The sequence below is a fragment of the Gossypium hirsutum genome, chromosome A04 (genome assembly GCF_007990345.1).
Source record: "Gossypium hirsutum isolate 1008001.06 chromosome A04, Gossypium_hirsutum_v2.1, whole genome shotgun sequence".
Lineage (NCBI taxonomy): Eukaryota > Viridiplantae > Streptophyta > Magnoliopsida > Malvales > Malvaceae > Gossypium > Gossypium hirsutum.
In genome coordinates this window covers 9,850,064-9,922,152 of record NC_053427.1, presented here as the reverse complement: position 1 = coordinate 9,922,152, position 72,089 = coordinate 9,850,064, and the positions used below count along the sequence as shown (strand labels likewise).

The 72,089-nt window shown below is 34.2% G+C and overlaps 4 protein-coding genes and 1 long non-coding RNA gene across 5 annotated transcripts; 4 read left to right on the top strand and 1 right to left on the bottom strand.

Moving 5' to 3' along the window:
- Positions 1–25,451: 25,451 nt before the first annotated feature.
- LOC107950886 (uncharacterized) lies at positions 25,452–26,318 on the bottom strand. Its single transcript, XR_001698252.2, has 2 exons — positions 26,191–26,318; positions 25,452–25,830 (listed from the first exon to the last, which is right to left on the bottom strand). It is a non-coding gene; the product is annotated as an uncharacterized lncRNA (long non-coding RNA).
- Positions 26,319–29,291: 2,973 nt separating this feature from the next.
- On the top strand, positions 29,292–33,125 carry LOC107950368 (receptor-like protein 9DC3). The gene is made up of 3 exons (XM_016885208.2): positions 29,292–29,601; positions 29,878–30,498; positions 31,738–33,125. The coding sequence occupies exon 3, from the start codon at positions 31,908–31,910 to the stop codon at positions 32,928–32,930; it is 1,023 nt and encodes a 340-aa protein (XP_016740697.1). The 5' UTR covers positions 29,292–29,601; positions 29,878–30,498; positions 31,738–31,907; the 3' UTR covers positions 32,931–33,125.
- LOC107949980 (receptor-like protein 33) lies at positions 29,511–31,737 on the top strand. Its single transcript, XM_016884732.1, has 4 exons — positions 29,511–29,601; positions 29,878–29,945; positions 30,324–30,498; positions 30,779–31,737. Exons 1-4 carry the CDS (start codon positions 29,511–29,513, stop codon positions 31,735–31,737), a joined length of 1,293 nt encoding a protein of 430 aa, XP_016740221.1.
- A 6,304-nt stretch (positions 33,126–39,429) lies between the features above and the next one.
- On the top strand, positions 39,430–41,019 carry LOC121228040 (receptor-like protein Cf-9). The gene has a single exon (XM_041111162.1). It carries the CDS (start codon positions 39,430–39,432, stop codon positions 41,017–41,019), a length of 1,590 nt encoding a protein of 529 aa, XP_040967096.1.
- A 4,914-nt stretch (positions 41,020–45,933) lies between these two features.
- On the top strand, positions 45,934–47,391 carry LOC107898020 (receptor-like protein 9DC3). Its single transcript, XM_016823580.2, has one exon. The coding sequence runs from the start codon at positions 45,934–45,936 to the stop codon at positions 47,389–47,391; it is 1,458 nt and encodes a 485-aa protein (XP_016679069.2).
- Positions 47,392–72,089: the final 24,698 nt, after the last annotated feature.

Sequence of the window (72,089 nt, the reverse complement as noted above, 5' to 3'; positions counted from 1 at the left end):
AACAAAATAATAACATAAGTGACTAAAACGTAACATTTCAAACATAAGTGACTAAAATGTAACATGAGGCAAATAAAAGTGACTATTTTTGTAGTTTACCCTTTAATTATTACAGGAAACGGAAATATTCATTCCAAAGCCATAGCTCTCGATTATAGCACAGGGAGGGGAGAAATTTTTTTTAGTGGCCAAAATAAAATTATAGAATTTAATAGTCTACATCTTTATAATTTTTAAATAATTAAATTCATTTTTTTTAATTTTAAGAGGGTCAAAGTGTAATTTTATCTTTACTAATTTAAATTTTTAAAAATTCCTAAATGACCTAAATAGAAATTTTTCATTTTAGGGGGGCTGAGGCCCCTGCCAGCCCTCTAAATTCACCTCTAGATTATAGTAACGAACAAGTAAAAATAGCGGAATGAGCACACAAATTTAACATGAAAAAACTCCTTCAAAAGGAGTAAAAAATCACGAGCAAAAATAATTTTACTATAATAGAAAAAGAACGAATAATACAAAAAATGGATACAAAAACTAAACCCCGAAACCTGAAAACAAAGAATCCTCGAAACTTAAACGCAAAATTCTCCAAAAGTGTTATAAGTTCTAATCTTTTTAATGGGTGTGTTTTCTAATGTTGAAAAAGAACCTATTTGTAGGCTACATTCGTAGTTGAAATAAATTATGCTAATAAATACTAAATATATTATACTAATAAATACTAAACCTTCTACAAAGAAAATATATTTTGTTTAACTTAACTTGCAAGTAATCTCTTATTTAACAGTAATTTCGGTCACACAACTCTAACAAATTCTTTAACTAGGATTGAATTTCCGATTAATTGGTTAATAAATGAGGTCAGTAACTACAATATCATATATCTCATGATTAAAATAAAAATAAATTTAAACAAAAATCCGACCATAAATTTAGTCAGTATCATATATGTACAAGCCCAATTTGTGGGCCCAAATATAACCAAACTGTAACACCCCAAACCCGGCCCAGACGTTATGACCGGATCCGACATGCCACATCGACGCATTCAAAATATTTTCTATTGTTGATCCAGAAAAACTTACTTAGTGTTTTAAAAGATAATTTCATTATAGGTTAAAGTGAATGGAAGCTGTGCACCAGGTAGGAAACCGGAAAAGAGGTGGTGAGTCCATCGGACTGCTTAAGTACCAAGCTCCCTTCGGATCCAATCCTAGACATGCCTACCGCCATTGCCACACCTTAACGTCATGGATATTTCTAGGAAACCGATTTGATTAAGTCATTTTTAGGAAAAGTGATTAATTTTGGAAAATACTTTCATTGCGAAAGCTTTGCTTGTTGTCGTGTTATTTTGAAATCAATTGTTGTTTTTGAAAACGCGCCCTAAAGCTATCCAATTTCAACAGTTAAAATAAGTAATACCTATCTTAGTAATACATATTAAAACCATCAAAAATAATTAAGCGGCCTTATTACATTTAAAAACCCAAAACTTCAAACGTAAATAAAAGGATGTCCAGTTCACCACAAGAAAATCAAACTTTCAGAACGGGTGGCCACTCCGAATTCCCTCACAGCTCCAAGCCCACTATGGTTGGGGATTTCCTGCGTGGCTGAAAATAAAAGGGGTGAGTTTGGGGAAACTCAGTGTGTAAGGAAAACCCATTCAAAGCCCAAGTCAGCTCAAGCCTATTGGGCCTAAGCCCATTTAGGTAACAGTGGTACTGGACCAGAGCCCTTTTCAGATTACAATAAACTGGGCCTTAGCCCCTTATTCAGATAACAGTATGGCCCATAGGCCCATTTCAAAATACATGCAACATCAATAACATATGCAAGCCCATTTGGAGAGACTACTCAACCCACCAACCACTACACTCCACCCGTACCAGCCATACACTCTATGTGGGGATAGCTCAACCCACCCAGCCCAACACTCCATAGTTGCAGCATTGCTGCTCAGTTAACAGTAAATTGAGGCAAAGCCTCCAGTACGTGGACAAGCCACTTTTAGTACTTCCTCCGTCAATATCTCAATCCCATGCATCAGATAATAACAACATGGCATGCAGTAAATAACAACAGTCAAACATGCATTTAAGTCAATTTAACCCTAGGGGTATTTCGGTAATTTATCTCCTAGGGGTAAAACTGTAAATTTCCCACTTTTAAAGGTATTTCAGTAATTTATCTATTTTAGGGTTTTTCATGCATATTCTTACCTTTCACGTACTACAGAATCACGTACCGAGGGTTCTTACCAAATTGGGCCCGTTGGCCCATCATTCCAATTTTAGCCCATTAAGCCCAAAAATATCGAGGGCACAAAAATCATGCACTTTGTAGTCCAAACATTGCAGCTTACCAAAAACATTAATCGATTTACCTCACGAGCATTCGCACACTCGCAAATCTATAAAATACCAGTTTTCGGCATTTCGGCTTTTCGGCTTTTGCCGATCTAGACTAAGAAAGAGGGTGTTAGTTACACAACTGTTTGCGACGATATGCTGACGAGATCCACACACGAACCGCCTACAATTGGATTACTAACACGTTAATCTAACTATTCAAATACAAACTACGTATTAACCCCTTACAATATTCGGCCAACCACACCTACTGATCATAGTAAGCTTATAAGAAATCAATAAGCAACTCATTAACAAATTTTTGTCAATGTTTACCACATAATCATAATTTCACTGCAAGCTGTCTTCCTGAGCAACAGTCACTAAATTATTTATAACTGGAGATACAAAACTCCAAATCAAGTTCTGTTAATTTTCTCTGAAAATAGACTCATATATCTTCTATCAATAAAATTTTCAGAATTTTTGGTTTAGCCAATCAATACCAGATTTTTCTCAAAGTTTCCCATGTTTCACTATTTGACTAATCTAACCACTCTTCATTACGAATCAAATTTCTCATTGTACAGAATTCAAAATATGTTCTGGTTTATTCCATTTGAAAATAGACTCATTAAGCTTTAATTAAATAATTTATTCAGCTTCTAACTCATCTCCCACAATTTATGGTGATTTTCCAAAGTCACGTTACTGTTGTTGTTCCAAGCAGATTTATTACCAAATCACTCTTTCACACCTAACTTGCATGCTTGTTATTTAAACATGTATATCACCAATCAATCATCACATATCTATGATTTTACTTAAGTATAATCTCCATTTCATCATTTTAAAGCACAAAATGTTAGCTGATTTTTCCCTTTAACATCTAAGGCACATGCATGCTCATTTGTTTGGCTCAACTTCACCTATCTTCCATTTTTCATCAAAAGAACATGAAACAACAACCATTTCCTTCATTTTAATTCATGACTAAATGCTCACAACACAACTAAAAACTAAAATATGCTTCAAGAGTTAAGGTTGAATCAAGAAGAACTCATGAACCTCAAAATAGAAGTAAGGTACCAAGAACTTACCTTCAATTTTCCTCCTCCTAGAGACCGAATACTCAAGAGTTTTCTCATCTCCTTTCTCTTCTCTAACTTTCAGCTATGATGAACAAAGATGGACAAAACTTTGTTCTTTTCACCCCTTTTTCTTTTAATAAAATTTCATATTTCATCCATTTAATTCTTTAATACAAAAGACATGAAATTCCCATCATGGAACATTTACCTAACCCATTATCATGAAACATTTACCTAACCCATTATCATGGAACATTTACCTAACCCATTATCAATTTGTATCAATTTGTATCATAAATTATGGATATCAAGTGCACATTTTGTCTACAACAACATGATGGCTGGCCACTTCATGTAAAATGGGAGGTTTGTCATGCAAATCCTCCTATTTTGCACTCCTATTTATTTGGCCACTTCAATTTAGCCTATAGCATTTTCAAACATTTTCACATAGGTCCTATTTCATAATTTCACTCACAAATGACAAAATCAAAGCATGAAATTTTGCCAACATTCACAGAATTCCCGAAAATTAGGGCGTTACAACTCTACCCTCCTTAAAGAAATTTCGTCCTCGAAATTTACCTGATCCAACTAGTTGAGGGTATTGTTGATGCATAGTCTCTTCTGCTTCCCAAGTAGCTTCTTCCCTTCCATGATTACGCCAAAGTACTTTCACTAACGGGACAGATTTCCTTCTGAGAACCTTAACATCTCAAGCCAATATTTGCACAGGCTCCTCCTCAAAGGTCAAATCAGTCTAAACTTCAATTTCTGCAACTGGCAGGACATGAGCAGGGTCAGCACGATAACGCCTGAACATGGAGACATGAAAAACATCGTGAATCCTGTCTAACTCTAGAGGCAATTCCAACTGATAAGCCACTAGGCCTACTCGCTTCAAAACTCGATAAGGCCCAATGAACCGCGAACTCAACTTGCCCTTCTTACCGAACCTTAATATCTTCTTCCAAGGAGAAACCTTTAAGAAAACCATATCACCTACTAAGTACTCAATCTCCTTACGCTTCAAATCTGCATACGACTTTTGCCTATCAGATGCTTCTTTTAACCGGTCCCTAATTAATCTGACCTTATCCTCAGTATCAGCTACCAACTCTGGTCCAAGAATTTGTCGCTCTCCTAGTTCAGTCCAACAACTAGGTGTACGACACCTTCGTCCATACAGTGCTTCATACGGTGCCATTCGAATACTCGTCTGGTAACTGTTATTGTACACAAATTCTTCCAACGGCAAGTAATCTTCCCAACTACCTCAAAAGTCAATCACGCATCCCCTCAATATGTCCTCTGGAATCTGAATAACCCTCTCTGACTGACCATCAGTTTGGGGATGGAAAGCCGTACTAAAATTCAATCGCGTCCCCAACGCCTCATGCAACCTTTGCCAAAACCGAAATGTAAATCTGGGATCCCGATCAAAAATAATTGAAACTAGGACTCCATGAAGTCGCACAATCTCTGCCACATACAACTTGGCTAACTTTTGAAGTGAAAAGTCAGTATGAACAGGTATGAAATAGGCTGATTTGGTCAACCTATCTACAATCACCCACACCGAGTCTTTCTTTGATGGTGTCAAAGGCAGCCCACTCACAAAGTCCATGGTTACCCTCTCCCACTTCCAAAGTGGTATCTTCACTGACTGTAACAGTCCAGAGGGTAATTGATGCTCAGCTTTCACTTGCTGGCATGTCAGACATTTCCCTACAAACTCCGTTACTTCTCGTTTAAGTCCAGGCCACCAGTACAATTCTCGTAAGTCGTGATACAACTTATTCCCTCTAGGATGCATGGCACAAAGTCCCCCATGAGCTTCCTTCAATATTGACTGTCTCAAGTCAGAGTCCTTCGGAACACAAATTCCTCCTCGGAAGCATAAAACTCCTTCAGTATTCAGTCCAAAATCCTCATTCTCACCCTTCTCAACTTACTGAAATCGAAGAACCAACGAGTTATCCTTCAACTATTTTTCTTTAATCTGTTCAGTCCAAATAGGCCTCACTTGCAATTCTACTAACAGACTTCCCTCATCAAACAGACTCAAACATGCAAACAAGGCTCTCAAATCAGAAACAACCTTTTGACTCAACACATCAGCCGCCACGTTAGCCTTACCTGGGTGGTACTCAATCGAACAGTCGTAATCCTTAAGCAACTCTACCCATCTTCGTTGCCTAAGGTTTAACTCCTTCTGAGTTAACAGATACTTTAGGCTCTTATGGTCCGTGTATATGATACACTTTTCTCCATATAAGTAATGTCTCCAGATTTTCAACGCGAAGATCACTGCTACTAGCTCTAAGTCATGCGTAGGGTAGTTCGCTTCATGAGACTTAAGCTGCCGCGAAGCATAAGCAACCACCTTACCCTCTTGCATCAGTACACATCCTAACCCCACATGTGACGCATCGCTGTACACAGTGAAGCCCTTCCCAGACTCTAGTTGAATAAACACTGGTGCTTCAGTCAATACCTTTTTCAAATGGTCAAAAGCTTTTTGCTGACTCTCAGTCCAGACAAATGCTACCCCTTTTCTTAACAGTTTCGTCAATGGTGCAGCAATCAGAGAAAATCCTTTTACGAACCTTCGGTAATAGCCTGCCAAACCCAGAAAACTCTGAATTTTCGATACTGATTTTGGTGGCTTCCATCCCAGAACTGCCTCAACTTTTCGAGGATCCACTCTAATTCCTTCAGCAGAAACCACATGACCTAGAAAAGCCACTTCTCGCAACCAAAATTCAAACTTACTAAACTTTGCATACAGTTCCTTCTCTCTCAACACTTGCAGCACAATACGTAGATGCTCCTCATGTTTCTCCTCGGTTTCCGAGTATACCAGAATATCATCGATGAAAACAACCACGAATCAGTCCAAGTAAGGTTGGAACACTCGATTCATTAGATCCATGAAAGCGGCAGGTGCGTTCGTCAACCCAAATGGCATAACCAGGAACTTATAATGACCATATCGAGTCCTGAATGCTGTCTTATGAATATCCACTTCCTTTACCCTTAACTGATGGTATCCAGATCGAAGGTCAATCTTGGAAAATACCGAAGCTCCTCTAAGCTGGTCGAACAGATCATCAATCCTTGGCAGTGGATACTTATTCTTAATCGTCAGTTTGTTCAACTGGAGATAATCAATGCACATCTGCATCGTACCATCCTTCTTTTTCACGAATAGCACCGGTGCTCCCCATGGAGACACGCTTGGCCTAATGAAGCCCTTATCCAACAACTCTTGAATTTGTGCCTTTAGCTCCACCAACTCCTTCGGTGCCATTCTATACAGTGCGATAGACACAGGTGCCGTTCCAGGCAATAAGTTGATTCCAAACTCCACTTCTTGGTTCGGAGGCAATCTTGGAAGCTCCTCCGGAAAAACATCTTGGAACTCCTTTACAGTCCTAACCTTATCCACTGTCAGTCCCTCCTCTTCCAACTGACTTACAAATGCCAAATAGGCCTCACAACCTTTCCGAATCCACTTCTCAGCTCTTAATGCCGACACCACATTGGACAAATAATCCCTTCGCTCATCTATCACTATAACCTCCTCATCCTTTATGGTCCTTAACACTATTCGTTTAGCAGCACAATCCAGAGTCGCCTTATGCTTAACAAGCCAATCCATTCCCAGAATGAGGTCAAACTCTCCGAACGGTAACTCTATCAGATCTCCAGGAAAAACCTTGCCTTGAGTTTCTAAGGGTGCATTCCTATACAGTTTGTCTACCCTAATCGAGTGACCCAAGGGACTTAGTACAGATACCCCACTCACAATCTCCTCAGAGCAGTTCAAGTCGTCAATAATTCGTTCTGTGGCCTCTAACCAATATTCTGCCACATTCGGGGCTATACCAGACACGGCCTTAAAGATCTCATTCCGTTAGTCCCGAAGTCATTCAGAAATAGATCCCTGAATTTTGTTGCCCGAACTTGCTCAGGCAACCCTTTCCAGAACACGAAGCATTGCCTGTGACAGGGTATCATCCTCGGCGGCCCGATCATACGGCCCATTCTCATTCGCCGGTGGTGGTCGTGCTACTCCAGTGGGTATGTGTTCAGAAGACGAAGATCCAGCTTGAGTACTACCTCGGCCTCGACCAAGGCCTCTTCCCTGAGTAGCTCTCGTACTCATATCGATTTATCTTGATTACGAATTTTTATGCATCAATTCAATATTCCATTGTTTATTACAGATGTTTTATGAATCAGACAGTAATTCAAAGTTTGTTTTCGCAGAATTGAAGTCTAGCTACAGTTTCAGTCTCTTATCAGATTTTTTTATGGTTTCAGTATCATCCGATCTAGAATATCCTAATAGGGTTTCAGTACAGACAGATAATTCAGGAAAATATTCAAAAAAGTTTAGAGTAATACTTACAGACTTGAGCCGGAGATTCGGAATGCCACCTTCTAAAGATCTAAATTTTGAAAATCGAATTTTTCGCATTCTTTATAAAATTTTCGTTTTCAAAAATCTTTGTTTTTGTAAGCCTATTCCATAGCCGAGTTTTTTGCAACCTAGGCTCTGATACCACTAAATGTAACACCCCAAACCCGTCCCAGACGTTATGACCGTATCCGACATGCCACATCGAAGCGTTCAAGATATTTTCTATTGTTGATCCAGAAAAAACTTACTTAGTGTTTTAAAAGATAATTTCATTATAGGTTAAAGTGAATGGAAGCTGTGCACCAGGTAGGAAATCGGAAAAGAGGTGGTGAGTCCATCGGACTGCTTAAGTACCAAGCTCCCTTCAGATCCAATCCTAGACATGCATACCGCCATTGCCACACCTTAACGTCATGGATATTTCTAGGAAACCGATTAGATTAAGTCATTTTTAAGAAAAGTGATTAATTTTGGAAAATACTTTCATTGCGGAAGCTTTGCTTGTTGTCGTGTTATTTTGAAATCAATTGTTGTTTTTGAAAACGCGCCCTAAAGCTATCCAATTTCAACAGTTAAAATAAGTAATACCTATCTTAGTAATACATATTAAAACCATCAAAAATAATTAAGCGGCCTTATTACATTTAAAAACCCAAAAATTCAAACGTAAATAAAAGGATGTCCAGTTCACCAGAAGAAAATCAAACTTTCAGAACGGGTGGCCACTCCGAATTCCCTCACAGCTCCAAGCCCACTATGGCTGGGGATTTCCTGCGTGGATGAAAATAAAAGGGGTGAGTTTGGGGAAACTCAGTGTGTAAGGAAAACTCATTCAAAGCCCAAGTCAGCTCAAGCCTATTGGGCCTAAGCCCATTCAGGTAACAGTGGTACTGGACCAGAGCCCTTTTCAGATTACAATAAACTGGGCCTTAGCCCCTTATTCAGATAACAGTATGGCCCATAGGCCCATTTCAAAATACATGCAACATCAATAACATATGCAAGCCCATTTGGGGAGACTACTCAACCCACCAACCACTACACTCCACCCGTACCAGCCATACACTCCATGTGGGGATAGCTCAACCCACCCAGCCCAACACTCCATAGTTGCAGCATTGCTGCTCAGTTAACAGTAAATTGAGGCAAAGCCTCCAGTACGTGGACAAGCCACTTTTAGTACTTCCTCCGTCAATATCCCAATCCTATGCATCAGATAATAACAACATGGCATGCAGTAAATAACAACAGTCAAACATGTATTTAAGTCAATTTAACCCTAGAGGTATATCGGTAATTTATCTCCTAGGGGTAAAACTGTAAATTTTCCACTTTTAAAGGTATTTCAGTAATTTATCTATTTTAGGGTTTTTCATGCATATTCCTACCTTTCACGTACTACAGAATCACGTACCGAGGGTTCTTACCGAATTGGGTCCGTTGGCCCATCATTCCAATTTTAGCCCATTAAGCCCAAAAATATCGAGGGCACAAAAATCATGCACTTTGCAGTCCAAACATTGCAGCTTACCAAAAACATTAATCGATTTACCTCACGAGCATTCGCACACTCGCAAATCTACAAAATACCAGTTTTCGGCATTTCGACTTTTCGGCTTTTGCCGATCTAGACTAAGAAAGAGGGTGTTAGTTACACACCTGTTTGCGACGATATGCTGACGAGATCCACACACGAACCGCCTACAATTGGATTACTAACACGTTAATCTAACTATTCAAATACAAACTACGTATTAACCCCTTACAATAATCGGCCAACCACACCTACAGATCATAGTAAGCTTATAAGAAATCAATAAGCAACTCATTAACAAATTTTTGTCAATGTTTACCACATAATCATAATTTCACTGCAAGCTGTCTTCCTGAGCAACAGTCACTAAATTATTTATAACTGGAGATACGAAACTCCAAATCAAGTTCTGTTAATTTTCCCTGAAAATAGACTCATATATCTTCTATCCATAAAATTTTTCAGAATTTTTGGTTTAGCCAATCAATACCAGATTTTTCTCAAAGTTTCCCATGTTTCACTGTTTGAATAATCTGACCACTCTTCATTACGAATCAAATTTCTCATTGTACAGAATTCAAAATATGTTCTGGTTTATTCCATTTGAAACTAGACTCATTAAGCTTTAATTACATAATTTATGCAGCTTCTAACTCATCTCCCACAATTTATGGTGATTTTCCAATGTCACGTTACTGCTGCTGTCCCAAGCAGATTTATTACCAAATCACTCTTTCACACCTAACTTGCATGCTTGTTATTTAAACATGTATATCACCAATCAATCATCACATATCTATGATGTTACTTAAGTATAATCTCCATTTCATCATTTTAAAGCACAAAATGTTAGCTGATTTTTCCCTTTAACATTTAAGGCACATGCATGCTTATTTGTTTGGCTCAACTTCACCTATCTTCCATTTTTCATCAAAAGAACATGAAACAACAACCATTTCCTTCATTTTAATTCATGACTAAATGCTCACAACACAACTAAAAACCAAAATATGCTTCAAGAGTTAAGGTAGAATCAAGAAGAACTCATGAACCTCAAAATAGAAGTAAGGTACCAAGAACTTACCTTCAATTTTCCTCCTCCTAGTGACCGAATACTCAAGAGTTTTCTCCTCTCCTTTCTCTTCTCTAACTTTCAGCTATGATGAATAAAGATGGACAAAACTTTGTTCTTTTCACCCCTTTTTCTTTTAATAAAATTTCATATTTCATCCATTTAATTCTTTAATACAAAAGACATGAAATTCCCATCATGGAACATTTACCTAACCCATTATCATGAAACATTTACCTAACCCATTATCATGGAACATTTACCTAACCCATTATCAATTTGTATCAATTTGTACCATAAATTATGGATATCAAGTGCACATTTTGTCTACAACAACATGATGGCTAGCCACTTCATGTAAAATGGGAGGTTTGTCATGCAAATCCTCCTATTTTGCACTCCTATTTATTTGGCCACTTCAATTTAGCCTATAGCATTTTCAAACATTTTCACATAGGTCCTATTTCATAATTTCACTCACAAATGACAAAATCAAAGCATGAAATTTTGCCAACATTCACAGAATTCCTAAAAATTGGGGCGTTACACAAACCTACCCAAGCCCAATAACCCCAAAACCCAACAGACACCCACTTTCAAACCCACATAGCCCAAACACAAAATCAAAAAAACCCAAATCTATTACAGCCCAAATAGACCCAACTAGTAAATTTAGGGTTTCAAAATCTGAAACCCTAAGTCACCTAACCCCAACCGACGCCTGCAGCACCGCCCTTGTCACATCCACCGCCCATTTTCTTGCAAGAAAGACAGAACAATTTATTAGGAAGCAGTTGTAAGGGAAAATGCCTATAAAAGGCCACCCCCAAAATCATTGTGGAGATTCGGCACTGGTGAGAAATAAAAACGACATTTTGGTTTTAAAATACAAACAAGAAATCAAGTGAGTCAAAGCACAAAACAGCCAATCAAATAGAAAAAACACTAAATCGGAAAACAAATACCAAGAATCAGATACCTAAAGAACTAAGGTGATTATATTACGTACGCTTTTTTGATTTATTTCTTTTTCTTTTCCATTTTTCAAATTTTCTATTTGCATATATATATACCTATATTATAAACATTTAAAATTTCAAAAAAAATAAAAAAGAGGAGTGCTGACCGAGCTTGGACCTACAGAGAAAACAAAAAGCTTAGTTTTTTTTCTTAGAAACAGACAGCAAAATGATTATAAAAGGCTAATTTTTAAATAATATAGATGTTACAAAATGACGCCGTTTTGGTCGGCACCCATCAGCCCTAAAACGACGCCGTTTCGCCCTACCCGACCTGAAACCGACTTGCTCCACAGAAGGGTCCGCGCGTTTTTAGTAATTGGGACAATTGTGTATGTGGTCCTTCCACAATTTTTTCTATTTTAATCAGGTGTTTTCATGTCGTTAAATTCAGCTTTGAAATTTTAATTCTTTTTTAATTTAATCCTCCGACAGTTTGAATGAGGGATATTTGAACGGCGTCGTTTGGAAAGGTTGTACTATTTACTCCTTTAGGCCCTCCTGATTGCTCGTATATTCAAATCAGGCCCCTTCCCCTTTACTTATTTTAAAATTCGCCTCTAAAATTCCATTTTCAAGCCAATTTCGTCCCTTTTTTACTTTTTCCTCTGTACACACTCAATTTTGCCCGGGCCCAATAGATGAATGAGTGGTGACATCTAGGACAGGGGTCATGTTTACAACATTTTGCATCATAACATATTTAATTAGGAACATTCGACTTACTTCGATCATAGCATCCCAATTAGCAAGCATAATCATTCTACAGGTTATCAAAGATGACGCGCCTTAATCCCCTAAGCGGTAGGGTAATAGGCCGCAGCATAGCAGATCTAGCTGAAGTAAGATCCAAGATGGTTTGGCATCCTTGTGCTTACAAGGAGCAAATCAAAGACATAGCTGATTTGGTTTTTGCGTGCTTACGCTGAAGCAAATCTAAGATGATTTGGCATCTTTGTATTGTCAGAGAACAAATCGAATTTTGGCATCTCCATTTCGACGGAGAGCAGATACATAGCAGATCTAACCTTCAGATGTTTATACTGAAGCAGATCCAAGATGGTTTGGCATCCTTGTGCTTACAAGGAACAAATCGAAGACATAGCTGATTTGGCTTTCACGTGTTTACGCTGAAGCAAATCTAAGATGATTTGGCATCTCTGTATTGTCAGAGAACAAATTGAAGTCTGGCATCTCCATTTCGACGGAGAGTAGATACATAGCAGATCTAACCTTTAGATGTTTATACTGAAGCAGATCCAAGATGGTTTGGCATCCTTGTGCTTACAAGGAACAAATCGAAGACATAGCTGATTTGGCTTTCACGTGCTTACGATGAAGCAAATCTAAGATGATTTGGCATCTCTGTATTGTCAGAGAACAAATCGAAGTCTGGCATCTCCATTTCGACGGAGAGCAGATACATAGCAGATCTAAGCTTCAGATAACTGAAGCAGATCCAAGATGGTTTGGCATCCTTGTGCTTACAAGGAACAAATCGAAGACATAGCTGATTTGGTTTTCGCGTGCTTACGCTGAAGCAAATCTAAGATGATTTGGCATCTCTGTATTGCTAGAGAACAAATCGAAGAAACAGATTTGGCGTCTCTGTATTCGGCGGAGAGTAGATCGAAGATATCAACAGGACAGTCATAAGTTTACAAGAAGCAGATTGAAGACATAGCAGATCTGACCTTCAGATGATTTTACTGAAGCAGATCCAAGATGATTTGGCATCCTTGTGTTCACAAGGAGCAAATCAAAGACACAGCAGATTTGGCTTTTACGTGTTTACACTGAAGTAGATCTAAGATGATTTGGCATCCCTGTATTGTCAGAAAACAAATCGAAGAAGCAGATTTGGCGTCTCTGTGTTCGACGGAGAGCAGATCGAAGATATCAACATGACAGTCTTGAGTTTGCAATGAGCAGATTGAGGACCATGATCCGATAAGGCCGGGCAAATTTCGTCTTTCTATGAGTCTTCGCTCGATTCCTGTTACACAGCAATGAGCAAAGAGGGGCAGCTGTAGACACTCAATTTTGCCCGGGCCCAAAAATAAGTCCAAAAACAAAAATATAATAAACCCAAAAAAAAATGAAGTCCAAGTTCAGTCCAGAATTACAAATATAATTTGGCCCGATCAGAATGCCCCATTACTTGAAAAGATTTAAGGTCCATCTACAAGCTTGACTTATATGGAAATATAATCTTCAATGATATGCAATCTTAGATATGATACAATCTTAGATATGATTGCAATCTTAGATATGATATGCAATCTTAGATATGATACAATCTTAGATATGATTGCAATCTTAGATATGATATGCAATCTTAGAAGATATGATTTTGTAATCTTAGAGATTTAATTTGTAGATACCTTTTAATCTTAACCGTTGATGTAATTGATCTGTACCGTTGGATTTAAGGAGGTTCAACTATAAATAGAGGCCTCCCTTCATTGTAAATCACTTGAGTTTTGGGAAGCAATAAGAATTCTTGAGAGCATTCACTCAAATTTCTCTCCCTCTTGCGTTCTTACTCTCTGTGGTTTGTTCTTATTTTATTCTTCGTCTATCTTAGGTTTTCAACCCTTTTTTATTTTAATTTCTTCCTTTTTCAAATATGTATATTTTTTTCATATCTTTTATACATTTGATTATGTATTTTATATATCATAATATTTAACCTTTTTTATATAGTTTATTTTCAAATATATATTTTCTATGCATGTATATATATTATATAATCATTTCATTATAAATATAAATTCTTTTACATATTTGATATTTTATACATTATTATTCTAAACCAATATATTTTATATTTTTTATATAATTATTATTCTTATAAATATATTTTTATTATATATTATATTTTAAATTTATTATTAAATATTACATTTTTTTATTTGCTCATTCTGTTTATCAATTGTTTATAGTATACATATATTTTTAAAACTTATGTTTTTTATTATTATACAATATTTGTTTTTACTTTAGAATTAATGTATTATTGTTATGTTTTGTATTTCATATGTTATGTAATATCTTAGACTTTTATAATTTACTTTCAAATGCATATTTTTATATATGTACATTGATATATTGTATTATATGCATCATTTCATTTATTAATCCATTCATGTGTACATTAAATTATTGGATTGTATATTTTATATTTTATATTTCATGTAGATTCTATTTATCCATTTGCTATGCATGTCATCTATTTTTACTCATACATATTTTACACATTAATATTTACCATGTTTTTTATATTATTTAATGTTTTATTTATGATATATTGTATATAATTAGTGCATTTATTATGCTTTCTTTTGGGTATATTCCTATTTGTTTAGCATGATTATTTTTATTATTCTATTTTACCCTCTATATAGTGATTGCATTTATATAAAGTGTTATAATACTTTGTAATATACGCTATTTGAATATCTATATTTCGTAATATAGAATTGTCACTCTAAAAGGTCATTTAAAACAATATTTAAAAGTTTTATAAAAATAAAAAAGGCAATGCTTAGTATTTGAAAGCTTCGAGAAAAGTAGTGTCCTAACTTATTGAGTTTCAACTTTTCTCGTTGAGTTTGAATAGTCAAGTACCCTTCTAAGTTTTTAAGATTTTCAAAATACGAGCAACTGTCTTGGAATTTCAAAGCGTTGTGTCCTAACTTATTGGATGTGGCGATTTGTCGTTTCGAGATAGGGATTTCCAAAAGGTTAACTTAGTGTCAATGTTTTGATACGAGTGAACCCAAATTTTCAAAATCAAAGTATTTTAAAGAGGATTACATCTTAAAATTTTTTAAATTTCCGACATTAAAGACATTTGATAATCAATTAGGTATCAATTTTTGGGCGTTACGAGGGTGCTAATCCTTCCTCGTACGTAACCGACTCCCGAACCCGTTCTTTTATTTCGTGGACCAAAACTAATGATTTTAAAACAAAATGTTTTAAAGGTGATCCAATCACACCTAAAAAGATTGGTGGCGACTCCCGTTTTCATTTTTTAAAATCGATTCCCATTTTCTAAAACTCGATTTGAAAATGGTTTCGACATCCTCACTATTCTAATTTAATTTTAATACTATTCATAATATTATACTTTATTACTGTTATATTTTTATTGATTAACGTCCCACTTTTATTTAAACTTACATATATATATGTTATAAAGTATTATTAATAGTTTAATATTATTGTTTTTATTAATGTATTTGTATGTTATATGTATTCATTTGCTGTACGTACATTGTACTACGCATATATGTATTAGTATTATTACGTATATTTGTTCTTTTTAAACATTATATATACATGTATATTATGTGTATATTTTGTTTTGTATATTACGTATACATTATATATATACATTCAATATTATCATATATTTAATTTCAATATATATTATGTAATGTTTTTTATTATTATCTCTGTATTGTTACTATTATTATTATTACACCTTTCGTTATCATCACTATTGCATTATTGCTTTCATAACATTTTTTTTATATATATAATTACCTATACGCTATTGCTTTTATACTAACTAATTTAATATATATATACACATTTTTGCGTACTTATTTTGCTTATATATATCATTACTCACATTATTATCGTTTCATCACCTATTTATTTATATCTTTATAAATTCTTTCAAACCTTAAATCATTCATTATTTGTATCATCATCATTATTATTACTAACATATATATATACTATGTAATTTTTATTATATTACGTATACATTTTTATATATATACTATGCATGTGTCCTTTTAATATCGTACTATTATTATTATATATATATTTCTATATTTCTTATTACTTTTATTATTACGTAAGTACTTATATATATATCATTGTTATCATTTTCGTTATCATTGTCATTTTATTTTGTCATTTTTTATTTATTTATCTATTTATTTACTTGCGTATTCGATCATTTCATTCTCCTCATGCGCTTGTTTACTAGCCTTGTATTTATTTCACCTTTCATAATTGCTCGTATTATTATGTTTGACATTGTCACGCTTATTATTGCATATTAGCATCATAATTTGCTTTTATATTTTACTATAAATCGCATCATGCTTTTTTATTCGATACCTTAAAATAATTCTTTCATAAAAGTGATAATCCGTATTTGGTAATTCGAGACGATCGTGCCCTAACTTACTGGGTTTCGATTCTTCTTTTTACCTGAATATCGGAATATTCTTTAAAAAAATCACAATACGAGTTTTGAAAAACACTTATTCTCGGAGAAACGAGGTGTTGTGCCCTAACTTACCGGGTATGATATTTTGTTACCTCGGAATAAGATTTTTGTTAACAAAGGCAATATTCGGCATTTGGAAATCCGAGATATCGTGCCCTAACTTACTGGGTTTCGATTTCTCTCGGTCATACTAAATAGTCGAATACCCTTTTAGAAAAGGGGGTCAAAATACATGAATTTCAAACATAGGCGAGCTCATTCTTAAAGTTCGAAATGTCGTATCCTAACTTACTGGACTTGACGTTTTATTACTTCGAGATGAGGGAGTCCTTAACATCCGTTTTAACTTATTCGATCATTTTTTAGCATTAATTCAAGGAGGGATCGTATTTTAAATTCTTTCAAGTTTTCAAATCTTCGACACTAAGACACTAATTAATCAACTAGGTACCAATTTTGGGCGTATCGAGGGTGCTAATCCTTCCTCGTGCGTAACCGACTCCCGAACATATTTTCTTGATTTGTGTGGACCAAAATCATTTTTTTAAATAAATCAAACCATTTACTAAAAACAACCACTTTTACGAGGTGACCCGATCACACCTCATCAAAAAAGATTGGTGGCGACTCCCGTTTTTTAGTTTTCAAATCCGAGTCGATTCCCGTTTTCCAAAAAAATGGTTACCACAATATAAACCAAAACCTGAATAACCTTGATAAATATAACTTATAATAACAAATTACTAGTTTCAAACAAACCCAATCCATTTTTATATTAATAAAGTAGTGGTTTAATTAATATCTCACAAGGATGGATTATGATTACGACATGGATACCAATTATTGTAGACACAAAATAAAAGTTTGAATCCAATGATGCATTTACATGAAACTTCAACCATAAATTTACTTAGTATCATATAAACCAAACGTTGAAGAACCAAAAACATTATATTATTTGAGCAAAAAAAATACAAGACGAAATAGGACCCAAATCAAACTCCCATCTACTTCTCTTTGTATTATTTCATATTAGTTTTTAATATATTTTATATAAAAATTAATATTTTATTTTTAAATTAGTAAAAACTAAATATATATATAATGATAGGTTTTATTTTTTCTTAAATCCAATCAAATGATGGTTCCAAACAGGTGGAAATTTATTTAAATAATTTTATACCTAGGATGAACTTATAGCTTACGAGCAAAGGATATCACATTTGAACACTAACACTATTTAACACGAAAATCAATTTTAAAACTTTGTTGTAAACATAGTTAGACTCATTTGAAGGTAATTAATTCATTGCTAAGCTTCTTTTAAAGTTTGGTTACATATAGAAATCATTTGGGCTTCATCAAGTCAAGATAGGGTAAACAGGGTCAATGTCGCGACACTAAGAAATGGGTGTCATGACACTGAAAGCAGTATTCTTAATATCGTCACACTAATTGCTAGTTTAATATTGCTAAACAAGATGTTTTTAAGCTTTTCAAAAATGTTTTGCAAAAGCAGTTTTGTAGCCAAAACAGAAGCAAAAAATTTTAGCTTTTGTTCAAAAATGCTTTTTGGCCCAAAAATTGTTTTAGCATGTTTGTGAAGGAAAAATGTTGTAAAAATTACACCAAATGGTAAGATTGCAAAGTTGGCATGAAATGGATACCAAGCTGGTAACACTCTTCGCTCAGTCCAATCGTCAGACCCAAATTACGAAATGCTACTATAGTTACTTGAGCAAACCACATACAATTTGTAGCAATTAATTCATTCCATTACTGATTTATGACATAATTCCATGCGTAATGTGTTATACAATCAAAACCGGACCTCAATCGAGCTAATCACAAAAGCTCTTAAGTTGTCCTAAGCCTGAAGAAGGATCAAACTACAAACTTTTCAAAGTACAAGCATAAATATTGACCGCCTATAAATGAGTTATCGTTTATAGTGAAATATAACATAAAAAATATAAGAGATTAAGACAACAATGTCTGCAAGTGCACATGTCAAATTGTAATATAGTTTAGTACAACGAAATTCCTTAGAAGGATTCCGATGGTTTTACCCAAAGGAGGATGAAATAAATTATGAAATTTTTTTTTTACAATAACAAGTCTAAATAGTGCTAACTAATTCATATATTATGATGAACCATTAAATAGATTAAGAAGATAAAAATAAATAATGAAATAAATCAATATGAAAAATAAACAAACGGTAAAAATCTATAAATCAATTAGGAATATTAATTCGCTTCAAGGTTTGCAACTAACTTCGAATTAGGGTTTTAGGGTGGATTAGCTGCCGATTAACCAATTATTACCTCTGGTCCTCAAATTAACTAATCGATTGGTTGATAGTCACTTATCTCTCAACCTCACTTTCTCAACCAAGATAAATTACGATTTACTCGGTTCGACTTATCTCCCGACCTCGTCTAGCCTATGATAACTTTCTAGGATTGTCAATCCTAATGGTTTAAGCACACATAATTCATACTAACTAATCCCTCTTGGGAAACCCTAAATCTTTTGTTAATCACATCTCCATCCACTCGTTAATCTCCCCTAAGGGATTTAGCCACTCATGTTATTCATAATTTTAATTCCAATTGAATAAATCATGTAAAGAACACAACTGATAAAATAAATTCCTGATTTGATCAGTTTTCTGGTTTGATAAAATAAATTATTTAAAAAATTCATAAAAATATTTAAAAAATAGATAAAATTGGTTCAATTGGTTTTTTAGCTTGGTTCAATTGATCTGTATCAATTGGCAAGCCAATCGGTTCAACTCTTATCTTTAGACCAATACATTTATCGATTCTTGGTCTAGTTCTAAAGTTATTGATTTTGATAAGTGAAATACTTTTTTCAATCTCATCAGGTAGAACTAGAAGGAGATAATGTTCGAAAATAAAATTAATTGTCAGTGTCTCAACCTGAGGAGGACAAATTTCGAGCATTGCTAGTATTGCCCGACATTATAAAGGAGGAAGAAAAAATAGGAAAAAAAATAAAGAAAGATAAATAATATAAAAGAAAATAAGAAAAATAAAAAGAATTTTAAAATAATTTTAAAATTTATATGATGTGGCGGTTTAATATTGGTTGAATTTTTTTAATGAATATAACATTTTGGTGTAAATATTGTAACATAAGATTAGTTTGGATATCACTAGTGACAAAAAAAAATTAGATACCAACTTAAAAAATGGTGTAATTTAAATATATATGAATGATTGAAATAAAGCATATACTTTTTTTAAAAGAAATGTAAGTGAAGTGTGCACACTTTTATAACACAGTTTGGTATACAAGAATAGAAAGAGAGTACAAACGACTTGTTAATAAAATTCAGATTTAACCTATATTTTCGGTGCCTTACCTAATTACTTAGAAAAAACTTCTCACTATACAAATAAAGATTTCAACTCAATCTATCTTAACCCTCGAATAATTATAACTTCACTCAAGTACACTTAGTATGAGCTCTATCTCACTCGCCTTACGTAAACGTAGAAAATAAATAACACAAAAGTGAAAACACAAAGCTCTCGAATAATCTTCTCTTAAATGAAACAAACGGTAAAATCACTCTCTCAATAATCCTACAAGTCAACTGATTATTTATGGACTTACAAGGCTTTGATATTAAGCAAGAGGGATAAATATCATACTTATTAGTTTATTTACACCATGTCAATTGTCCAACAAGATAGTCTTTTATTAAAATGATATTTTATTATATATCTTTAATTGATTTGTTAAATCTTATAAGCCATGCCATTTTTTATATGATTATTATAGTTCATCGGAAAAAGTTTGAGCAGGACTGTGCCTGTGAGTGTTTAAGTTAAATTGTCTTGTATAACTATTAGTCTTTCGCTTTTTACTTGCTTGAACAAGACCTAAGTGCATCAAATAAATCTATGTAATTTTACTACTTTAAATAAACTAACTTCTAATATCATATGTGTTACATGTGATATTACATATTACATATTTAATTAATTTTTAAAATTTTTAAATAATAATTAAAATATTTTTAACATATTTAACATACAATATAGTTTAATTTTACGCAATTAATGCAAATTAATATTATTCATGAAGAATAATTGATTAACATAATTAACTGTAATATATTAATTAAATGATAATTAAGATGATTAGAATTCTATTAAAGTAAAATCATTATATTTTAAATCAATAAAATTAACATAAAATTTTTTCAACTAATAATTTTAATTTAAATGATAATTATCACAACTTATCCTCTTATATTTTATGCTAAAAGGTACTCACATGTCCTTGTATCCATGTGATTTGCACCATATACGAGTATTTTAACAAAAACGAAGACACTAAGCATGCTTTTATCGCAAATTGTTGTTTTTAGGCACTAGGCAAGTTCCACATCATTTGTGTTAAAGATCTCATCCATGAGATAATGATAGTGGGACCTCATTTCAAGGAAGCCAACAACTTCTTTTGGCCATTTAAGCTCAAGGCACCATTGGGTGGTCTGAAGAAGAAGAGAAACCATTATGTCGAAGGTGGAGATATCGGTCTAAAGAAGAAGAGGAACCATTACGTTGAAGGTGGAGATGTCTGCAACCGTGAGAATTACATCAATGAGCTAATTAGGAGAATGAACTAAAAAAAACAAACAAACTTGAATTTTGTCTTAAAAAACTAGTGGTTGATGTCATTTTTTTTTGGTTTATTTTGTAATTTTAATTTATGCTGGAAGTTAGAATCACTTTTTTTTTTTTTTGTTATAATAGACATGGATATTTTTGCCATTGTTTTACTTTGACCGAGAGCTTTCTCAAAGTTCTTTTCTTTAGAATTTATTACTAATATTATATATTTTTATTTTTATTAATTTATATTTTAATAATAATTACATTAAGAATATTATTAAATTATATATTATTAAATTATATTTAATAATAATCTTATTATAATTTAATAACAATAACAATAATCATTTATTTAAAAAAATTTCTGTTATAGGGTACTCTGATCATTTAAGCATTTTTCCTTATGTTATTCAATATCTATTCCATTCAATCAAAACATAAAAATACTATTACAGCTCTATTCTATTCAATTCCATTTTATCAAACAATTGAATTATTGATTACAGTTCTATTCCATTACAACTCTATTTCATTACAACCCTATTCCATTTCCCCCAACCAAACGTGGTGTTATAGTTTTATTCAAGTAATAACTCTATTTTAAAATTAGCATAATATTTTTTAGGGTAAATTGTCAAAATGGTCATTTTTATTTACCTCATGTTACATTTTAGTCACTTATGTTTGAAATGTTACGTTTTAGTAACTAGTGTTATTGTTTTGTTACGAAATTGTCATTTTGCTGTTAAGATCTATTACCTCCCAAATGACAGTCCAAACATGACTGTTAAAATGAATTTTAAATGCCAACGTGGATGTCCAGCCGAGTAAATTAATTTATTTTTTAATTAATTGAATTTTCTAAATTAATTAAAGGAAAATGTTAAATTAGTTTCTCAAAATAATCAAAACCAATCTAAGCCCTAAATGCATCAGAACTGGAAAAAAGAACCTTCAGTCTCTTTTTTCTTTTAGTTTTTGTTTCCATTTTGACTAAAAAAATCATCCATTTTCATAGTCATCTTTGTTGAATCAAAACAGTAGAAATCAAATTGAGTGTTTCATCAATCGATTGGATTTTTTATTCAAAATGGAAGAAAAAATGATCGATTCAATGGAGGGCCCAAGCATGATTTACAATTAAAATTGAGTGCAAAAATAACGTAACAGAAGTGACTATTTTGTAACAAAATAATAACATAAGTGACTAAAATATAACCTGAGGCAAACAAAGTGACTATCTTGGTAGATTACCCTATTTTTTAACTAATAATAGTAAATTAAATTTTAGTATTTTTAAATATATAATAATTATCACTTCAATTAAATTATAATTATTTTTAAATATATAATTATCATAACTTTTATTTTATTTCAATTTTTTTATTCTAAAATATGAATTTAGTAATATATTGAAAATAAAAACATTCTCATGAATTCAAAAAAAAAATTTAAACTTGTGCTTTTATACATATTATAAATCAATACAGGAAAAAGATGTACCAACACTTCAACACCAGAAAATATATTGCAAGGCACATTGCAAAAGATGATCAACGACTTGATTCGAATTTAATTATGTTGATTATAAAAAAGTAAAATGGAACATATTTTTTTTTTAAAAAAAGACGACCACAAAGGTCAGCAACATATTATTAAGTAACATCACTTATTATAGTAGTATGGATTTCCTTGGGGTAATCCATTTCGAAAAGCCAAGATTTTGCTTCATTACAAACTATAGTGCAAATAAGATCAGCCACACTATTACACGATCGATTAGACCAAACTAAGTTGGCGGAACTAAATAAATTGAAAGATGCTTTGCAAGCTTGAAGCCTAGCCCCTATAGTAGTAATGTCCCTTTCACCTTTATTCATTTTGTTTACCAACCTTGCATTGTCAATTTCAAAAATCACATCACCATGAATATTCAACTGGCCCGCAACCTCAATGCTTCTCTCCAAAGCTATACATTCTGCTTCTTGCACCGAAACTCTATCATCACTGAAGCCACCACCACCCCAAAACAAAACCTTCATCATCTCTAATGATAACCCTATATCCCATTCTATTTTCTTTAACCATAGCATCAAAATTTATCTTAATAACACCTTTAGGAGGTTTCTCCCATTTCTTTGTAACCTTGGCCTGGGGAAGCAGGGGGGATTCAACATATTGTAGATTCAGAAATCGTTACTTAGATTGCTAGCCTTTCCCAGATTGTTTTAGCTTTATCTCTCTGTCCTTTGAAGATAAAGTTGTTCCTGCTAAAATGGAACAAATGTTTAAGTGCCAATTACAATGGTAACTGTTTCATCTATTTCAACATTACGCCTAATTGTTTGGTTAGAATATATAAATCAAATGAAGACATGCATTAGCTTTATCCTTCTCACCTTTGGCCAGTGCTTTTGACGCAATTTATACCAAATTAACTTACTTTAAGGAAACCTTATGAGTGATAACGCCAAATGGAGTCAATAAGTATAGATGTCCGGCCATTGCTGGATGTGTCCAAGCAAGATAGAAACAAAAAAAAAAAAAGGTACTCAATGAATTGACGAATGGCATAAATTGGTAGTGGAATTGTTTCCATTGGATATAAGCAACTCCACAACCAAATTCTTTGTTCATCTTTTTCCTATTGAGTTCATAAGAGAAAGATGTTATAAATCCTATGCTTCCTTTTGGGCTTCTTCAGTGTCTGAAACCATTTTTTTTTAAAACGGGGTCGACTTTATATTTTGAAAAGAAAACGAAAATTGGGAGTCGCCACCAATCCTTTTTAATTAGGTGTGATCGGATCACCTAGAAATTTGGTTATTTTAATAAAATATTTCAATTTACTAAAACAACAATTTTGGTCTACGAAATTTGAGAAACGGGTTCGGAAGTCAGTTACGTATGAGGAAGAATTAGCACCCTCGTAACGCCCAAAATTGGTACCTAATTGATTAATTAATGTCTTAATGTCGAAATTTAAAAACTCGAAAAGAATTAAAAATACGATCCTCTCTTTTTAATGTTGATTTTTTAAGAAGAATTTATTTGCGTAAATCAAAATGGATGTTAAAGACCTTCTTGTCCCGAAGTAATAAAATGTCATTTCCAGTAAGTTAGGACACAACATTTTAAAACCTCGAGAATAAGCTTGCCTTTTGCTTTTCAAAATTCATGCGTTTTAATTTTAAAAAGGGTATTTGGTCATTTAAATCAAACGAAGAAAATCGAAACCCAGCACGTTAGGGTACGATCTCTCGAATTTCCAAACGCGGAATATTGCCTTTATTTTATAAAATTTTTGAATAAATATATATGTAATGTTTAAAACCAAGCATATCTACTTTATTTGGATTTTAGTGTAAAGAATGAACATTTAAACATAGCTCATGATGTAATTGGAATAATAATAGAATGATAATAAGCAACATAACGACATATCTATAATAATAAAACAACAAGTATGCAATGGCAATTATCAATTAAATCTAATATCAATTAAACAATAACATAAAAAAATGAAAGAAAGAGGAATATACATGATAAAAAAATAAAATAAAATAAACATGAAAGCATCAAAAAGAAATAAATAAATAACAAAGAAAGGTTAAAATAATATAACGATGATGATAGTAAAATTTGGTGAAAATAGGAGATTATAAATGATTATATTTTAAAAGAATATATGTAATAATAAACAAGTAAAGGAACCAGAATTAGATAAAACGGAGTTATAAAAAGTAGGTCTATATAAAAATATATAAAAAGGAATATTCATAAAATATGATCTAATTTGAAATGCTAAGAAACGAAAATAAAGGAAATAAAGAGAACGTAAATAAATAAAAGGAATCATTAATAAAAAATTGGTTAAAAATCGAAATTATATAAATAAATAAATTGAACAACTTGAAGTAATACAAAATTTGAAGATAAATAGATATACGTATAATATTACATTTAGAAGTAAAATAACGAACAAATGGTTAAAATAATGTTGGATAATAATCTAGATAGAGTATTAAAAAGATGAATAATAATAAAAATAGAATACTATGATAATAATTGTGACAGGCCAATTTTGGCCCAATTTCAAACCCTTTTACAATATAAGCCCATCTATAACCCAATCCCTAGACCCCTTAACACATCAAACCCTAAGACCCACTAACCCTTTAAAAACCCAACATACATCAGCCCGTTTACTTTCAAACCCAATTACCCAAACCCCTTAAAACCCAAACAATACCCAACAACCCACTAACCTTTAAAACCCAAGTAGCCCAATACCCAAAATGAAAAAAGAGAAAAAGAAACCCTAAAATCGGCTGCACCTCTGACCTCTGTCCCTAGCCCCATACTGTCTGCCTCCACCGACCCTTCTGTCAACCCCCATTCCCACCGTTCAACCACTACCTGCAGAGCAAACAGAGCACGTAACATCAGCAAAAGAATAGAAAGTAGGCAGTGTAACAAAATCGGATATAAAAGCCGAATGAAATTTGTAAAACAAGAAAAAAAAAGCTCTCGGCGTTAAAAACAAAAAACAGATAATACATACATTAGTTTTCAAAAAGAACAACAATAGATCAGTATTATATATTGTTCAAATCAGGATCAACATCAAAGAGGTGATTAAAATCTATTTTTTCCTATTATCGAATCGTTTTTTTTTCTTTTGCTTTTCTTTTTCTTCTTTCTTCTATATTCCAAGATATTCTAATATATATTTATACTATATTATTAAGCAAAAAAATAAAAAAGATATAAAATTACCTTTTCCGGCCACCGTGTATGGTGGCCGGCGCCGGCGCCGGCGAAGGTCCGGTGAAGGACCGGTGACCCCCCCTTGGCCGGAATCCCTTCCCTCCCCTCTCCCTATTCTCTCCCTCTTCTCTCCCCCTTTTTTTCCTTTCCCCGTTTCAAATGAAATTTTTTAAAAAAATTTTGGCTTTTATAGGGACCAAAACGCACCGTTTTTGTCCCCCCCATTAAACGAAAACAACGTCGTTTTGGCCCTGAGTCGGGTCGACTCGACCCGCTCAAGGTAAGATCCGCATGTTTCTTAAGGGAGGGGCTATTTTTGCAATCAGTCCTTTCGCATTTTTGGTGTTTTAAATCAGGTTTATATTTATTTACAAATTGGCCCTATTAATTGTTGCGCTTTGCAATTTGGTCCCCATGCATACGCTGCGTTTTGATAACTGGGAATAGTGCGCTCTTGGTCCCTCTAAGTCACGTGCGCGTTACAATTTGGCCCTGTGCTCCATTTTATTTCTAATTTCGCCCCAAAATTGTGTTTTATGTTCGATTTAGTCCTTTTGTTAGTTTACTGCTTTATTTTCAATTTATTTGTTTTCACTTTCTGTTATTTATTAATTATAATATTTATATTTGTTATATTTATTGTATTTATTATATGTCTTAGTGTATAATCTTTTATATATGTATGCGTATGTAATATATTTATGTATTATATTATATATGTAATTTTTTTTATATTATATATATGTGTTTTAATATTGTGTTATATATATTATATACATATATTTTCAATATTATTAATTATATTTTCTTATAATCTTCCATGTATATATTTTTATATCATATATATGTTCCTAAATACTATGTTATATGTATATATATATTTTAATACCATGTTAGTATTATTTTTGTATTATCTTATGTGTACATCTTAAATACTATATTATGCATGTATTTTAAACACCTTATTTTTATGTATGTCGTGTACATTTTCTCACATTTTATCACATACGTATATACATTTTTATTACATTATGTACATGTTATTATATCTATTTCACCCTATTATATTTATTATTAATATTGGTTGATTTTATTATACCGGTATATATATACCTTCTATATAGTATTATTTTCATATATCCTTATAGTTATTACTATACCTATTACGTTATTCTAATGATATTATGTATTCATTTTAAAATATATATGTATTTATGTAGTATTATCGTGTATATTTTTTATTTCTATTTTTTTATTTCTATTAACCATATATTTTTACTCTACTTCATGAATATATTTTTATCCTTATTTATTGTCCTTAATCTTAGTACCTGTTTTATTATATATGTATATATTTGATATGTATAGGTGTATATTTACGTAATAGGATTTTTTTTTCAATATGTATATATTATGTCAATATTTAAATATTATATTACATGCGCATTTTTTCGTGTATATACATTTTAATATTGTATTTTCATCGTGTATATATTTCAAATACCATATTATCTTTTTACATATTATATCATATATATATACTTATATTTATATACGCTATGTACATACATCTTTCAATATTTATTATTATGTATATACTTTAACATTACTAGTTATCTATATTTTTATCACTTCATGTATAGTTCAAATAATATATATATTGTATTTCTAACATTATTACTACTTATATATATATATGTGTGTTTTGACGTACATGTTCTTAATATCATTTTTATGTATGTATATTCATTGTTTTCTCGTATTTGATACTATTATTACATTTAATCTCGCATGCACCGTTATTATTATTTTTTAATATTATTGTCATATTCGTTATTTGCTTCAATATATTTCTGGCTCTCTTATTTATTTTTATTCCATATCAGTTTGCTTTGCATTACCTCGAAAATCATATCCTTGTTTTCTAATTAATTTCAATAATCAAGGCAATGTACCGATTTAACATTAAGTTATCGAATTTCATCGCTATGTTGGATGGAATTTGTCGGCTCGTGTTAAAACGATATATCCTTCTAAAAAAATCGAAAAAATTGAAAATTCTTGTGTTTTAACCGGATCATGGCTAAATGTTACATTGAACTCGTATTTTTGAAAATCAAGATAACACGTTTTTATAATATACCAATTTTGGGCGTCGCGAGGGTGCTAATACCTTCCTCGCGCGTAACCAACTCCCGAACCTTAATTTTTCTGTGGACTTTCACATAGACCTAAACTTGGCCTTTTTTTTGTTTTAAAAAAAAGGGAAATCTAATAGGTGTCCGATCACACCTAGGAAAAAGGATCAGTGGCGACTCCCTTCTTATTTTAAAATCAAACTTACATTTTTAAATTTTCAATAAATCGCCACAATTAGCGACCGAAGCTAAATTTTACGTCGCTACAATAATGATGACAATATTAATAATCAAATTGCAACAAGAAGATAAATAAAGTGACTTAAAATAAAATAAAAATGTAGATAGGAAGTGCATAATAATAAAAGAGTAAATATAACATGAAGATATAATAATAATAATAAAAGAAATAATAAAACTACAAACACCAAGAAAACGTTAAAATTAAAAATATAAAAATAATAAAATACACAATTTAAAAAAATGAATAATCTATTTTTTAATGTAAAAAGATGTAGAAATAATAATGATAAATAGATAAATAAAAGTAAATAAGTGAAATAAAAAAAATGTGAGTTGAAACTAAGTGACCAAGGATTAATTTGTAATTTGGGCAACATTTTAGGACGAATCTTAAAAATAAAGAAAGGACAGGGCCAATCGAAAGATTAAAGTAAAACACGCGCAAAGATACAGGGACTAAATGAGAAATATTCTCGTGTCCACAAAACGACACCATTATAATGTCCAATTTTCAGATGGTTAGAGGACCAAATTGAAACAAGATTTAAGAAAAATAAAAGAAACAGGTAAGGGCCAGATCGCAGTACGTCACAAAAGTAGAGGGGCCCCGCATGCAAATAGCCCATTCACCACAGAAACACGCGGACCTTGATGGTTCGGGTTGGGTCGCATCGCGGGTCGTCGAAACGACGTTGTTTTAGGGTCAGAGGGCCAAAACAGCGATGTTTCCAGACCCTATTTGAACAAAAAATTTCCCAAAAATTCATTCCATTCCCCTGCTTCAAACAAAAAACAAAAAGGGGCTCTCTTCTCCCCAAAGATTCCGGCCAATCGGGCCACTGTCTGCCTTCCCTACCGCTGCCGTGGCCGGTGGACGGTGTCGTGGAGAATGGGCTTTTTAGCCCCGCTTTGAAGCGCCTTTGAAGGCCAAGCTACCAAAGCCCGAAGATGTCGAACGGAAGAGGCTCTCAACCCCCCTTTTCGGGTCTGATATGGGCAACAGAGAAGAATCCTCCGATGGCGCGACCGCGAGGTTCAGGTGAGCCTCATCCTCTTTTTAGTTTTTTGTTTAAACCGATTTGAAAAAAAAAAGAAATATAATAAACAGAAAAATAAAAATAAAAAGAACCAAGAAACACCTTTTAAATTTCAGTCTTTCTTTTTGATTAATCTCTGTGTCGTGTAGAACATTACATTGACGGATATGGCTTTTATAGCCATTTCAATACAATATTTCTATGTTTTTTTGCTACTGCTCTCTGTGTTGTCTACTGCTATTTCTGCATTTTTTACTCTTTTTTGCCTTCTTTTGTAGGTTTTGACGAGAGCGATGGGACGAGGCCAGAGGTTGCTGTGCTGAGGCAACAGAGGCGCCAGTGGGTGGTCAGGCGTTGAACACACTGACACCACGTGGGGAGCAACACGGCGCAAAAGGAGAAGACCCTAGGGTTTCTGAAAGTTTTTTTAAGTTATGGGCTAGGGTTTGGGTTAGTTTTTGGACCATAGAGTATTCAGGCCTTGTCAATGGACTTGTAATTAGACCATTTAATTAGTTTTTATTTGGTTTATTTGTTGTTTAGCGGGCCCGGGCAAAAATGGGCTTATACATTCAGCTCTTCATTACTATCCTTTTCTTTGTCTCTTCCTCAAACACATTTATGTCGTCCCGAACAGAGTTCTGCATTGCTGCAATTCAAGAGCAACCTTTCCCTTTCCATTAGTACTTGTTAAAGAGAATTTCACATTGTTTCTGTTCATAAGACGGATTTTTGGGATGAAGGTACTGACCGTTGCAAATGGAAGGGTGTGGTGTGTGATAACAAGAAAGGCAATATGATCGGCCTTGATCTCAGTTGTGGAATCTCACTTCAAAACCTTCGATGGCTCAACCTTGCCGTAAATGATTTTGGCAACTCTGAAATCCCATCTGATTTTGGTAAGTTAAGGAGTCTAACTTATCTCAATCTCTCTGACACTAGACTCACTGGTCTTGTCCCACTTGAAACCTCTCTTTTGTTAGAACTAGTTTCGCTTGATCTGGGTCTGAATTATTTTTTTGTTTAGGAACCATGATTTTAACATGCTTGTCCATAACCTTACAAAACTAGAAAATATGGTCCTTGACTATATGAATTTTTCTCTAGTTGTACCTTATTCTTTCCTTAACTTGACTATCTCATTGAAATATCTAAGTCTTTCTAACTGTTGTTTGCAAGGAAATTTCCCAACCCAACTTTTCCATCTTCCATACCTTCAAAACATCATTCTAAGTAGTAATCCAGATCTCATTGGTTATCTACCAGAAACAAATTGGAGCAGTCCCCTTAGTTTGTTGGATGTTTCAGGGACAAGGTTTTCAAAAGGGTTACCCGGCTCAATTGATAATCTTAAACACTTGAAAAAACTTAACCTTGATAGTTGTGTTTTTACGCGGTCAATCCCTTCATCCCTCGGAAATCTCACAAAAATCACCTTCTTGGATATCTCAGGCAACATGTTCCAAGGGCAAATTCCTGATGTTTTTGGGAATTTAAACGATCTAAGTTTCATGGGTTTTTCCTCTAACAATTTCAGCGGTCTCTTCCCATCATTAGCATTTAACCTCACCAGCCTTACTTTCATGGACTTCTCTTCCAATTTCCTTCGAGGTACCCTTCCCAACAACATAAGTGGACTTTCGTATCTACGAGAACTCCACTTATATGCAAACTTGCTTAGTGGTAGAGTACCAGGTTGGTTGTTTAGTCTACAATCTTTGGAGTATCTAGACCTCCACTCTAACAAACTTAATGGTCCCATTGACCCAATCCAAGAGGCCAATCTAGTCCAACTTGTCGATCTATCGAAGAATGAAATACAGGGAACAATTCCAAGTTCTTTCATTGACCTCATGAACCTTACTATTCTTGACCTTTCATCTAATAACTTGAGTGGCAATATCAAGTCATGCATGCTTGTGAAGCTTAAGAATCTAAGGTCGCTTGATGTTTCATTTAACAACTTACTATCATTAACTAGGAGTAGTAATGATGTAAATTCTACCCTACCAATGATAATTGAGTTCCGTTTCTCTTCTTGCAACATGCAACCTTTCCCAAGCTTCTTGAATGCATCCAAGTCCTTGCAACTTTTAGATCTTTATAATAACCAAATTCATGGTTCTATTACAAAATAGGAAGCCGAAGGATGGGAGGGCTTGGCCATTTTGAACCTTTCTATGAACTTCATGACTACAGTAGATCAAATTCCAGGGAAGAGACTATGTTCTGCACCTTCACTCCAATTCACTTCAAGGACCACTTCCAACTCCACCAAAGGCATTGGAGTATTTCTTAATCTCAAACAATGAGTTCTCCAACCAAGATTTGCAATTTGAGTTTTCTTTCTGTACTTGACTTCTCTAAGAGCAAGTTGGGCGGAACTATTCCAGATTGTTTTGGGACTTATAGCAACCAGCTTTCAGTGGTTCTTTTGAGAACACTTAATCTCAATGGTAACCAACTTGAAGGATCAATTCCACAGTCATTAACGAACTGCCACAGTTTGGAAGTTTTAGATTTGGGCAACAACAACATAAATGATACATTTCCTTATTGGTTAGGTACGCTTCCAAATCTGCAAGTTCTTGTCCTTCGATCTAATAGATTCCATGGTGACATACAAAATTTCAATGGAACATTTTCCTTCAGCAGCCTTCAAATGATTAATCTCTCTCGAAATGAGTTCACTGGTCACATCCTACTTGAGCTATTTGAAAATTTAAAATCAATGAAAGATATTCCGGTAGACAAAAGTGGTCCAATGTACATGGGAGGAGGTTATTATCAAGACTCTGTAATTATAACAATGAAAGGGTTGGATTTCAAACTTGAAAGAATTTTAACTTCTTTCACAGTTATTGATTTTTCAAGCAACCATCCTAAACAAGTTGGAGAACTTAACTCACTCATAGTGCTCAACTTCTCGCACAATAGCTTAGCAGGTAATATTCCACCATCACTAGGAAAAATGACAGCACTTGAATCATTGGATCTCTTGTCAAACAAGCTTCAAGGAAGAATCCCAGTGCAGTTAACTGACTTGACAAATCTTGGAGCATTGAATCTTTCTCATAACAATCTTGAGGGGCAGATACCGTTAGCTAATCATTTCGATACTTTCTCAAACGATTCGTTTGATGGCAACTCCGGACTATGTGGATTTCCATTGTCAAAGAAATGTGGCAACAATCAGGAACTAGAATCACCTCCATCAACAGTTGCGGACGAATCTGAAACAACACTTGTTTGGAAAATTGCAGCAATGGGTTATGGAAGTGGACTAATGCTTGGATTGAGTATGGGATACATAGTTTTCACAACTGGGTGACCCCGTTGGCTAGTGAAGATGATCAAGCGAAACCCACAAAAGAGAAGAAGATCCATCGAAATGGAAGGAGAAAGAATTAGCAGTGGATCATATAGGATTTGTTTCCAGCATCTTTTCCATAATATTTTCTGTGTATTCTAGTCATAAGCAAAGTTTCATGCATGATTTTCAATAAAAGTTTAAACACGTCTCGTTTCTCCACAGTACCATAAAATTGGGATTTTAATTATTACAGGAAACAGAATTATCCATTCCAAAGCCATAGCTCTCAATTATACCATGGGGAAGTGAAAATTTTGTTCGGAGAAAATAAAATTTTAACTTTTAATAATTTATATTTTTATAATTTTTAAATAAATAAATTAAATTTTTATAATTTTAGGAAGGCCAAAGTATAATTTTACTTTTATTAATTTAACATTTTAAAATTTTCTAAAGGGCATAAATAGTAATTTTTCATTTTAGGGCGGGCCGAGGCCCCTGCCAGCCCCTTAGATTCCCCTCTGAATTATAGTAACATAAAATTTCACTATTTTTCTTTCGAAGGATCAATTTTGTTGGGATCGATCTAATTAAGTAACGAACAAGTAAAAATAGTGGAATGAGCACACAACTTTAACATGGAAAAACCCCTCCAAAAAAGGATAAAAAATTACGGCCAAAAAATAATTTTACTATAATGGCAAAAGAACGAATAGTAAAAAAGATGAAGACAAAAACTAAACCCGAAACCCGAAAACAAAGAACCCTCAAAATTTAAACACAAAATTCTCCATAAGTTCTAATCTTTTTTAATATGTGTGTTTTCTAAAATTGTAAAAGAGACTATTTGTAGGCTAAATTCGTTAGTGCAATAAATTATGTTAATAAATGCTAAGTAAATATTAAATCTTCTAAAAAATATATTTTTTTTTAACTTCATTTGCAAGTAATCTCTTATTTAATAAGAATTTGGGTCACACAACTCTAACAAATTCTTTAACTAGAATTGAATTTCCAATCACTTTGTTAAGGGATGAGGTGAGCAACTATAACATCACATTTTATGGTTAAAACAAAAATAAATTTAAATAAAAATTTGAAGATATATTTAGTCAATATCATATAAACCAAAACCTGAATAACCTTGATAAATACAATCTATAATAAAAAATTGCTAGTTTCAAACAAACCCAACCCATTTTTATATTAATAAAGTAGTAGTTGTAACATTTATTTTTATTTATACAATAATTATTAATTAATATCTCATAAGGATGGATTATGATTACGACATGGATACCAATTACCATAGACACAAAATAAAGTTTGAATGGAATGACGCATTTACATGAAAATTCAACCATAAATTTACTTAGTATCATATAAACCAAATGTTGAAGAACCAAAATACATTATATTATTTGAGCAAAACATACAAGACGAAATAGGACCAAAATCAAACTCCAATCTACTTCTGTTTGTCATATTAATTTTTTTAAATCCAATCAAATGATGGTTCCAAACGGGTGGAATTTGATCTAAATAATTTTATTTTTATGCAATGCTTTTGGAATTGGATTGGTGTGTAACACCCTTTTCCTAGGATGAACTTGTAGCTTACGAGCAAAGGATGTCATATTTGAACACTAACACTATTTAACACGAAAATTAATTTTAAATTTTTGTTTTAAACATAATTAGACTCATTTGTAGCTAATCAATTTTAAAACTTTGTTTTAAACATAATTAGACTCATTCTAGTATTCAATTTAATCCACATTTCATATTTATGCAAAATTATTATTTTGCCCTTAACATTTTAATTTTTTCACAATTTAATCCCTAAGCTTATAACTTAAAATCTAACCATTTTAATCTCAACGCATGTTAACCAAATATGCAAGGGACCTTGAAACAACCCATGTTTATCATCATTTCACAATAAAATCCTAGAATTTATACCTTTAAAAAATTAATCCCTAACTTCAAAATTTAACAAAAATTACTTAACAAAACTTGTTTATTTTTCAACAAAGATTCATAATATACCATTTAAAATCAAGAACCATTCAAGAACATTCATGTCATAACCCTCAAAATTGATCCCCGGGCTGGCTAAATTAAGCTAAAACGAACTCAAAAACATAAAAGATCATTAAAAACGAAACTTGAATGCATACCATGCAAGAAGAAATAAGCTTGGCTGAATTCTCCCCCTCCTTTAATGGCTAAAATCGGTTTAGGGTATTGAATGGGGACGATGACATGATTTTGTTTTATTTCGTTTAAGCTTAATTTACCCAATTACCATTTAACCTTTAAAAACCTTAATAATTTCATCAAAACCATGTCCATAAACATTCACTATCACCTCAATTGGTATATTTACCATTTAGGTTCTTCATTTTAATGTTTCATAGCCATTTGACCCTTTTAACTAATAGAACTCTACTTTTACACTTTTTACGATTTAGTCCTTTTTACTTAATCAATCATGCAAACATCAAAATTTCTTAATAAAATTTTAATAAAACCTTACTATAATCTCATATACATTAAAATAGTAATAAAATAATAATTTACTCATCGAATTTGTGGTCTCGAAACCACTATTCTAATTTCACTAAAAACGAGTTGTTACAGCTCTATACTCTAATATTTGCTTTTGTTGTTGCAAAATCCAAACAACCCTCAACCAAACTTGATAAAAGACCCAATTGAGTAGTACTAATGCTAATTGGGCGTACTATATCTTGGTAGTGACTCACGTTCAAATCCAATTGAGTAGTACTAATGCTATTCGGGTGTATTATATCCTACAACTTCCTAATATACTTGACAGGCTCTTAGTGCTCAAACAAAACTCTAAGGCGCACTCCTTCATAGGCGTGCACTTTCTTGGGTAAAATCTTTCTTCACTTGAAACATCTTGCGGCTAATTCCTTAGGTATCATCAACGGGCAAATACTTTAACGTTAGTATGCACCGATACTCTAACCTGCCATCAGGCTAACAGGGTGGAAGATTATGTTACGGTAGCACACCCAACCATTTCCCTACCTACCTTACTTATCAAATCGGATCCATCGATTTTTGGGCTATGACATGCATTTTGTGCTACGAAAATCAAAGAAAATTTTCATATTATTTTTGAGTTAATAAATCTCGAAAAACACTACGTTTTAAGGAGAGAATTCAAGTTGTTTTTGTTTATGGAGATAAGGAATTTCTTTGAGATGGTTTTTAAAGCCCATTTAGCTTTTCCTTTTTCGACCCAATAACAAAATAAAGGTATATTTATCTTTATGGAAAAAATATATATATTTTTAGGCTTAACCCACAAATTGGTACATAAACTATACTCGTTCTCTCATATTGGTATCTAAACTTTTCTTTTAGTCACAAGTGATACTAAACTATTTTTTTTTTCTCTCAAGTTGTGTATCTCCGTTAGTCAAACTGTTAACTCTATTTTAAAATAGGCTTAACCCACAAACTGGTACCTAAAATTTTTTTGGTCACAAGTGGTCCCTAAACTATTTTTTCTGAGATAGTATCTATCCTTGTTCAATTGTTAGCTAAACTATTAAATCTATTTTAAAAAGTAACCAATTAAAATTGACACGGGGTTAAAAAAATGCAAAAAGTATTATTTTCTCTAATATATATGTTCTTTTTCTTTTTCTTTTCTTTCTTTGGAACTAGACAAATGATTGAACCAGTCAAACCACAAATTCTTGATTTTATCAGTTTGTCAGGTTTGATAAAAGAAATTATTAAAAATTTAAAAAATTAAATTATTTAAAAATTAAATAAAAAACCGGTTCAATTGGTTGTTTAGCTTGCTTCAATTGGCCTATATCAGTTTGCAAGTTAATTGGTTCCCTCCTATATTTAGACCAATACCCCGATCGATTCTTGGTCTAGTTCTAAAAATATTAATTTGATCGATGAAATAATTGTTTCAATCTGGTCAAGTAGAGAAAGCAGGCGATAAAGTTTGAAAATCGAATTAATCATCAGTGTCTCCACCTTGAGAGGGCAAATTTCGATCATTGCTAGTATTGCTAGACATTATAAAGGAAGAACAAAAATAGAAAAAAAATAAAGAAAGATAAATAATGTAAAACAAAAATAAAAGAAAATAATTTTTTAAAAGTTTATATGATGTGGCGGTTTAATATTGGTTGGATTTTTTTAACGAATATAACATTTTGGTGTAAATTGGGTAACATAAGATTAGTTTAGGTACCACTAGTGACAAAAAAAAGTTTAGGTACCAACTGGGGGAAAAAATGTATAGTTTAAGTACTAATTTATGGGTTAAGCACTTTTTAAAATAGATTTAATGGTTTGACTAACAGATGTACCAACTTGGGAAAAAAGTAATTTAGGTACCACTTATGATTAAAAAAAAGTTTAGTTATCAATATCGAAGAAATGACATAGTTTAAGTACCAATTTGTGATATATATATATGATTGAAATAAAGCATATATTTTTTTACAAAAGACTAGCTAATAAAATTCAGACTTAATCTATATTTACAGTGTCTTGCCTAGTTATCTAGAAGAAAATTCTTACTATACAAATAAATATTTCAACTCAATCTATCCTAACTCCAGGATAATTATAGCCTCGCTGAAGTACACTTAGCATGATCTCTCTCCCACTCACCTTACCTAAAGGTAGAAAATAAATAACACAAAAGTGAAAAGACAAAGCACCAAATCCTCTCTTAAATGAACAAAATAATACAATGACTCAATAATCCTACAAGTAAATTGATAATTTATAGGCTTATAAGGCTTCGGTATTAAATAAGAAATAAATGGGATAAATATCATATTTACTTGTTTATTTTCATCATGTCAATTGTCGAACAAGATAATCTTTTATTAAAATGATCCTCAATTATCTTTAATTGAATTGTTCAATCTTATAAGTCATGCCCTTTTTTATATGATTATCATGATTCATTGGAGAAGGTTTGATTAGGATTGTTTCTATGCGTCTTTAAGTTAAATTGTCTTATTTTTTTATATGATTATCATGATTCATTGGAGAAGGTTTGATTAGGATTGTTTCTATGCGTGTTTAAGTTAAATTGTCTTATACAACTAATAATCTTTTCGCTTTTTACTTGCTTGAACAAGACCTAAGTGTATCAAATAACTCTAATGTAATTTTACTAGTTTAAATAAAGTAGATTGTAAACGTTGCATGTGATTTTATGCCTTTAATATTTAATTAAATTTTTAACTATTGTATTTTAATTTTTGTAATTAATATAAAATAATATTTATTATTTGAATATAATTAAAATATATTAACTTATCAATTCAAATATTACAATACTTTTTTTTGAATAATAATTAAAGCATTTTTATCATATTTAACATACAATATAGTTTTACTTTATGCAATTAATACAAAGTAACAAAATTCAAAACAATATTTGATTAACATAATTAACCTAATATATTAATTAAGTGATGATTAATACGAATATAATTCTATTCAAGTAATAATTATAATTTCCATCAATAAAATTAACACATTTTTTTCCTTTACATCGAAATTTTTAGTTTAAATGATAATTATCACAACTTTCCCTCCTATATTTTATGCTTAGAGTTCTATTTAAATAATAGTTCTATTTTTAAATAAGTAAAATATTTTTAACTAATAATTGTAAATTAAATTTTATTATTTTTAAATATATAATAATGATCACAGCTTGAATTAAATTATAATTATTTTTAAATATTAATTATCACAACTTCTATTTTACTTCTGATTTTTTTTATTTTAAAATGTGAGTTTATTAATATGATCAAAAATAAAAAATATTCTCATAAATTTCAATTTTTTCTAAACTTGTAGAAGGAAAGAGATGTACCAACATTTAAACACCACAAAACCATATTGCAAGGCACATTACAGAAGATGGTCAACGACTTAATTTGAATTTAATTATTGATTCATATAAATCAACTTAACAAAGTAAAATCCAACAAAAATTTAAATTGCAACAATGGTAACTGTTTCATCTATTTCAACATTAGGCCTAGTTGTTTGGTTAGAATATAAGTCGTGGCAAAATAATAATGCATTTATAATAAATAAGTATAAAACTCTGACTTAATTTTTGTCAATAACAATGTCGTGCAAGTAAAAGACAAACAACTATTGTCAAGAAATGCATTAATTTTATTCTTCTTACCTTTGACCACTGCTTTTGATGCCATTTATACTAAATTAACTTATTTTAAGGAAACCTTAAGAGTGATAATGCCAAATGGAGTCAATAACAACGTTGGGTTGCTGTAAATAAGTATAGATGTCCGGCCATTGCTGATGTGTCCAAGCAAGATAGAAACAAAGAAAAGGGTACTCAATGAGTTGACCAAAGGCATAAATTGGTAGTGGAAATGTTTCCATTTGAAACTTCTATAAGCAACTCTACGACCAAATTCTTTGTTTATCTTTTTTCTATTGGGTTCATAAGAGAAAGATGGTATATTTAATCCTATGCTTCCTTTTGGGCTTCTTCAACTCTTCATTGCTATCCCCTTCTTTGTCTGTTTCTTCAACACATTTATGTCGTCCCGAACAGAGTTCTGCATTGCTGAATTTCAAGAGCAACCTTTCCATTTCCAGATCCATTTATAAAACTCATTGTTTAGGAGAAGTTCACATTCCTTCTCACAAGACGGATTCTTGGGATGAAGGTACTAATTGTTGCAAATGGGAAGTTGTGATGTGTGATAACAAGAAAGGCAATGTGATCGGCCTTGATCTCAGATGTAGTGGACTAATTGGTTCCCTCCAATCAAATAGTTCCCTCTTCTCACTTCAAAACCTTCGATGGCTCAACCTTGCCGGCAATGATCTCGGCATCTCTGAAATCCCATCTGAATTTGGGAAGTTGAGGAGTCTAACTTATCTCAATCTCTCTGGCGCTGGATTCACTGGTTTTGTCCCACCTGAAATCTCTCTTTTGTCAGATCTAGTTTCGCTTGACCTCAGTCTGAATTATGGTTTGTTTTTTAGGAACCATGATTTTAACATGCTTGTCCATAACCTTACAAAATTAGAAAATATTGTCCTCCGCGGTATGAGTTTGTCTCTGGTTGTACCTTATTCTTTCCTTAACTTGACCGTCTCGTTGAAGCATCTAAGTCTTTCTTACTGTGATTTGCAAGGAAATTTCCCAACCCAAGTTTTCCATCTTCCATATCTTGAAAACATCATTTTAAGAAGTAATCCAAATCTCACTGTTTATCTACCAGAAACAAATTGGAGCAGTCCCCTTAGTTTGTTGGATGTTTCACGGACAAGGTTTCCAAAAGGGTTACCCGGCTCAATTGGTAATCTTAAACACTTGAAAGCACTTAGCCTTTCTAGTTGTGTTTTTATGGGGTCAATCCCTTCAACACTTGGAAACCTCACAAAACTCACCTTCTTGGATATCTCAGACAACATGTTCCAAGGGCAAATTCCAGATGTTTTTGGGAACTTAAACGATCTAAGTTCCATGGATTTTTCCTCTAACAATTTCAGTGGTGTCTTCCCATCATCAGCATTTAATCTCACCAGCTTTACTTTCATGGACTTCTCTTTCAATTTCCTTCAGGGTACCCTTCCCAACAACATAAGTGGACTTTCGTATCTACAAAAACTCTACTTATATGCAAACTTGCTTAGTGGTAGAGTACCAGGTTGGTTGTTTAGTCTACCATCTTTGGAGTATCTAGACCTCCACTCTAACAAACTTAATGGTCCCATTGACCCCATCCAAGAGCCTAATCTTGTCCAACAAGTCGATTTATCAAAGAATGAAATACAGGGAACAGTTCCAAGTTCTTTCTTTGACCTCATCAACCTTACTTTTCTTGACCTTTCATCTAATAACTTGAGTGACAATATCAAGTCATGCATGCTTGTCAAGCTTAGGAATCTAACGGTGCTTGATCTTTCATTTAACAACTTACTATCAGTAACTAGGTGTAGTGATGATGTCAATTCTACCCTACCCATGATAGATCAGTTCTATTTCTCTTGTTGGATAAATGGCAGTAGCAAAGAAAGCAAAAACGAATGAAAGAAAAAACAAAAGAAAAGAACTCAGCAAGAAAATTTGTAACTGAGAAGTCATCATAATTTCATTCAAACTTTGAATATATGATGGTTACAAAAGTATTTGACAGTTACCTACTAATTTAACTGCTCTTACTTACCAAAAAAAATATAGCAACTTGTATACAAAAGAAAGCTGGCATACCAGCTATTACATCAGTCAATCTTTCCTACTAACTTAGCTAACTCATTACACAGATTTAGGCTAAGTTCCATAGGAACAAATATTCAAAAAGTAATTTTATAACTGAACCAACTCCATTTCTTTGCTACAAAACAGTATAGCAGCTAAAATTGTACAATTTGCTGCTGCTGGTCTTTTGACCAATTTGTTGCTGTTGGTTCTTTGTTGCGATGCAGGCCACGGCTTCAACACTCCTCCTTGGTCTGTATGCAACAAACACCAATCCTTTCCTTCAAAGCATTAAATCGGTTGGCTCCCAATGGTTTAGTTAAAATGTCAGCTAGCTGAATTTCTGAGCTGCAATGAACTAAGCTAACCTCCCTAGATTGCTCAGCTTCTCTAACAAAATGGAATTTGATTTTGAAGTGTTTAGTCTTACCATGGAAGACTGGATTCTTGGCTATGGCCACAGCTGATTGATTATCCACTCTAATCTCAGTAGGCTGAACTTGACTTTCATTCAAATCATCCAAAATCTTCCTAAGCCAAATGGCTTGGTTCACAGCTGCTGCAGCTGAGATATATTCAGCCTCTGCTGTAGATTGTGCAACAGTTTGTTGCTTCTTCGAACTCCAGCTGAAAACACTCGAGCCTAAGGTGAAAAAATAACCTGAAGTGCTCCTCATGTCATCAACTGACCCTGCCCAATCGCTATCAGAATAGCCTACGAGTTTCAGCTCCTTTGCCCTCCAAAACTTCACACCAGTATCGATGGTTCCTTTGACATACCTTAATACTCTTTTTGCTGCCTTCAGATGTGCCATATTACTGCAGTGCATAAACCTTGAAAGTAGACTAACAGCATAGACAATGTCTGGTCTAGTTGCTGTTAAATAAAGCAAACAACCAATTAAGCTTCTATATGCCTTCTCATCTACTCGATCATGTTCACTGGCACTTGACAATTTTTCTCCCAATGCAACTGGTGTAGTGACTGGTTTGCATTTCAACATGCAAAATTTTTCAAGCACCTTGGAAGCAAATGTTTGCTGACTTATGAAAATGCCATCACTTCCTTGTTTTATCTCCATGCCAAGAAAGTAGGTCATCAGACCAAGGTCAGTCATCTCAAAGACATGTTGCATCTGTTTCTTGAAGTCTTCAATAAGTTGATCTTTGCAGCCAATAACGAACAGATCATCAACATACAAGGAAACAATTAACAAGGTTTCCTCCTGATCCTTCTTAACATAGAGTGTAGGCTCACTGATACTCTTTATGAACCCGAGCCTTGCTAAGTAGCCATCAATCCTCTCATACCAGGCCCTTGGAGCCTGTTTTAGACCATACAAAGCCTTTTTCAGCTTGTAGACCTTCTGTTCTTCACCAGTGACCTTAAAACCCTCAGGTTGCTCAATGAATATTTCTTCATTAAGAAAGCCATTTAGAAAGGCTGACTTAACATCCAGATGATGCACTTTCAAATGCTTTTGAGCTGCCAAAGCTAGCAGCAATCTGATAGTATCCAACCTTGCAACAGGTGCAAAGGTTTCAGAAAAATCAACCCCTTGCTGCTGACTATAACCTTTAACAACCAGTCTGGCCTTATGTCTATTAAGTGAGCCATCTGCATTGTTCTTAATTCTATGAACCCACTTTACACCTATAATTTTTCTGTTTTCAGGTCTGTTTACAAGCTCCCATGTATCATTTTTCTGAATCATTTTAAATTCAGCTTCCATAGCATCCTGCCAGCATTTTTCTTTTTCAGCTTCTTCAAAACATGAAGGCTCTAATATAGTTACTGCACATCTCTCATAGATGTCAGTTAATGTCCTGGTGCCTCGAACAGGTTGATCATCATAGCCATTTTCAGTTACTTCTTCATTTTCAGCTTGCTGTAGATCAACATCAATCTCTTCTCCATCAGACAAATTTGCTTCAATTCCATCCCATTTCCAGCTACTTGCTTCACTGAATTTTACATCTCTGCTCACTACAACCTTCTTGGTCAGTGGATCAAAGACTCTGTATCCTTTCTTCACGTTGCTGTAGCCAACAAACACCCCAGGCATGGACCTCCTGTCCAACTTAGTTCTTCTCTCCTCAGGTACCAACACATAACATAGACAGCCAAATAACTTCAAATGAGAGACAGATGGTTTCTGTGCAAACCAGGCTTCAAAGGGAGTTTTTCCTTTGACTGCATTAGTTGGCAACCTATTCAACAGGTAAATAGCTGTATTCACAGCTTCAGCCCAAAAAACATTAGGCATTTTAGCCTCAAATAACAAACACCTAGCCATATCAAGGACTGTTCTGTTTTTCCTTTCACAAACACCATTTTGCTGTGGTGTGTACACAGTAGTCAATTAGTGTTGAATTCCAGCATCATCACACAATTTTTGAAACTTCTGAGATACATACTCAGAACCATTGTCAGACCTCAAACATTTTAGTTTGCAATTTGCTTGGTTTTCAACCAAGGCTTTAAATTTGCAGAAGGAGTCATAAACATCTGACTTATGCTTTAAAAAATTTACCCAACAGAACCTTGAATAATCATCAATGAAGAGTACAAAGTACCTGCTGCCATTTAAGGAGGTAGTCTTCATTGGTCCACAGATGTCTGTATGAATAAGCTGAAGCTTCCCTTGTGCTCTCCATGCCTTGTTGACTGGAAAGGGTAATCTGGTCTGTTTGCCTAGCTGGCAGACCTCACATACAGCATCCTTTGGCTCAATTTTGGACATATCACTGACCAAATCCATTTTGTGCAGCATGTTCAGTGAATTGTAGTTCACATGCCCCATCCTCCTATGCCACAAGTCTGTCTCATCAGACTGAGATGCATATGCCTTGGCTTGCAGTTGATTCACATCCACAATGAAGGTTCTGTCTTGCATAGCCACTGTAGTCAACACTTCACCAGCAGCATTTTTGATCAAACAGTTTTTGCCTTCAAAAATCAGAGAATAACCCTTCTCCAATAGCTGGCCAACACTTAGCAAATTTTGGTCAATGTCAGGTACATAGAGAACCTCTGAAATGGTTTTAATACCTGACTTGGTGCTTATCAAAGCCTTGCCTTTCCCTTTTGCCTCCAGCAGCTCACCATTGCCAATTTTAACTTTGGACTTGAAGGTGGTGTCAAGCTCCTTAAATATACTCTTCTCAGAAGCCATATGGTGGGTACATCCACTGTCAATCAACCATATTTTACTAACTTTGCTCGAGCTTGCAAAGCATGATGCTGAAAAGACATGCTCTTCAGGTGATTCAACCTCTTCTGCAGCTTGAGCTTGGTTTTGAAATTGTGGTTGTGGTTTTGGCTTGCTCTTACAGACCTTTTCGATGTGGCCAAATTGCTTGCAGGCTCTACATTGAATGTCTGGTCTGTACCAGCAGTATTTCTCAAGATGAGTAGTCTTCTTGCAATGGACACAAGGTGGGAACTTCCTTTTTACAGGTTCTTTCTTCTTCTTCTCAGTCCAGGGCTTCTTGCCTTTGGCATTTAAGTTTGCACTTGAGCTTTCTCTGCTTCTAGCCTGAAAAGCTCCTTCATAGTGGTCCTCCTGCCTATTTGCCCTTCTCTGCTCTTGAGCATAAAAAGCATTTATAAGCTCTGTCAAAGGGATTGTTGACAAGTCCCTTGAATCTTCCAGAGAAGAAATTTTTGCTTCATACTTCTCTGGCAAGGTTGTTATGACCTTCTCAACCACTCTTTGGTCACTGAATTCCTCCCCAAGCAGCCTTATATTGTTGACAGTAGTCATGATTCTGTCAGCATACTGCTTGATGGTTTCTGAGTCCTTCATTTTGAGATTTTCAAAATCTCTTCTCATGTTGATCAGTTGCTGTTGTCTGGTCTTGTCAGACCCCTGAAACTCCTCCTTGAGTTTGTCCCAGGCCTGCTTTGGAGTGTCACAAGCCATTATTCTTGTGAAAATAACATCAGAAACTCCACTTTGAAGGCACGACATAGCCTTATACTTCTTGGCACAGTCTTCATTGTGCTGCCTAATCTGGGCTATGGTCGGGTTGGCTCTTAATGGTGGTGGCTCAGTGTCATTGAGAACAACATTCCACAGGTCGTGTGCTTGCAGGTATGTTCTCATTTTCACTGCCCAGATGTTGTAATTTTCTCCAGCAAAGACAGGTGGAGGAGGTGGTGTAAAACTCATTTTTCAGCAAGCAAAACAACCTCTTCTTCTTTTGTTTCAAACACAATTTGCTTAGTGACAGTGTACAACCAAGGCCCTCAAAGACTGAAAGCTCTGATACCATTTGTTGGATAAATGGCAGTAGCAAAGAAAGCAAAAACGAATGAAAGAAAAAACAAAAGAAAAGAACTCAGCAAGAAAATTTGTAACTGAGAAGTCATCATAATTTCATTCAAACTTTGAATATATGATGGTTACAAAAGTATTTGACAGTTACCTACTAATTTAACTGCTCTTACTTACCAAAAAAAAATATAGCAACTTGTATACAAAAGAAAGCTAGCATACCAGCTATTACATCAGTCAATCTTTCCTACTAACTTAGCTAACTCATTACACAGATTTAGGCTAAGTTCCATAGGAACAAATATTCAAAAAGTAATTTTATAACTGAACCAACTCCATTTCTTTGCTACAAAACAGTATAGCAGCTAAAATTGTACAATTTGCTGCTGCTGGTCTTTTGACCAATTTGTTGCTGTTGGTTCTTTGTTGCGATGCAGGCCACGGCTTCAACATCTCTTCTTGCAACATGCAACGTTTCTCAAGCTTCTTGAATGCATCCAAGTCCTTGCGAGATTTAGATATTTCTGATAACCAAATTCATTGTTCTATTACAAAATGGGAAGCCGAAGGATGGGAGAACTTGGTCACTTTAAGACTTTCTATGAACTTCATGACTGGCGTAGAGCAAGTTCCGGGGAAGAATCTATTGACTCTCGACCTTGGTTCCAATTCACTTCAAGGACCACTTCCAGCTCTGCCACGAACATTGCTTTATTTGTTAATCTCAGACAATGAGCTGGTCGGAGAAATCCCTTCAAAGATTTGTAATTTGTCTATTCTTGCTGTACTGGACTTGTCCAAGAACAAGTTGGGTGGAATTATTCCAGACTGTCCTGAGAATTTTAGTGACCTTCACCAAGTTGTGAATTTGAAGATGAATTACTTTATTGGAAAAATCCCAAGATGGCTTCAAAGTGATTCGTTGAGAAGTCTTAACCTCAATGGCAACCAACTTGAAGGATCTATTCCACAATCATTGGCGAACTGCAACCGTTTGGAAGTTTTAGATTTAGGCAACAACAAATTGGAGGACACATTTCCATATTGGTTAGGTACACTTCCGGAGCTGCAAGTTCTTATCATTAGATCTAATAGATTCCATGGTGACATTCGGAATTTCAATGACACATATTCCTTCAGGAGTTTGCGAATGATTGATCTCTCTCGAAATGAGTTTACTGGTCACTTGCCACTTGAACTCTTTGAAAATTTCAAAGCAATAAGAGATATTCAAGAAAACAAAACTGGTGGTCCAGAGTACATTGGTGGAGATTATTATCAAGACTCAGTAACTGTAACAATGAAAGGGTCGGATCTCGAACTTGTGAGAATTTTAACTGTTTTCACAATCATTGATTTTTCAAGCAACCATTTCAAGGGGCCGATTCCTAAAGCAATTGGAGAACTTAACTCACTCATAGTGCTTAACTTCTCACACAACAGCTTAACAGGTAATATCCCACCATCATTTGGAAAATTGGCAGCACTTGAATCATTGGATCTCTCATCAAACAAGCTTCAAGGAAGAATTCCAATACAATTAACCAACTTGACATTTCTGGGAGCATTGAATATTTCTCATAACAATCTTGAAGGGCCTATACCGTTAGCTAATCACTTCGATACTTTCTCAAATGATTCCTTCGCCGGAAACTCCGGGCTATGTGGATTCCCACTGTCAAAGACATGTGGCAACGACCAGGAACCAAAGTCGCCTCCACCAACAGTTGCTGATGAATCTGAAATAGCACTTACTTGGAAAATTGCAGCAATGGGTTATGGAAGTGGACTAGTGATAGGATTGAGCATGGGATACATTGTTTTCACAACTGGGAGACCTCGTTGGCTAGTGAAAATGATCAAGCGAAACCAAGAAAAAAGAATGAGAAGGAGGATCCATCGAAATGGAAGGAGGAAGAATTAGCAATGGATCAACAATATTTTGTGTGTATTTTAGTTATAACCAAAGTTTCATGCATGATTTTCAATAATAAAAAAATTAGACATGTCATGTTTCTCCACAGTAATATAAAATTGGATTATTTTAATTATTACAGGAAATATATTCATTCTGAAGCCATAGAATCTCGATTACAAATAAAATTGAATTATTTTAATTATTATTTCGAAGAAAATGTTGAATGTATTGAAAAAGAAGCCATTAGTAGCCTTTGTTTTTATTTTAAGTTTTTTGATGGATTTTATAAATTTCTTGCTAATTAAAAGATTTTGGAAAAGAAAAATTGAAACCAAATCGATTGAAATTGAAGGATAAGAAACTGAATCCCTTAGTAGCATTTGTACACCCGTTTCTTTTTTCAATTTTAATTGATCAAAAAAAAAGCATTCGACCCTTTTTATATAATTTGAATTACTTGTTTTTAATTTTTTAATTAAAATTAAATTGAATTAGAGATTATATTAAAAATGGATGAATGTATAATATTAGTGTCACTACAAACAATTTGTTATATTCCAAGCTGTCGCTAAAAACAAAAATAAAAGTCTAAAAGTTCTACGTTGACGGTAAAATGGGGTATTGCGACAAAAAGTAACCGCAAAATTAAATGTCAGTATAGTCTTTTAGTGACAATAAATGTGACTGTCGAAATTCGCACCAAAGGCTTATATCGACAGTTTAGGGGCTGCTAATGTATCAGCAATCAATATAGATACCAAACATATAGCATTGTTCTGGGACATCGATAAAGGTTAAGAAGTGAAATTACAATTATATCCCTTAACACCCTTAGTAGAGTGCTTTATTCTTGCATTGGTAGGAAGCAAATTTCCAGTTATATCCTTAAACATATAGCAACAGTTTGGACTGTTGCTCTAGATCCAATTACTACTGTTTTAATTTCATTTAATAATGTTATTTTCCATTATAAGAATGAATGATTTTAATAAATTTATAACTTATATCAAGATAATTTATTCAAAATACAAATATATGTGGTCCAAACATAGAACTAAACCAAATAAATAATTCAAATATGGACCAAATACATAATCATATTCTAATCACAGCCTACATATGTTCTTATGGAACATCAGTATATATCTCAAAAATTGAAAAGTTTTAAAAGAAATTACATAGTGAAATTAGTATAAAACTATAGCGTATACCTTAAAAATAAACTTGGGAGTTGATAAGCAAAAACTGTTTGTCTTGCTAATTAGGGGTGAGTAAAATTCTATTTAATTCGAAAAATCATAAAAGAGTTTGAATTTCAAATTATTTGAATCTAGTTAATTGAATCAATGTGAATTTTTTTCGAATTTCGAGTTCGAGGCGAGTTGAGTTTTTGAATTTAAATAACTCGAATAAACAAAATACCAAACTATATTATTTTAAATTTTAAATTTGTTATAAAATAATAATGCAAAGAACACAAGAATAATAAATGAGAATAAAGAGAGATTTCTATTGCATTTCTCTTCTTTTGCATCATCATTACAAGTAGCATACTCCTATATATATAGGGAGATTGGACTCCTCATTTTTTAATACATAAATAGAAAAGCAGTTACAATAAGATAAATTGTGAAGAGTTAAGGAAGATGAAAGGTGAAAGGTTGATTATAATGAACATCCACTTGATAGCATTCATAACACTCCCCCTTGAATGTTCATTGTATAAATGATATGCTTCATTAAAAATCTTACTAGGAAAAACCCTGTGAGACAAAAACCTACTGAAGAAAAAAATAGTACATAATCCTTTAATATAGAATATGTCACAACCTTAAAAGAAAAATGTAGTGTGAATTTATTCCCCCTCATGTAAGCATCACTTAAGATATTTGTAACGGTGCAATCCAACGCTGAAAATTAACTTCTCAAATGTAGCTGTAGAGAGTGACTAATCAAATTCTCAAATATTCTTTGCATTGGATGAGGGGTGTTACAACAGTGCATATTTTTTTCCCCTTATTTCAACATTATTTTATAACTCAATATTGAGTCATTTAATATTATTTATCAATAATAAATTATCAACATATACAATAAATTTTGTTGATGCTTATCAATATAGCAATAAAATTCAATTGCATTCTCATGCTTTAAATGTTGCCAACAACTTTATAAAGCATGATGTATTGTATCATCCACTATTACCAATACAATGAGTGCATTGTGCACATAAAGAAATAATACTTCAGGACCATCGTTTTATAACATTATTGTTTGACCATTTGGATTCCTTTTATATATCTCCAATCTACATGAAAATTTAGCTTGATTAATTTTGATTATATAAACACTATTGGATACTCAACAGTAATTGTTTATAGTATCATTGTATAACAATTTGTCCTTATTGAACACTCGATCTTCACGTCGAGACAAATTTTCATTTTTAGATAAACTTTCATTATAAAGTTTATCTATCGAATAATTATATCTCTTGGAAATTCTTCAAGAACTCCAATGATTTTTGATACATTAATATCAACAATGATGATAATAATCTGTATGTATAAATACATTGTTAGGATTTGACCCGATTAAGCAGCGAACAAGTAAAATAGCGGAATAAATTGAGAAATTGAACATACAAATTTAACGTGGAAAAACCCCTTCAAAGAGGATAAAAAACCATGGGCAAAGATAATTTTACTATAATGGCAAAAGAACAAAGAGTACAAAAAATGGAGTTAAAAATTAAACCTCGAAAACCCGAAAACAAAGAACCAACAAAATTTAAACACAAAATTCTCTAAATGTGTTATGAGTTCTAATCTCTAATAGGAGTTTTTTCTAAGGTTGTAAAAGAGCCTATTTATAGGCTAAATTCATAGATCAAATAATAATAAAATAATCTAAACTAATCAGTGTTTGATTGAAACAAGTAAACAGAGTTTAACTGAAAGATTATTTTTCAAATTTGACTGAAAATAGGAGTCATATTTAACAAATCTCCACCTTGACTCATATTTCCACAACGCCATCTTTGCCAAAGCCCGTCAGGAGCCTATCTTGAACTATGTAGGGAATTAACTGAGTCGAATTTGTGCTTCGAAACTGGAAGACTTCTAGCCTTCGACTTATCCACTGCCAAATCATAACTAACCCGAGTCTGATTTTCACGAACACAGTGCCCTAACTTTTCAAAACCTACATCCAAAAGAGAGCATCTCTTCAACGAAATAGTCATACCTTTCCCTCCTATGACCAAGTTGCCTCCGCTCCAAACAAGTTGACTTCAACTCCGTAGCGGACGAGGGACGTCCGATTTCACCGGTCACAGTATAACTTTCCAAAATATAAAGACTGCCGGTTCTTTTACCTTTTAACATAACGAGAGTTCCACGAAATACTTTAATGCCGCTCGACTCGATGTTGATTTTGCATCCTTTCAAGTCTAAAATCTTAAGGAGATAAGATTCTTTCGTAAATCAGGTGCATACCTGACATCTGAGAGTGTCCTAATCGTCCCATCGTGTATTTTAATTTTAACAGTACCAATACCAATTACCTTACTAGATGAATCGTTTCCCATGCGCACAACTCCACCTTCAATCGAACTGTATGTGGAGAACCATTCTCTATTGGGACACATGTGGAAAGAACATCTTGAATCTAGGACCCACTCGGACGTGAGCTTGGTGTTATCGCTTGTTGACACTAACAAGAAATCATCACCATTTTTATCGGACAAATTAGCACCAGCTACATCTTCCTCATTACTTTCAGCAGTTTTTTTATTTCGCAGATCTGCTTTGACGTGACCTAACTTTTTACAATAGCTACACATTTTATCTCGTTTCTTTGATGCTACCAAAACGGAAGCTTGCCTATCTGTCTTGCTATCCGAATGAAGCTCATTGTCGAGTTTGTCTCTACTCAACAAATGACCCTTCACATCTTCGAGCGAGAGTTTGTCTCTGCCATAAATTAGGGTCTCCCTAAAAGACTTGTATGAAGGGGGTAAAGAGCACAATAATAGCATAGTCTGATCTTCATCATCAATATGAACCTCAACATTCTTTAAATTATTTAAAAGAGTAATAAATTGACTGATGTGATCTCTAATAAGCTCACATTCGTTCATGCGAAACGTAAATAGACGTTGTTTCAACGCTAAACGATTAGCCAGAGACTTAGTCGCATAAAGAGTTTCTAACATTTTCTACAAAGCGATGAGGTCTTCTCCATCAATACCTCCTGCAATACCGTATTCGCGAGGCACAACTGGATTGCGGACAAAGCCTTTTCATCAAGCTCTTCCCATTCTGTTTTATTTAGATTCTCAGGTTTTTTCCCAGTAACAACCTTTTTCAAACCGGATTGAACTAGAATTGCCATCATCCGAACTTGCCACAGATTGAAATTTGTCTCATCATCGAACTTCTCAATTTCAAACCTTGTTGTTGCCATCTCTGAAAGGGCTGATCTATGAAAATTGAACTAGCTCTGATACCACTTGTTAGGATTTGACCCGATTAAGCAGCGAACAAGTAAAATAGCAAAATAAATTGAGAAATTGAACACACAAATTTAACGTGAAAAAACCCCACCAAAGAGGATAAAAAACCACGAGCAAAGATAATTTTACTATAATGGCAAAAGAATGAAGAGTACAAAAGATGGAGATAAAAACTAAACCCCAAAAACCCGAAAACAGAGAACCCACAAAACGTAAACACAAAATTCTCTAAATGTGTTATGAGTTCTAATCTCTAATGGGAGTTTTTTCTAAGGTAGTAAAAGAGCCTATTTATAGGCTAAATTCATAGATCAAATAATAATAAAATAATCTAAACTAATCAGTGTTTGATTGAAACAAGTAAACAAAGTTTAACTGAAAGATTATTTTTCAAATTTGACTAAAAATAGGAGTCATATTTAACATACATTAATTAATAAAAACTCCTGAACAAAATCATATTTACATTTAATGATTTTCTCATGAAACTCGAGTTTTATGCTTTAGAAATCAATATTATCAAATAGGTTATATTAGCTTAAAACAAATTCACTAGGCGTAAATAAATAACTTTATTTGGTGTTTGCATCCACCACAAATTAATCATTTTTCATAACTAAAATCAAATGTCTTGGGAAAATTCTTGTTGGAAGTCAATTATATTCATTATGACCTGTACTTTTTTTTCGCTATTATCCTAACATGTACTCCTATTGGTTTTACACCTTCTTGATTTTTGGACTTTAAGTTCGAGATACATTTCATAAGTTATAATAGAAGTGGCTCTTTATTTTGAATATCAATGCTTTCAAATATATTTTCATTAAGGTTTTCACTTTTACATAATATTGAAGTGTTCTACGTATATTATCGTTGCCGACAACAATTTCCTTTTGTCATCTCCATTATATTTAGTTATGACATAACTTATTGGGATATCCCATTATATTCATAATTTCACGCATCTGAACCTCTTCTGGGGTTTGTCTATATAAAAAGTCAAATTCATTTATACTCACAAATCATGTGTTAGAAATATTCTAATAGGCAACATAGTTATCATATCAATGACATATGTTATGAAAGATATACAAATTTAAGCAAAAATATTGAAGTTGTTGATACTTCAATCTTATTCAAAGTCATAGATCATAAACAATCATACTATGGAATATATAAAACATAAATTCATACTTAAATATGAAGAAAAAAAATGAGCATCATTTTCAACATTTTTTTCATTAAGAATATTGAAATCTCAAATTCTTTCAAGCATACATAGAAAATCATATACCTTAGGATTGTTGCTTCAACAAGGATGTTGTAGATTAATTATTTTCCAATGGAATATTGAATATTATCGGGCAAGTTTCTGCTACTAATGTGTTATAAAATAATAATCAAAGAACACAAGAATAATATATGAGAATAAATGGAGATTTCTATTGCATTTATCTTCTTTTCTATCATCATTACAAGTAGTATACTCCTATATATATATGGAAATTACATTCTTCATTTTTTAATTCATAAATAGGAAAAGGGTTACAATAAGATGAAAGGTGAAGAGTTAAGGAAGATGATAGGTGAAGAGTTAAGGAAGATGACAAGTGAAAGGTTGATTATAATGAACATCCACTTAATAGCATTCATAACAAAACTTAAATTATTATTAATTGTTTCAAGTTTTCTTATTATTTTACATTTTCCCTTCTAAACCATTTTACTTTACCACCCCTCTGTTCTACCATTTTCCTCAAATCAAAATCCTTTTCCTATCTCAAAATTAATTATCAAATTCAAACCTCCAAATCAAAATCCCTAAATTAAACCATCCATTTTTCTTCTTCATTAATTCATCAGGCTTTCTACTGTTAGGCAAATTCCTCACCCATTTTCGAGTTTTAGTCTCCCATTCCTGTAACACCCCAAACCCAGCCTAGACATTATGGCCGAATCTAGCGATGTCTCATGGAATGAAATTTGAAATCAATTTTATCAAGTTAAACTGTTTTCCATTTATTAGCTTCTATATCATTCGTCAATTTCAAAATTATTTGCTCATTAATTTGAATCATTTTAAAACATATTCTGTAGCCGAAGCTTTTAAAACTGTGATATTTAAAGAAAATCATTCGCGTTTAGGAAAAACGTTGTATTTAATAAAACTGAATTTTCATTGCAATTCAAAAGTTCATGAAAACAGTTAAAATCCAAAATAAATGCAAACCGTCCAAAAGTCCCAAATTACATAAAAAATAACCCATAAGAATAAAGATTAAAAACCATAAATGAAGTTTAAGTATGGCGATAAACATGTAGATACCGTTAAGTCCTCCGTTGCACAGGTCCTTCTAAGTTTGGGGATTACCTATACAGTTAAAATAGAAAGGGGTGAGTTTATGTAAACTCAGTGTGTAATCCCCACAGAAGACATGCATACAGTCAAACAATAGTCATCAGTTAAATGCAGGCTGGGCCTAAGTCCATTACAAATATAGATACAGTTTAGGCCTTAGCTTATTCAGATACAGTTTCATATATAAATTAGGACCTTAGCCCTTCTCAAATACAGTATGCATATAGTAACAAAAACCAGTATCCTACCCACCAGCCTCTACACACCATCTCCGATCATCCCCACACACCATGTGGGGTTTAAAACACCCACCCAGCCCTACACACTAGGTCGTACCAAATGCGGCATATATCAGTAATATTGTAGCTGAGCTGCTAGATAATAGGCATGAAAGTCTTCCAGTACGCTTCCTCCAATAATCAATTATGCCACCCCAATGCAGATGCAACTAGACATGCTCAATACAGATATATAGGAATACATGCTTACATGCTAAAATTCAGTTATCAGTCATACATGCAGATCAGTAAACATGCATAAATTAACATGCTTAATACATACATCACATTAATTTGAATCGTTTTAAAACATATTCTGTAGCTGAAGCTTTTAAAACTGTGATATTTAAAGAAAATCATTCGCGTTTAGGAAAAACGTTGTATTTAATAAAACTGAGTTTTCATTGCAATTCAAAAGTTCATGAAAACAGTTAAAATCCAAAATAAATGCAAACCGTCCAAAAGTCCCAAATTACATAAAAAATAACCCATAAGAATAAAGATTAAAAACCATAAATGAAGTTTAAGTATGGCGATAAACATGTAGATACCGTTAAGTCCTCCGTTGCACAGGTCCTTCTAAGTTTGGGGATTACCTATACAGTTAAAATAGAAAGGGGTGAGTTTATGTAAACTCAGTGTGTAATCCCCACAGAAGACATGCATACAGTCAAACAACAGTCATCAGTTAAATGCAGGCTGGGCCTAAGTCCATTACAAATATAGATACAGTTTAGGCCTTAGCTTATTCAGATACAGTTTCATATATAAATTAGGACCTTAGTCCTTCTCAAATACAGTATGCATATAGTAACAAAAACCAGTATCCTACCCACCAGCCTCTACACACCATCTCCGATCATCCCCACACACCATGTGGGGTTTAAAACACCCACCCAGCCCTACACACTAGGTCGTACCAAATGCGGCATATATCAGTAATATTGTAGCTGAGCTGCTAGATAATAGGCATGAAAGTCTTCCAGTACGCTTCCTCCAATAATCAATTATGCCACCCCAATGCAGATGCAACTAGACATGCTCAATACAGATATATAGGAATACATGCTTACATGCTAAAATTCAGTTATCAGTCATACATGCAGATCAGTAAACATGCATAAATTAACATGCTTAATACATACATCACATATTTAAATCTTACGATTTAGGGTCTAAGTAGTGCTTACTGACCCTACAATAGGTTTACAATCAACTTGGGCCACCCGTGCAACTCCAGAAAACAGTTTAACTAAATGGGCCCACACGCCTGTGTGGCCTACAAGCCCAGTTTTGCCTTAGCCCATGTAGATCACACGGTCTAGACTAAATTTCCACATATCCATGTGGGCTACCCATGTGGGCCCACACGCCCAGTTCAGTTTAGCCCGTGTGGCCCACACGGCCACATCTCGGCCATTACATGGCCGTGTCATGCGAAGGGCCTGGCTTTTATCGATCACATGCCCGAGTTGTCGCATACGGCCTACCATACGACCTACCACATGGCCATGGGGCATCGACAGTAAGGTTTTCAGCTTTTGTCGAAAACTCGTTTTCTTGCGTTTCGAGTACACACCTGGTATGTTTTGATGCGAAAGCTATCCCGAGCCTTCCAAAACCTAAAAGTCGACATATCAATACTCAAAATTAGTCCTATAACACAATTTAAATCAAAAAATTGATACTGAAAAAAGTCCAAAACAAGCGTTCAGCGCTTACCCCAAACACTCCAAACGATAGACTATGATTTCGCAAGAGTAGGGACACACCCCTCTCTAATCGCTACTGCCAAAACGTAAATTCAATGTCAACGGAAAGAAACCACACAACTCTAAATGGATTAAACAAAAAGACCACCAATACGAATGAAGTAACACTTACCAAAGTACAGAAACTGCAAGTAGAGAACAGTAATAAAAAACAAAAAGATGAAGCCTGTTGGAGAAAAAAACAACAGAGGGGAAAAAAGGGAAGGAAACAAAAAAGCACGTTAGAATTTCCAAGAGAGACCAAAATTTTAAAAAGAACAGAAACAAAATTGATTAAGAGATAATCAGGGAAATAACTATTCTGATCACAATCTCTAGATTTCCTCCTACTACCCCACTACTCAGAATTCCATCACAATCGAAACTCTATCGCAAAGCCGAGCAAAAATAATACCCACGTTCGCGCAGGGATTCGAACACAAGACCTTCAGCAAACCAATGCTCAACTTAACCACCAGACTAGCAGGCCCATTCTGATATGATTTTATAAATAATTTAATATAAGCCCACTGATCAAGTATAAAGCTTAAGTCAGAAAAATACCAAAGTTTACCAAAGACAAGGCTTGAACTTGGGACCTCTTACACGCACCCAAAACAATTAACCACTGAAGTAGATACATATTTTGTGTCACATTTTAATAGAAATGAAAATAAGAATTTTGGGGCGTTACAACTCAACCCCTAAAAGAAAATTTCGGCCTCGAAATTTACCTGTTCAGAACAAATGAGGATATTGCTGACATATCGCATCTCAGGCTCCCATGTGGTTTCCTCAGTGCTATGATTCCGCCACAGCACCTTCACTAATGGGATAGGCTTCTTCTAAAGAACCTTTACATCTCGATCTAGGATCTAAACGGGCTCTTCCTCGATGGTCAAATCTAGCCTTACCTCAATGTCCTCAATAAGGACAATATGAGTAGGATCAGAGCGGTAACGCCTCAACATCGAGACGTGGAATATGTCATCAATACAGTCTAGCTCTAGAGGTAAGTCTAACTAATAAGTAAATAGTCCCACTCGTTTCAGAATCCGGTAAGGCCTAATAAACCTAGGGCACAACTTGCCTTTCTGACCGAACTTTAGAACCTTCTTCTATGGGGAGACCATGAGAAATACAAAGTCCCCCACAGAATACTCAATCTCGCCTCTTCAAATCTGCATAGGACTTCTGTCTATCAGAAGTCGCCTTTAGATGATTCCTAATCAATCGAACCTTATCCTTAGTCTCGAAAACCAACTTAGGACCCAAAACCCAATGTTCACCCAACTCAATCCAACATAGAGGAGTACGGCACTTACGACCATACAGAGCCTTATAAGGTGCCATCTGAATGCTAGACTGGAAGCTGTTATTGTAGGTGAACTCGGCTAGCGGCAAATAATCCTCTCAATTGCCTCAAAAATCGATAACACAACTCCTCAACATATCCTTCAGTATCAGAATCACCCTCTCAGACTGACCATCGGTCTGAGGATAGAATGTAGTACTGAAGTCCAACCTTGAACCCAGAGCCTCATGTAACTTTTTCCAGAATCGAGAGGTGAAACGAGGATTCCTATCAGAAATAATTGAGACTAGTACCTTATGCAGTCTCACTATTTCAGAAATGTGGAGCTTCTCCAACTTCTGAAGAGAATAGTCGGTCCTAATCGAAATGAAGTGCGCAAACTTGGTCAATCGATCCACAATGACCCAAATAGAATCCTTTTTTGTAGGTGTTAGAGGCAACCCACTAAAGAAGTCCATCGTTACTCACTCCCACTTCTATAGTGGAATCTTAATCGGCTGTAGCAAACCCGAAGGTAATTGATGCTCAGCTTTCACCTGTTGTTGTTTAGTAACCTCTTGTTTCAACCCTGGCCACCAGTACAGTTCTCTAAGATCTCGGTACATCTTATTCCCACCATGATGCATAGCATAAGAGCTACTATGTGCCTCCCTCAGACTAGACTGCCTCAGATCCCCATCGTTCGGTACACAAATTTGACCACAGAAAGAAAGTACTCCATCATTATTCAGCCCAAAGTCTATAGTGCTGCCACTATTAACCTGACAGAACTGAAGACCCAACGATCCATCCCCTAACTGCCTAACCCGGATTTGTTCTATCCAAGTCGATTTAACTTGTAGCTCAGGCAACAAACTTTCGTCATCGAACAAATTAAGTCAAGTGAACATCGCTCTTAGATCAATTATCGCCCTACGACTCAACGCATCAGCCATCACATAGCCTTGCCAGAGAGGTACTCAATGGTACGGTCATAGTCCTTAAGCGGCTCAACCCATCTACGTTGTTTAAGATTCAACTCCTTCTGAATCAGGAAGTACTTGAGGCTTTTGTGATCAGTGTAGATAACACACCTCTCACCGTACAAATAGTGCCTCTAGATTTTCAAAGCAAATACTACGGTGGCCAATTCCAGAACATACGTTAAATAGTTTGTCTCATGCATCTTGAGCTGACAAGATGTATATGCCACAACTTTACTATCCTGCATTAGAACGCAACCCAAACCCACATGCGATGCGTCACTATAAGTCACAAACTCCTTTTCAGGTTTAAGCTGTATCAAAATAGGAGTCTCAGTTAGAATCGTCTTGAGCTTCTCGAAGCTCTCTTGCTACACATCGATCCATACAAATGGAACACCGTTACGTAACACCTTCCACAAACAGCCGATAATAACCTGCCAGACCCAAAAAACTGCGAATCTTTGACACATTCTTAGGCTGTTTCCAATCCAGTACAGCCTTGATCTTTCGAAGATCAACTCGAATCCCCTCAGCAGAAACTACGTGCCCCAAAAAAGTGACTTCATGAAGCTAGAACTCACACTTACTAAATTTAGCGTAGAGTTGTTTCTCTCGTAAAATCTGAAGCACAACTTTAAGATGCTCGTCATGTTCATCCTCAGTCTTAGAGTATACCAAAATTTCATCGATAAATACCACAACGAACTAATCCAGATAGGGCTAGAACACTTGGTTCATCAAATCCATAAATGCAGCTGAAGTCTTAGCCAACTCGAAAGGCATAACTAGGAACTCGTAATGTCCATAACGAGTCCTAAATACTGCCTTATGCACATCCACCTCCTTAACCCTCAACTGATGGTACCCTGAATGGAGATCAATCTTAGAGAATACAAAATCCCCTCTAAACTAATCAAACAGGTCATCAATCCTTGGAAGTGGATACTTGTTCTTAATGGTCAGCTTGTTCAACTGTCGATAGTCTATGCACATCCTCAATGTCCCATCCTTTTTCTTAATGAATAGAACTGGTGCTCTCCACGGAGACACACTCGGGCGGATGAAACCACGGTCTAACAACTTCTAAAGTTGAGTCTTAAGCTCCGTCAGCTCCTTCGGTGTCATCTAATAGGGGGCGATAGACACTGGAGTTGTACCAGGAAGAAGCTTAATCCCAAATTCCACTTTCAGATTCAAAGGTAAACCCAGTAGCTCCTTAAAAAATACGTTCAAAAAATCCCTTACAGTTTTGATGTCCTTTACAGTAGAGTCCCTAGAACTGGAAACACTAATATAGGCCAAGAACGCCTCACATCCCTTACGAAACCAGTTTCTCAGCCACCAGTGCAAAGATCACATTAGCCAAATAATTTTGACGGTCTCCCATTATGACTACTTTATTATCCTCCTCAGTTCTCAAGACAACCTTCTTAGTCACATAGTTTAGACTGACACGGTGTTTGACCAACCAGTCCATACCTAGAATCAGGTCAAACTCCCCAAACAGAAGCTCTATCAGATTAGCCAGAAATACCAACCCTTGAACATCTAGCGAAACATCTCTATATAGTTTGCTAACCTGAACCGATTGCCCCAGTGGACTCAGTACAGTCATCTCACTAGAAGTACTCTCAACCAAAATCCCCAAGTTTCCAAGCACAATGCTAGCTATATAGGAGTGTGTGGAACCTATGTCTATCAAAGCAAAGTAAGGTACATCATAGATTAAGAACGTACCGGTAATGACGTCTGGAGCATCTCTGTCCTCTCGGTGACGAGTAGCATAAATAAGAGCAGGTTGTCTTGCCTCAGTTTATCCAGCACATCTGCTCGGTGCTCTCTATCTACGGCCCATACGTTACCACCCCAAGCTTGACCACAGCCCCTCGGTGGCTACTGAACTACCTTCTGTGGTTGTGCAATACCAGTGTAATGCCCCAAAATTTTTGTTTTTGATTCTGTGGCGTTTTGACACAAATATCTGTCTACTTCAGTGGTTAAGTGTTCTGGGTGTATGTGGGAGGTCCTAAGTTCAAGTCATGCTTGTGGAAAATTTTGAAATTTCTCTAAGTTAAGCTCACTCTTGTTCAGTAAGCTTTTATTTAATTGTTTGCAAAATCATATTAGAATGGGTCAGCTGGTCTAATGGTTAAGTGGAGTGTTAGTGTGTTGGAGGGCTTGTGTTCGATTCTCTGCGATGGCAAAGAGTAGTATTTTTATTAAGGTTCGACCAGAGTTGTGCTGAATTGGGATTCTAAGTTGTGGATTTGTAGTGGGAGTTGAGAGAGAAAATTTAGGGATTGAGATAAGATAGATGGTGGGATCTGAGTAAAACAGTTTCCCAAAATTTCTCTCTATAAAAAAAAATTGCCATCTTCTCTTCCACTTCTTCTTTTTCATTTTTTTCCACCTTTCTTTCTCTTATTCTCTGTTCTCTGCCAAATTTTTTCCCCATTCTTACTGTTGTTTTCATTTTTGTTTTGTTTTCCCTACTATCGTTGTTTCGTGTGTAACAGCCTGATTTTGGGCCTAGTTGAAACAGTGGTTTTAGGACCACAAATCTGAAATAGAAATAAATATTTTATGATTATTATGAGGTCTATTATATGATTCCATGCTTGTGTGAAAATTTCATGAAGAAATTTTATGAGTGAAGTGTCCAATTTGACTTTAGGGACGTTATGCATGTGAATGAAAAGTTTTAAATTTGGACAAAAATTCATGTCTCGTTTTTATATGATTGTATAAGTTTATGTCCGGTAATGCCTCGTACCCTTGTTCTGAGATAGAAATTGCATGCAGATGAATTCAAAGCTTATGCAGGAAATTTTTATACGAGGCTTAGTAATAGCTCATCAGTTCATTCAAGAGTAACAGAATGTGCAGTCATATAAAGTAGATGTTCTGGTAATTGTGTATGATACAAGATATTTTGAATTTATGTTTAGATGTCTATTTGTTAGCAAGTAGGCCGAACAATAAGAACATTCAGAATTATTGCCATCATTAATGATACTAGTATGTTATGAGATAGTGTTACTATAAATTTTGTATCGGGATTGTCATTTTCTTTAAAAAGGGGGATGTTATTTGGATTGCGGTTGATTGTTTGGCAAAAATCTGCATGATTGTTTCAATATGTACAAAGTCCTTATTTGTCAGGTCAACTAAGTATATATGTTCTTGAGAGAGTAATTCAAAATTTTAACAATATGTTCTCACACCGTATACAAAATTTCAAAGGTTATTGGAAAGAGATACGAGCTTAAATCAATTTGTGATTCTGAGAAGTTAGTGAAAGTGATTCATAAAAGTTGAAAGCGACTTCAAACTAACATAAGTGATATACATATTTGAAAGTTTAAGATTTTAAATATTAGATCCGACGACAGAGTGTTTCGAGAAGTATTGCCCTCGAATAAGATTCTTTGATGTGGTAGAGGAACTTATGAGAATGACATTTTTTATCTCTTTTCTGGTAAGATTTTCGAGGACGAAAATCCCTAAAGGGGGGAGAATTGTAACAACCCGATTTTGGGCCTAGTCGGAACAGTGGTTTCGGGAGCACAAATTTGACGAGGAAAAATTTATTTTATTATATTTTTATGGTATAAAATTTCACGGAATTATTTCCTGCAAATCTCGTTTGAAAATTTCGACGTTTGGGCACTCAATTTAGTCAAAATGACTAAATTGTAAAAACTGCAAAAGTTGAGCACTACATGTTAGAGGTGTCCAATTGTTATGAAACTTTAAATTGGAGGTCCTTAAATGGTAATTAGACCATTGGATAATTTTTGGGAGAAAAATAAACATGAAATAGGGGAAATAGGGTATTTTTATGTTAAGGGCATTTTGATCATTTAGTAATTAAAATGAATTAAAAACAAAATTAAAAGCCAATTTTTGTCCATATCCAACCCCTTGGCCAAAAATTGCATGGAGAAACCATGGCTAGGGTTTTTCAAGCTTCCAAGCTTGATTGTAAGTCTGTACTAGCCCCGTTTTCAATGATTTTTACGTTTTTTAAATCCTCGTAACAAGATCTACCTATTTCTACCATTTATTTGAGTTATGATGAAAGTCTAGGGTTTGACCCATGTTAGAAATTTGTGCATTTTGATGTTTAATGGTAAACTATGCATGTATGGTTGGAGAAACAACTTTTGCTAAGTGATTTTCGGTGAAAACGGCCAAAAGAACTAAATTGTAAAAGTTATAAAATTTGTCATAAAAGTGTGATTTAGTGGAAATTATGGGATTTTCTAGTTATGAAAGTGGTTCGGCTAGGCTTAAAGTGCAAAGAAATTGAATGAAAATCATTTTCTAAGCCTAGGGGCAAAAGTATAATTATGACAAAGTTTAGGGGCAAAAACATTTCCATAATATGATTTTTGGGTCACAATGAATAATGTGACTAATTAATAAGCTAAATGTGATGTGATAGATTAAAGAAAACAAAGCTCGGACCTAGAACGGGGGAAAATCGAGAAATTGACGGCTAGGTCCCTTTTTTGCCATTTTGGTGTCGAGGTAAGCTCACGTGTAAATAATGAAAAGTTGTATCATGTTTTAATGCTTTATTTATGTATGAATTTCTATGTTTAATTGTTGTAATAAATGTATGAACAATATTATGGTCAATGAGAATGACATTGTGAACGAGTTCGACGAATATGTGATATCGAGAAAAATCCCGTTTGAACCTTAGGAATAATTTAGGATACAATGTGACATGTCACTAGGAACTATGTGATTATGAGCTTATGATATTATGTGTATATGTGACTATGTGAATCCGGGTGCTGGTCTTGTACGTTTTACCGGTGGCTGGGTAGCCCAGCATGTGTTGTGGGTACCTGTCAGCTTGTGTGAACAGCCCGTGTAGTTACGTCCTGACTGTCAGCTTGTATGAGCAGGCCCGTGATTAGTTCGAGAGTAAGCAATGTGTGATATGTGATATGAGGTAGCAAGTGGCTACATATGAGGCACTATGTGCAAGATTTCCATGTATCCAATAGTATTCCAAGTGTTCAACGGGTAAATCAGTGAATTATGTGACAAGTAAATCAAAGATGAGTACGAGAATGAAATTACTACGAGTGAACAGGCACGTATGTAAGCCTATAATTGTAAATTCATGATTATTGTGGCAATAATTATTTATTATCCATTGTGATTGATAGTGTACACACTTGTGATATTGGATATATGATAAATATAAATGATGATTACGTGTTAGGCTTTTGGGCCGAATTGAAATGTGATCTAATATGTTTATATGCTTAAATTGTATTTCAACAGGTATGTTAAGAACGAGAAAGCATGCGACTATATTCCGAACGGTACAGGTTTGTACACAGAACTCATGTGAAGTGAATTTGGTAAATGATGAATATGTGGTAAGAATGCATACGAAAAAGTTATGCTGTGAAATATTGATAACCTTGTGACTAAAGATCTACATTTATGATCAATGGATATATGATAAGAATTGAAAGCTAATCATGTGTTGGGCTTATGAGCCTAATTGAATTGTGATATAATACGATGTATATACTTAAGCTGTGATTCAATAGATATGTGAAAGATTATAAAGCTATATAAGAAAATTATGATTACTCGTAAATGATGTACATGTTGTTAGGCGAGTTGAAATAACTTGCTAATAATGTGATATGCTATAATAGGGAAATTATGGTTGCTAGTCTAATGCCAAGACATACAATTAGTGTTTGTAGGATAAAAGAGTAAGCATTATGAATGAGTAAGTGATAATTATGGGATTTAATGCAAATTGTAATAATAGTATCATTACGGATGAATAAAGTAAATAAATGTTAGTAGTTGTATATTATTCGCATATGAACTTACTATGTGACACCCCTAAAGTGACCCTAGTCGGAAAGCGGTCTCGGGACCGCTAGACCGAGTCACCAAATTATTTGAATGTGATAATTATTGCCTAAAATATGTGAATATAAATGTGTGAAAGTTTTAAGCTTCGATTTAGTTAATTGCATGTGAATTTAGTTGATAGGACTTATGTGAGAAAATTTAGAAATGTGCTAGGCAAATGCAAGTGGCCTAATAGTGCATGTAATCAAAGGGGTGGACTTGCATGTCAATTTCCCCCCATTTAAGTACTAGTGGCCGGCCATGGCAAGGGATGATGGGCAAAACATGTCATGAAACATGTTGTGTTAATGGAAAAATAAAATAAGAAGCATGGGCAAAACATGTCATGAAACATGCTGTGTTAATGGAAGAATAAAATAAGAAGCATGGGCAATAAACTAATAAGAAATTGAAGGAAGAAAACAAAGAGAAAAAAATGTGTTCATCATTCTCATGCATGACCAAAAAAAAAAGAAAAAAAAAGAAGAGAAAAGCTCTCATGTGTTCTTAGCCGAATAAGAGAAAGAAAAAGAAGGAAAAAGAGCTTTGAGGAAATCGGCTATGGTGGTTTGATAGACTAAGGTATGTTTGATGATGTTCCATGAGATGCATGCATGTTTTAGTAGTTAGCTTGAGTTCTAAATAGCCCATGGTTCAAATCTTTACTATGTCATGGAGATGATATTCGGCCAAGGTGGATTGGTGTTGATATCATTTGCATGCTAAAAGGTGGCCATATGACCTATCAAACTCCTTGTCATATTCGGCCATAAGCTAGCAAAATGAGACTTTAATGAGTTAAATTTGTTTGAATTAAGCTCAAGAGCAAAGGGGAACTAAATCCGATAAAGGGAAGGAAAAAGTGGTCGAATAGCCGCCGAAATCGTTCGACAACATCCGAGGTAAGTTTTAAGTGATTAAACGTTGAGTAAATTCAATCATAATAGGAAATAATGAGTTGATTTAATAAGATATGATGTGGCCATGATATGTCTTAAACTCAAATGGTAAGTTCATATGTGTTTGGACTTGGAAATTTAAGAGCAAATTGTAATAATTTGCTTTGGACAGCAGCAGTAACGTGATTTTAGAAAATCACTATAAATTGTTGGTGTGGAATTATAGGCTGAATAAAATATGTAATCAAGGCTTAATTAGTCTAGTTTCTTATAAAAGAGACCTTGTGAGCAAAGAAATTTCCTATAAAGAGATATTTAAAGTTGTGTTAGACGGTGTCAGAATGACTCCGAAATCCCCTGTTCTGTTTTTAGAAAATCATTATAAATTGTAAAAAAATGGTTATAAGATAAAATTTATATGCTTAGACTCCTTAATGAGTCTAGTTTCAAATGAAATCAAATAAAACACATTTTGAATTCTGTAAAATGAGAAATTTGATTCGTAGTGAAGAGTGGTCAGATTAGTCAAACAGTGAAACAGGGGAAACTTTAAGAAAAATCTGGTATTGATTGGCCAAACCTAAAATTCTGGAAATTTTATGGATGGAAGATATACGAGTCTATATTCAGGAAAAATTAACGGCAAGTGATTTGGAGTTTTGTAGCTCCGGTTATAAATAATTTAGTGACCATTGCTCAGGAAAACAGCTCGTAGTGAATATGTGATTTTGTTGTAAACATGGATAAAACTTGTTTTAGTTGCTCATAAGCTATTGATTAAACCCATACTTGAATTCTAAATCGTGATATTGTAAGCTTATGAGTATTCGAATATGAAATGATAGTATGGCGTAAAATTGAATTATTCATTGGGAAATGATTAATGTAGATTCGGCCAATACAAAGTGTGTACATGATAGTATATGTGATATGTGAAGTATATTTGAATAAATGTGAAAGTGTATATATGTGATAAGGCCGAATGGCCAATGTGATGAATGTGAAAGTGTATATATATGTGATAAGGCCTAATGGCCAATGTGATGAATGTGAAAGTGTATATATATGTGATAAGGCCTAATGGCCGATGTGATGAATGTGAAAGTGTATATATGTGATAAGGCCTAATGGCCGATGTGATGAATGTGAAAGTGTATATATGTGATAAGGCCGAATGGCCAATGTGATGAATGTGAAAGTGTATATATATGTGATAAGGCCGAATGGCCAATGTGATGAATGTGAACATGTGTATGTGTGATAAGGCCGAATGGCCAATGTGATGAATGTGAACATGCATATATGAGATAAGGCCGAATGGCCAATGTGATGAATGTGAAAGTGTATATATGTGATAAGGCCGAATGGCCAATGTGATGAATGTGAAAGTGTATATATGTGATAAGGCCGAATGGCCAATGTGATGGATGTGGAAGTGTATAAATGTGATAAGTCCCGAAGGGCAATTGTGTCAGTACTATATCCGGGTTAAAACCCCACAGGCTTTATGCGAGAATATTATCCTGATTAATGTCCGTAGGCTTCGTGCTCGTACTATATCCGAGCTTTAAAGACCCGACGGCTAAATGCTAGGATTCAAGTAAGACTTTGATATTGAGTATCTGCATTAAGTTACCATCAAATAAGTATTATGTATTCAAGATGTTCAGGTACGTATTACTTACTCATCGGTGGAGTGATTTCGAGGTGAATTATCAGTATCAAAGAGGTAGGTAAATGTGATTAATATTATAACTCCAAATGTGAGAATGATCTAATTGGTAATGGTATGTTTGTATAATAAAGTATGCGATGAAATATTCTTATGTATTAGTGCATATTCTGCCCAAAAGCCTTATGATCTGAGTATGGGTTGGGTTGAGCTAGATGTGCCAGTACAAGGTAAGGATTATGATTTGTAAGCTTACATATATGTGATAAGGAATATGTTGGTTCTTTATGTGCCTATGGTAATTTAGTACTTGTCATGTTGAAATACTTAAAAGTATGGATGTGATTATGAACAAGTGGAAAGGATTATTGAAAGTTGAAAATCGATGAAGAATGTGCTTTGGAAATATTTGACCATCTAGGTCATTATTATTCGAAAGTATATATGTGGCAGCCAAGTGTTGCGTTTAATGATATTATAGATCGAGATGAAGCTCTAGATTAACTTCATCGAACAGTTGAAATGAATGACCAATGATAGTGATTGAGAACACTTTGTTTTGCTTAAAACTTACTAAGCATTAAATGCTTACTCCGTTCTTTGAATCTCTGTTTTATAGATTTTGGTTCGTCAGCTATCAGACTCGGGATTATTGAAGTCGAAGTCGCCCACACTATCAAAACCCTTTTGGTACACTTTTGGTTGAACTCTGAAAATGGCATGTATAGGACTACCCTTTTTGTTGTGGGTCATGGACCCTTTGGATTTGTATAATTTTGGATAGCCATGCGAAAATGGCTTATATATGTTTGAGCATAATGTTATAATCATTTGGTATGGATATGCTTAACAAGGATTGGCCATGGGAATGGTTAATCACTATCATAATTTGTGCTATTTATGCAAAAAGGGCTAGTTGAATCATGGAAACTATGAAATAGGTAAAGTCTACCTTAAAGGCAGATGCTGACAGCAGCAGTGATGTAGATTTGGAAAATCACTAAAAATATTAGGAATGGAATTAAATAGTGAATAAATTATGAAAACGAACCTTGATGAATCTATTTTCATAGGAAAGTAACGAAACGTTCATATGAATAGTATATTATGAGATGCTAAAGTTTTCGTGAGACAGGGCCAGAACGGTTTCTGGATTCCCTGTTCCGACTTTGGAAATTCATTATAAATTAACCAGATATAATTAGAAGTCATGCCATATATGAATAGATTCATTTTTGAGTCTAGTTTCTATAGAAACAAACGACATCAGTATTGAAGCCCTGTACAGGGAGATATCCAAGTCATAATGCGCAAAGGTCAGTGTAGTCGATCCCTGTAACATGGGAGACTTTGACTAATAAAATGTACTAATTGGCCTGACCAAAAATTCTAGAAAAAATTTGTAGATGCATATATGAGTCTAGTTTCAGGGAAAAATCACGAAAATGATTTTCGAGTTGTGAAACTCAAGATATGATTTTTAAGGCGACAGTGATGCAGTTAGCCAGCTTGCCTGGAAAATTTTAAAATGGATTGTGCAAAGAAGTGATTTAAGTCTGCAAACCCCTCGTGTCCGACTCCGGCGACGGACTCGGGTACGGGGTGTTACATACTAAGCTTTGAAGCTTACTCCCCTTCCTTTCCCATGTTTTATAGGTTAATTTAGCTAGCTCGGGTTGGAGACCACCGGAGATGCCATCACACTATCAAGCTATCACTTGGGTATAAGTGAACACAAGTATTTTAAGTTTATGGCATGTATAGGGACTTCGTCTTTTGATTAATTATGTCATTATCAATTTGGCCAAGTGTGTTGGCTTATAGTGATTTGGTGATTCATTTTATATATGGCCATGACATATGGTTCATATTGATTATTTGGTTGTAAACCTATTCATATATGTATGCATGTGCCAATGTCATACATGATGTGGTTAAAATTGTTTGGCATGGATGGATTGTGGATGTGACTATGGATGTTCGATGATGGAATTGTGAGTGAGTGGCATGATAATAACTAAGACATGAGTATGTTACATGGAAGTAAACTTCAACCCTTAGTGCATGCAAATTTATGAATTTGGCTTGACAAAGTATGAAGTTTTATGCATGTATTAGTAAAGATGGAATGATCATGATCATGTCCTATTTGTGTATGTTTTAAGTGCTCAATTATGCTATGTTAAGTGCCCTTGAAGTCACGTATGTGTTTGTGCAAATAAGGGTGGCAATTGGCTTGGAAAATATCCTTGTAATTGTCCATACGGGTAGACACACGGGCATGTGTCTAGGCCGTGTGTGACACACGGTCCGCCCCATGGGCGTGTGATCGGGCCATGTGTCCCCTGCACCCTAATTAATGCAAACAGAATACCCAATAGTAAACACATGGGCAAAGACACAGTCGTGTGTCTCAGCCATGTGAAAGACACGGCCTCAGAACATGGGCTTGTGCCTAGGCCTTGTGAAGACTACACTTAATTTTTGGAATTTAATTTTCCACACGGCCTAAGCACACGGGCGTGTGACTTGGCCATGTGACCTTATTTTGTTGATGATGTCATAGTTAGAGAGTTACACGGGCTGAGGACACGGGCGTGTCCCAAGCCACACGGGCATGTGTAAACACACTGCCTACCCACACGGGCTGCGACACTCCAAAGTATGAAAAAATTTCCTAAGTGTAGTAAAAGTTCCAAATGTTTTCAGTTTAGTCTCAAACCACTTCCAACGTATATTTTGGGTCTCGTAGGTCCATATAAGGGACAATTTGCATACGCATGAATGGAATCGATTTGAATGAAAATTTTATGACCTGTTTTTGTATGATTGGTCATGTTTAAGTCCCATAATGGCTCATATCTTGTCCCAACATCGGACACGGGTAAGGGGTGTTACATCACATTTCGTTCTTCGACACTTTTTTGTGTGTTATCGGTAAGGGTGGTAAGTATCATTTTTCATTTTGGGTTATGGATAATGGTTAATAGGATTCGCTTTATGGTTGGAAAAGGTTAAAGGGCTGAAGTTATTCGATCGGTGTCGTGGTAGTGAAGAGACTTCACTGGTCAACCTAAGGTAATCGTTTTTCATTCGATAGATGAATACCCTGTTTCGGGTTTAGTTCAATTTGATTGTTTAAGTGATTAACGAAGTGAAATATTGATCAATTTTAGGTTAGGGATTGCTTGGAGTTTCTTTTACATTGAAAGCGATACAGGTGTGTACCCGAAAATGAAGAAAAGAGAGTTTCGGTGAAAGCTGAAAACCCCACTGTCGACGCCACATGGGTGTGTGGTCACCCGTGTGGTAGGCCGTGTGCCATAACACGGGCGTGTGATCGATGAGGCCAGGCCGTGCGTGCAAGACACGGCCGTGTGATGGCTAGGTAGGCCGTGTGAGACACACGGGCTAGACTAATTTAAGTCATGTGGGCCACACAGGCGTGTGGGCCACACGAGTAGTCCACACGGGTGTGTGGGCCACACGAGCAAGCTACATGGGCGTGTGAGCCCATTTTCATTGAATTAGTTGCTAAGGTTGCACAGGTCACCCAAGTCAACTGTAAACCTACTGTAGGGTCGGTAAGCATCACTTAGACCCCTAATTGTGTGAACTAACTGTTTGATTTATATATATTGAACATGATGATAGTATGCATGTATACTGAACTGGTTATATGTACTGAATCATGAGATAGCATGTCATGATTTGTATGTTGCATTCCATGAGGTTGGGTTGATTATATTTGGAGGAAGTGTTCTGAAAGGCTCTTAAGCCTAATATACTAGCAGCTCAGCTGCAAATTACTATTTTCTGTCGCATTCGGTATTACCTGGACTGTAGGGATGGGTAGGTTGATTTAATCCCCACATAGAGTGTAGGGTAAGACTGAGATGGTGTGTAGACGCTGGTTGGGTAGGAATTTGTTACTGAGTACAGCATGACTGCTACTGATACTATGATGGGCTAAGGCCCTAATGCATACTAATACTGTGATGGGCTAAGGCCTTGCTGCATATTTGATATTGTACTGAGATGGGCTAAGGCCCAAACCGTTACTGATATTGAAAGGGGCTTGGGCCCAAAACTGTATATTACTGTGCGCTATGTCTACTATTGTTTTTTTTGTGGGATTACACACTGAGTTTACGTAAACTCACCCCTTTCTATTTAATGTGCACAGGTAATCCCTAGACCTAGACCGATCAGTGCGGCAGAGAACACGATGGTGGCCACAGTTTTTGGACTTTACATTTTTTTAAATAATGTTTTATGGTTTTATTATTATTGGGATGTAATTTGAGGACTCTTGGGACTTTTGCTTAAATTTGGTTTTTATTTATTTTTTTTGAATTATAATTGCTAGTCATAGGAAGTTCGCTTTTCAAAAAGCTAATGTATTTTCTAAACTCACAATTACTTAAACTACTTTATTTTAAGAGCTTCTGCAATGAGAAACGTTTTAAAGCAAATGTTTTAAATAAGTAAAACGATTTCCTTTAGAACTAATAAGAGATTAAGAAAAGTATTAAACAGCAAATGTATTATCACATCAACATAGTTTTCAAACACCCTATCATGTGACATTGCCATATTCAGCAATAACGTCTAGGCCGAGTTTGGAATGTTACATTTAGTGGCATCAGAGTGAGGTTACAAAACTCAGCTGTAGATTAGGGGTTTTAAATTTGGTCTTTTAAGAATTGGTTTTCAAATGACTTAAAATGTTTCTTCTGAGTATATGGTACACCGAGTTTCCGGCGCCGATCCTGTATGTATTTTGAAGCTGATATATTCTTTAATTTAAAATACTATGCTATTCTGAAGCTACTATAAGTAGTATACTGTGAAAATACTCTTGTTAATATATAATGAAAACTGTAGTTAAACTAAAACTATAGTAAACTACTAGAGACTGCGACAAATGAAAACAAATTTTGAACTACTGAAATTGTTTCCATAAACCATCTACTAATAACTATTGAATTGTAACTAAATCATAAAACTATTAATATAGATAAACGCGACTAGACAATAAGCGCACGAGG

Excerpts from the sequence above, each read along its gene's own strand:
- LOC121228040 (XM_041111162.1), top strand. The coding sequence starts at position 39,430 with ATGGTATATTTAATCCTATGCTTCCTTTTGGGCTTCTTCAACTCTTCA.
- LOC107898020 (XM_016823580.2), top strand. The coding sequence starts at position 45,934 with ATGCAACGTTTCTCAAGCTTCTTGAATGCATCCAAGTCCTTGCGAGAT.
- LOC107949980 (XM_016884732.1), top strand. The coding sequence starts at position 29,511 with ATGTCGAACGGAAGAGGCTCTCAACCCCCCTTTTCGGGTCTGATATGG. Across the intron at positions 29,946-30,323 it reads AACAGAGGCGCCAGTGGGTG|ACGGATTTTTGGGATGAAGG; the intron begins GTCAGGCGTTGA and ends TCTGTTCATAAG. Across the intron at positions 30,499-30,778 it reads TGAAATCCCATCTGATTTTG|GAAATTTCCCAACCCAACTT; the intron begins GTAAGTTAAGGA and ends GTTGTTTGCAAG.
- LOC107950368 (XM_016885208.2), top strand. The coding sequence starts at position 31,908 with ATGAGTTCTCCAACCAAGATTTGCAATTTGAGTTTTCTTTCTGTACTT.